This window comes from Microcaecilia unicolor, chromosome 10, assembly GCF_901765095.1.
Source record: "Microcaecilia unicolor chromosome 10, aMicUni1.1, whole genome shotgun sequence".
Classification (NCBI taxonomy): domain Eukaryota; kingdom Metazoa; phylum Chordata; class Amphibia; order Gymnophiona; family Siphonopidae; genus Microcaecilia; species Microcaecilia unicolor.
The window spans coordinates 104,241,855-104,313,943 of NC_044040.1; positions in this window are offsets into that span (position 1 = coordinate 104,241,855).

Consider the following 72,089-nt stretch of genomic DNA (forward strand, 5'->3'; position numbering starts at 1 on the left):
TCAGAGATAGCCACAGAAAGACAGCACAATGACAAGGTAGCAAATACAGGGAGTTTGAAGAAAGCCCAGCAGGGCAGGAGGAGGAAACACAGGGAGTTTAAATATGAAGTCAGGATTCCAGCTGCAGTAGCCTAATACCATAACATCCTAAAGGGGAGTAGAGAGACTGAAAGATTTTTCTGGCTCCTTAAATGCATGCCAACCATGAACACAAAATCATACATTTATGTGCAACTTGTCCAACTGTTCCAGGATGACATTCCCTTTAGGTTTGTATTTTATGATCTCAGGACCACCCTAGGAACTCAACAGAATAACTGCAAAAAAAAAAAAAAAACAGTTAACAAAAACTGGCAAATCTTGGCAGTGATCGAGGCCCCCTCCATGTTTATCAGGATGAGGGCACTGTATTTTGATGTCAATAAGCAATTTTTCTTGCCTGGTCTCCTGCCTGACCCTTTTAATCCATCAATATATTATTAGAGATAAAGTTAGTGGATGCCTGCTGCAGTCAGAAGATAAATGGCACCTCTGAAGTCAGGCATTAAAGACTAGATTAAGGCCTCATGACGCGGGTTTCTGTGCTCATCTGTGCACTTCTGTCCAACCTATCACACTGAGTGACAAGAATGAAAAATAATGAACTGGGGGGGGGGGGGGGGGGGGCAAGAAAGAAAGATTCATTCTCTTCCTCCTCCCCATCTCCAAACACAAGCTACATCGCTTGCACTTGGGATTAACTGTATTCAAGAAAGGAAAATAGAAAGCAGAAAAAGGAGGTGGGAGAGCAAAGAGTTCTCTAATTCTGTGTAGAGAATAGTGAATACCAAATAATAGTTGTCAAACATATGCATTTTAAGCACCCTATATAAAAATACAATAGTCATAGTGAATATTCTAAACATACAAATATCATGAAGAATAATTTTTAAAAATAGGGAAAAATCCTTCAGCTAACCTTATACATCTTTATCTTGTACAATTTTATTTACAGTAAAATTTCAGTTCTTTCAAACCTGTAAAAGTGAAACTATTTTTGTTGATTTTCCTCAGTGTTTTCAAAATCAAAATAGTAGACGCGGTAGGACTTTTGTTTGCACAATTTTTATGTCTCATGCTCATGCAAATACAAAGGGGGTCAATTTTCTGTGATGGTGATGATCACACTTTTTTCAGGATTTTGAAAGCCATATACACAATGCTGCTATATGGATAGGGAGCAGTGCTGAATATACATAGAATGTAATCACTGTGGGAAGCTGTACATTTTGGGGGATAATTTTATAATTTTTTTTAATGTAGTGATGCCCATTCACTCCTGCCCATTGCTGCAGCCACATCCAATAAATAGTATCACAAAACTAGGGCGAAAGGTCGTGGCTGCCATATTGGATGTGGCTACAGTCATGGGCAGGAGAGAATGGGCATCACTCCTGCTTCAAAGATCCTCCACTGGACCATCATGGATTGAGATAGGCCTGGGGAACTTATGGTGAGTGAGGGGAATGTCTAATGGGGAGGGGGGTCAGAAGGTGACTTGGATCATGGGGGGGGGGGGGGGGGGGTGCTATTTATTGTAAACCTGTCATTGGCAAATGAAACCCCGCCTGCTGTTGTTTGCCAGTGATGGAGAAAATGTCATTGTTCAAGTCTGCCCATCCCTAACACCTATGTGTATTATAAAATAAAATAGCAACTTATGTGTCCATATATAGTGACAATATTTGGCTTTTAAACTTATATAAACATTAGTAAATAAGGCCCGTTTCTGACACAAATGAAATGGGCGCTAGCAAGGTTTTCCTCTGAGTGTGTATGTTTCAGAGAGTGTGTGAGAGTGAGTGTGTGTGAGAGAGAGAGTGAATGTGTGAGTGTCTGTGTGTGTGACAAAGAGAGAGTGAGTCTGGGTGTGAGTGTGTCTGTGAGAGAGAGAGTGTGTGTGTCAGAATGAAAGTGTGTGCGAGTTCGTATGTGAGACTCAGTGAGTGTGTGTGATTGTCGTCTCCCCTGCCCCCCCTCCAGCTACCCAGCGATTCTCCTGTCTCCCTGCCCCCCTCCAGCCACCCAGCGATTCTCATCTCTCTGCTGCCCCCCTCGAGCCACCCAGCGATTCTCATCTCTCCCCTGTCCCCCCTTCAGCCACCCAGTGATTATGCTTTCTCCCTTGCCCCCTTCAGCCATGCAACGATTCTCCTCTCTCCCCTGCCCCCCCTCCAGCCACCCAGCGATTGTCCTCTGTCCCCTGCCCCCCTCCAGCCACCCTGCGATTCTCCTCTGTCCCCTGCCCCCCCCCCCCCAGCCACCCAGCGATTGTCATCTGTCCCCTGATTAGGTCCGTCAAAGTGGCGGTATTATTGAAAGCCCTGGCCGTCTGTACCCTGGCCGTCTCCATCCTTCGATTTTGTTCCCTCAGCCCTCCTGCTTTCTGCTTACCCGCCCTCGACGTCATAATGTATTGACTTCTGTAGCCTGTCTGTCTCCAGCCTTCAATTTCGTTCCCTCACCAGTCCTGCCTTCAGATTCCCCACCCTCGATGTCATGACGTTTTGACGCGAGGGTGGTGCCCGCCCTCGACGTCATCTCGTTTTGACGCGAGGGCGGGGCAGACAGAGATGTGACACTGTTATGAACCCTTCACTGAAGCCACGGAGTCAGCTTCAGAACGTTGAAGGTGCATTTTATTATAGTAGAAGGTGCCCACAATTACATGCCCATGGTTATGCCAGGTCAACGGCCGATGTAACTGTAGGCGCATAAATGTTAGGTGTGCCAATACTGGGTTACTCTCCTGCTTATTTTCGAAGGAGAAGGGCGGCCATCTTCCGACACAAATCAGGAGATGGCCTGCCTTCTAATGCTGGCCACATCGGTATAATCAAAAGCCGATTTTAGCCGGCTTCAACTGCTTTCCATAGCAGAGCCAGCCAAAGTTCAAGGGGGCGTGTCGGCAGTGTACTGAAGGTGGGACGGGGGCGTGGTTAAGAGATGGCCAGCCTTGGCCGATAATGGAAAAAAGAAGGCCGGCCCTGACGAGCATTTGGCCGACTTTACTTGGTCCCTTTTTGTTCACGACCAAGCCTCGAAAAGGTGCCCGAACTGACAAGATGACCACCGGAGGGAATCGGGGATCACCTCCCCTTACTCCCCCAGTGGGCACCAACCCTCCTCTCCCACTCAAAAAATATTGTTATGTGCAGAATCCTCTATAATAACCAACCAAAAATGAAAGGACCAGATAGCAAGGAGACTGTAAACAGAGCTCTCTCACCTCCTGCTTCAGAGATGCTATCTCCTTGTAACAGGGAGTCCAACCCAGTAAGTAGCCTTTTTGTGAATTCCATTTGCCTCTCTTGCAGGGCTAGTTTCTTATCCCTGTGTGCAACTATCCTCTTGTTCTGTGCCAGAAGGCAATCCCCACAGTGAGTGAGATGTTCATTTCTCCTAGCTGCCTGATGGCTACCCTGTTTATCAGCACCTGAGGAATCTTCTGATGGCTCTTGATATCAGGATAGGGCAATAAGGATGAGATGGGATCCTTAGCAAGCTCTGATAGAGAAGCAGATCTCTTCTCCCCTTTCCTTTCTTTTCTTTTCCTTTCCTTTCTCTTTACATGCTTCTCTCCTTTCCATTCTCTATACATGTTACAAGGAGTAGCAATGGATGGCAGAATAGAAGGAACTGAATCCTTGTCCATTTGCTGCTGGGATCACAGAAGGCTATACTGTTGCTGCTGTATAGCTAAAACCAATTTATTCAGATATTGAGGGGGAAAGTTATTAAGCTGTGGTAAGACATGGCATTTTACTACAGGTTAGTGACTCCTGTAGTAAATGAATAACACAACTTGCAATCAATCTATCTGAGAGCACTGGGCCACAATTCCTCTGTTCCCCTCTCCCTCCCATTCCCATCATTTGTAGGCCTTCCAGCCCTACCTGAAACAATTCTTGGTGGTCCAGTAGAATAGGGTAGGAGCAATTACTCCTACCCCTTGTGGCTCCAGATTCAAAATGGTGGCTGTGACCTCTAGTATAAGGGAGCTTGACCCACTTGCAGGTTTATTTTTGAAAGGGAAGGGCGCCCATCTTCTGACACAAATCAGGAGATGGGCATCCTTCTCTCAGGGGCACCCAAATCAGCATAATCGAAAGCCGATTTTGGGCCCCCTCAACTGCTTTCCATTGCTGGAACGACCAAAGTTCTTGGGGGCGTGTCGGCAGCGTAGCGAAGTCGGGACTGGGGTGTGCCTAACACATGGGCGTCCTTGGCCGATAATAGAAAAAAGAAGGGCATCCCTCATGAGCACTTGGTCGACTTTATTTGGTCCATTTTTTCTTGTGACCAAGCCTCAAAAATCTGCCTGAACTGACCAGATGACCATCGGAGGGAATCGGGGATAACCTCCCCTTATTCCCCCAGTGGTCACCAACCCTCTCCAACCCTAAAAAAAAACTTAAAATTTGTTTTTTGCCAGCCTCAAATGTTATACCCAACTCCATGACAGCAGTATGCAGGTCCCTGGAGCAGTTTTAGTGGGTGCAGTGCACTTCAGGCAGGCGGACCCAGACCCATCTCCCCCCCTAGTGGTGGTAAATGTGAGCCCTTCAAAACCTACCACAAACCCACTGTACCCACAACTAGGTGTCCCCCTTCACCCCTTAGGGCTATGGTAGTGGTGTACAGTTGTGGGGAGTGAGTTTGGGGGGGGTTGGGGGGGCTCAGCACCCAAGGTAAGGGAGCTATGCACCTTGGAGTAATTTATGAAGTCCACTGCAGTGCCCCCTAGGGTGCCCGGTTGGTGTCCTGGCATATCAGGTGGACCAGTGCACTGAATGCTGGCTCCTTCCATGACCAAATGGCTTGGATTTGGTCATTTCTGAGATGGGCGTCCTCAGTTTCCATTGTCGCCGAAAATCGGGGATGACCATCTCTAGGGACGACCATCTCTAAGGTCGACCTAAATTTCGTGATTTGGGCATCCCCGGTCGTATTATTGAAATGAAAGATGGCTGCCCATCTTGTTTCGATAATACGGGTTTTCCCACCCCTTCGCGGGGACGTCCTACGAGGACAGCCCCAGGAAAACTTGGACATCCCGTTCAATTATGCCCCTCTTGGGGTACTGCAGGGGATGTATATATTTATTTAATTTATTTAATAAATCTGATCTACTGCCCTTCTAAGTCAAGAGGCAAAACAATTGGTTTATGTTTATTTAGGATTTTCTACAGTACCTAATCTGACAGACAGGTCTAAGGGGTTACAATATTACATCATTTTGAACCATTTTGTTTCAGGTAGGCCTAGGAGAATTAATGGGTGTGTGGGCCTTATGGGGGTTATTTGGGAGAGTGGGGAGGCTTGGAGAAAAATTTAGAAAGGTGCCTGCAGTTTTGTTGGGGATTGGTTTGAGGAAAGTCTTTGTTTGGGGACGAGATCTGCTATTTATACAGCATTTCCCCCTTTAAGAAAGACTCTTCAAGAGTATCAGTTTGATGCTCCTGGGGAGCAGAATTATACACCTTGTGAGCTTGTTCATAAGTTGTGTTTACTTACCGCAAACCAGGAAGCAAATAATCCAGGACATGCGATCATGTTTCCCTGCAGACTAACATTATAAAAAGACACTTTCCTCTCCTGCTGCACTTCTCTTCCATCACCCACTGCAGAATGCCTGGGCTCCTCTTACCTCATGCTGCTCAATCAGCTGGGCCACAGCATGCTTTGTAACAGAAGGACTTACTTTCAACCATGCCAAGCACGATGTCCCATGATCTTTTCACATGTGTATGAAATGAAACCACTATCTGCCAGCATAATTCAAAGAGCCCGCTCCAGTCCGCCTGGTACAGCTTCTTCCTGCCAGCTCCAGTCCGCCTGCTCCAGCTTCCTGACTGCCTACTCCAGTTCGCCTGATCCAGCTTCTTCCTGTCTGCTCCAGTCCGCCTGATCCAGCTTCCTGCTTGCTCGTTCCAGTTTACCTGATCCAGCTGTTCCAGTCTGCCCGATCCTGCTCTCCCTGCTTGCTCCAGTCCATCTGCCTGATCCAGCTGTTCCAGTCCGCCCGATCCTGCTCTCCCTGCCTGCTCCAGTCCATCTGCCTCAACCTGTTCCAGTCTACTTGATCCAGCGTGTTACAGCCTGCCTGCTCCAGCTACTCCCTTACTCCAGGCCCTCTCCTCCAGCCAGCTTACTCCAGTCTGCCTGATACAGCCTGTTCCAGTCCGTCTGCTTCAGCTTGTCCCAGCCTGTTCCAGTCTGTCTGCATCAGCTTGTCCTAGTCCGCCAGCTCCTGCTTCAAACCACTCCAGCCTGCCACTCAACCTGACTACTAGCCAATCATGACTTACCACCAATCACCTGACTGTCTACCACCCACCCTGAAACCCGCCTGCCTCCCAGCCCATCCTCATACAGCTCATCACTCTCCTGCCCGGACTGCTTACCCTCACCTGCCTGTGTCCCAGCCCACCTACCTTCCCTTTGAACACCTCAGTCACTACCCATGGCCCCCATTCACATCCTATTCCTTGCCCTGTCCCTCCCTAATCTTTTCTCCCTCTCACCGCTGTCTTCCACACGATCTCACTACCATCCCTGTCCTCTTCTGCCCTCCCTACCTACCCCTGTCCCCCACCACCTCTCCATCCCTACTGTCTTCCTCCTCCTTCCTAGCTCTCAACCTTCAACACCTCCTTCCTGCCATGAACCCTTCCCCTTTCCTCCTAAGTGCATCCCGTCTTTGTCGCCTTCGTCGCCCTTCCTCACCCACCCTTCTCCGCACTCTCTTGCTCCTTCTCCTGCTATCCGCGGGGTGACATCATTCTCCGAGGACAAGCAGGCTGCTTGTTCTCACGACTGGGTGACGTCGCCCCCACCAACCGGAAGAAGCTTCGCGGGCGGTCCGCACGCAGGGCACGCCCACCGCGCATGCGCAGCCGTCTTCCCGCCCCGTGCGCGACCGTTCCCGCCAGTCTTTTCTTTTCCGCGCTGGAGAGAGTCGTGCGTCGCCGCTCTCTCTTAGTCAGCCCGGAAAACCGTCGCGTTGTTCGCGAATTTGTTAATTTTTTGTTTCTGGTTGCCGCGCATTCCAGACCTTTCTTTTCCTTTTAAAAAAAAAAAAGAGAGAGAACGCGCTTGTATTTTTCCCTCGTTTTCTAGCGGGGGGCGTCGCGTTGCGGCCTTGTGGACGCGCGGTCGATTTATTTTTCGAGGTGTGATTTACCGCCACCATCGACGACTTTAACTTCGCCGACGTGATTTTTCGTCGATGTCCTCGAAGGTCCCGAGTGGATTTAAGAAGTGTGGTCGGTGCGGCCGGCCTATCTCGCAGACCGACACCCACGCTTGGTGCCTCCAGTGGCCTCGGGCCAGAGCACAATATCAAGTCGTGTTCTTTGTGTCTTGGTCTCCGGAAACGGACTCAGGTTGCGAGGCAAGTTCTTCGGGACCGTCTTTTTGGAACTTGCGCCGGCCCCTCGACGTCGACCTCGACGGCATCGGTATCGACGGGCCGGTTCTTCGGTACCCGGTATCGTGTCCGCCGAAATCAGCACCGATGGCATCAACCCCAGGATTACAGGTCCCGTCGGCCCGCCGGTCCTCCGGTGACGGTAGGGGTGAGAGGCCGCCGTGGGCAATCGGCCCCGGTCACTCCCTTGCCCATGGCCCTCGGGACCGAACCCTGTCTGACCCGGCCCCTTGAGACCGAGGGGGATCGACCTCCTCCTCCTCCGTTCCACCTGGCGCCGATGACGGGCACCGCAAAAAACAGAAAAAGCACCGTCATCGGTCCCCATCGGTGCGCCCGGCCCTCGGTGCCGGAGAGGAGTCGATGCCGAAGCGTCCACGTCGAGAGGAGAGGTCCCCCTCGGTAGTGGAGGTACTGACGCGTCAGGGTCCCAGCACTTCGGTGCAGTCTCCTGGACCCGAGCAGCTTCCGGCACCGACGCCTCTACCGGCCCCCCCGTCTTTCCCGACAGCGGGCCTGGACGAGTGCCTCCGAGCCATCCTTCCGGGGATCCTGGAAGGGCTGATGCGCCAGGCTGTGCCGGCGCCGGGGGTGCTTGCGCCTTCGGCGCCGTTGACTGTGGCGCCGGTGAGCTCTAGCCCGGTGCCGAGGCCTTCGACACCGCCGCCACTTGCGGCGCCGGTCTCGACCGCCACGCAGGTGGAGACCCCGTCGACGTCGATGGAGGGAGCTTCGTCCCCGCCGGCGCGGGAGTCCACCGCTCAATGACACCGAGGCCTCGGTGCCTCGACTTCGAGCCGGGCCCGGTTAAGGACTCAGCTACATGAGCTTATGTCCAATACCGAGGAAGAGGCCTCGTGGGGGGAAGAGGAGGACCCCAGATATTTCTCCTCAGAGGAGTCTGTGGGCCTCTGACCCCACGCCTTCACCGGAGAGGAAGCTCTCGCCTCCTGAGAGCCTCTCCTTTGCCTCCTTTGTTAGGGATATGTCTATATGCATTCCCTTCCCCGTGGTCTCTGTGGACGAGCCGAGGGCTGAGATGCTCGAGGTCCTCGACTATCCATCACCACCTAGAGAGTCCTCCACGGTGCCGTTGCACAATGTCCTCAAAGAGACACTGCTTCGGAACTGGATGAGACCATTATCTAATACCACCATTCCCAAGAAAGCAGAGTCCCAGTACAGAATCCACTCGGACCCAGAGTTAATGCGGCCCCAATTGCCCCGTGACTCGGCGGTCGTGGATTCTGCTCTCAAGAGGGCACGGAGTTCGAGGGATACCGCCTCGGCGCCCCCGGGGCGGGAGTTCTCGCACTCTGGACTCGTTTGGGAGGAAGGCCTACCAATCTTCCATGCTCGTGACCCGCATCCAATCTTACCAGCTCTACACGAGCATCCACATGCGGAACACTGTGAAGCAACTGGCGGACCTGGTTGATAAGCTCCCGCCGGAGCAGTCCAGGCCTTATCAGGAGGTGGTCAGGCAGCTAAAGGCGTGCAGAAAGTTCCTGTCCAGGGGTATCTATGACACCTGTGACGTGGCATCTCGTGCTGCGGCCCAAGGTATAGTGATGCGCAGGCTCTCATGGCTGCGTGCCTCTGACCTGGACAACCGCACCCAGCAGAGACTGGCCGACGTCCCTTGCCGGGGGGATAATATTTTTGGCGAGAAGGTCGAGCAGCTGGTGGACCAACTGCATCAGCGGGAAACCGCCCCTCGACAAGCTCTCCCACCGGGCGCCTTCAGCATCCACCTCAGCAGGTGGACGTTTTTCCCGGGCCCGGCAGGCTGCGCCCTATGCTTTTGCCAAGCGTAGGTACACCCAGCCGGCCCGAAGGCCTCGACAGGCACAGGGACAGCCCCAGCACGCTCGTTCTCGTCAACAGCGTGCGCCTAAGCAGCCCCCTGCGCCTCCACAGCAAAAGCCGGGGATGGGCTTTTGACTGGATCCACGGGAACATAGCCGCCCTCAAAGTGTCCGTGCCGGACGATCTGCCGGTCGGAGGGAGGTTAAAATTTTTTCACCAAAGGTGGCCTCTCATAACCTCCGACCAGTGGGTTCTCCAAATAGTGCGGTGCGGATACGCCCTAAATTTGGCCTCCCTTCCACCAAATTGTCCTCCGGGAGCTCAATCCTTCAGCTCCCATCACAAGCAGGTACTTGCAGAGGAACTCTCCGCCCTTCTCAGCGCCAATGCGGTCGAGCCCGTACCACCCGGGCAGGAAGGGCAGGGATTCTATTCCAGGTACTTCCTTGTGGAAAAGAAAACAGGGGGGATGCGCCCCATCCTAGACCTGAGAGACCTGAACAAATTCCTGGTCAAAGAAAAGTTCAGGATGCTTTCCTTGGGCACCCTTCTGCCAATGATTCAGAAAAACGATTGGCTATGTTCCCTGGATTTAAAGGACGCATACACTCACATCCCGATACTGCCAGCTCACAGACAGTATCTCAGATTCCGCCTGGGCGCACGGCACTTTCAGTATTGTGTGCTGCCCTTTGGGCTCGCCTCTGCCCCACGGGTGTTTACAAAGTGCCTCGTGGTGGTGGCGGCGTATCTACGCAAGCTGGGAGTGCATGTGTTCCCATATCTCGACGATTGGCTGGTCAAGAACACCTCGGAGGCAGGAGCCCTCCGGTCCATGCAGTGCACTATTCAACTCCTGGAGCTGCTGGGGTTTGTGATAAATTACCCAAAGTCCCATCTCCAGCCAACCCAGCCTCTGGAATTCATAGGAGCTCTGCTGAATACCCAGACGGCTCAGGCCTTCCTTCCCGAAGCGAGGGCCAACAGCCTCCTGTCCCTGGCTTCGCAGACCAGAGCGTCTCAGCAGGTCACAGCTCGGCAGATGTTGAGACTTCTGGGTCATATGGCCTCCACAGTCCATGTGACTCCCATGGCTCGTCTGCACATGAGATCTGCTCAATGGACCCTAGCTTCCAGTGGTTCCAAGCCACCGGGAATCTAGAGGATGTCATCCGCCTCTCCACCAGTTGCCGCACTTCACTGCTCTGGTGGACCATTCGGACCAATTGACCCTGGGACGTCCATTCCAAATTCCACAGCCCACGAAAGTGCTGACGACAGATGCATCTCGCCTGGGGTGGGGAGCTCATGTCGATGGGCTCCACACCCAGGGTCTGTGGTCCCTCCAGGAAAAGGATCTGCAGATCAACCTCCTGGAGCTCCGAGCGATCTGGAACGCACTGAAGGTTTTCAGAGATCGGCTGTGCTGCCAAATTATCCAAATTCGGACAGACAATCAGGTTGCAATGTATTACACCAACAAGCAGGGGGGCACCCGGATCTCGCCCCCTGTGTCAGGAAGCCATCGGGATGTGGCGTTGGGCCTGCCAGTTCGGCATGCTTCTCCAAGCCACATACCTGGCAGGTGTAAACAACAGTCTGGCCGACAGACTGAGCAGAGTCATGCAACCCGCACGAAGTGGTCGCTCCATTCCAGAGTGGTACGCAAGGTCTACGAGAGTGGAGCACCCCCTCGGTGGACCTTTTCGCCTCTCAGACCAACCACAAGCTGCCTCTGTTCTGTTCCAGACTTCAGGCACACGGCAGGCTAGCGTCGGAGGCTTTTCTCCTTCATTGGGGGACCGGCCTCCTGTATGCTTATCCTCCCATACCTTTGGTGGGGAAGACCTTACTGAAGCTCAAGCAAGACCGCGGCACCATGATTCTGATAGCGCCCTTTTGGCCCCGTCAGATCTGGTTCCCTCTTCTTCTGGAGTTGTCCTCAGAAGAACCGTGGAGATTGGAGTGTTTTCCGACCCTCATTTCGCAGAACGACGGAGCGTTGCTGCACCCCAACCTTCAGTCCCTGGCTCTCACGGCCTGGATGTTGAGGGCGTAGACTTCACTGCGTTGGGTCTGTCTGAGGGTGTCTCCCGTGTCTTGCTTGCCTCTAGGAAGGATTCCACTAAAAAGAGTTACTTTTTCAAGTGGAGGAGGTTTGTCGTTTGGTGTGAGAGCAAGGCCCTAGAACCTCGTTCTTGCCCTGCACAGAACCTGCTTGAATACCTTGCTTATCCGACATTGCTGCCTGGATGTCCAACCGCCACCTGAAACTGAATATGTCTAAGACTGAACTTATTGTCTTCCCACCCAAACCCACTTCCCCTCTCCCTTCACTCTCTATCTCAGTTGAGAACACCCTCATCGTCCCCGTCTCATCTGCCCGCAACCTTGGTGTTATCTTCGACTCCTCCCTCTCCTTTTCTGCGCACATCCAGCAGATAGCCAAGACCTGTCGCTTCTTCCTCTATAAAATCAGCAAAATTCGCCCCTTCCTCTCCGAGCACACCACCCGAACTCTCATCCACTCTCTCATTACCTCTCGCCTTGACTACTGCAAACCTGACCGGCCTCCCACGTAGCCATCTACTCCCCCTTCAGTCCATCCAGAACTCTGCCGCACGTCTTATCTTCCGCCTTAACCGATATACTCATTTCACCCCTCTCCTCAAGTCACTTCACTGGCTCCCAATCAGATACCGCATACAGTTCAAGCTTCTCTTACTCACCTACAAATGCACTCGATCTGCGGCCCCTCCGTACCTCTCTACCCTCATCTCCCCTTACGTCCCTACCCGTAACCTGCGCTCTCAAGACAAATCCCTCCTTTCAGTACCCTTCTCCACCACCTCCAACTCCAGGCTCCGTCCCTTCTGTCTCGCCTCACCCCATGCCTGGAACAAACTCCCTGAGCCCATACGCCGTGCCCCCTCCCTACCCATCTTCAAATCAATGCTCAAAGCCCACCTCTTCAATGTCGCCTTCGGCACCTAATCACTACACCTCTTCTCAGAAAACTTATCTACCCCAACTTGACATTTCGTCCTTTAGATTGTAAGCTCTTCCGAGCAGGGACCATCCTTATTGTTAATTTGTACAGCGCTGCGTAACCCTAGTAGCGCTCTAGAAATGTTAAGTAGTAGTAGTTATTTACCATGGAACTTGCTAACCTGCAGTACTGACTTACTGCAGGTTAGTGACTCTTATGATAAACTAATGGCCTTATATGGCATCTTGACTCACTAGTGGTAATGACAAGATTACTGTTTGCTAGGCATAGGCGGTCGGTGGCCCAACTGTTTGGGGAGGCTAAAGGGGGCGGGGTTAGGGGTGAGGCCAGGGGCGAGGCTTACATCCATAATTGTCTGACAACACACAGAAAAAAATAAGTAAAATAAATAATAACAATTAATACCTTTATTAAATTTAGATATTAGATATGTATCATATGTCAAAGAATAAAGTGGTTGCTCAAAGCATATACTAACCACAATTGCTCAACTGCAAAACACTGTGCACAACTTTGTGCAAAAACACACTCATAACCTTACTGTACCATAAATATTACACTGGGCAGACCTAATACACCAATATACCACCATACTGAAAATGCAGACCATCAACAATATGAAACAAGGGATCATAATATCACAATTCTCATGTAGAGCCAAAAAACACCCTTTTAGGGTGGCTAGTGTTCACAATGAGCTCCTTTTATTAACGACCATATGTAGATCCTTCAAGAGATAGTGTGTCATGATTTAGGCTCTACACCCTTTCTGATGTTTTGGTGTCACCTCAGTAAGGCCAACACACAATCTCTCCACTGCAAAACACTATACACAAACTTGTGCAAAAAACACACTCATAACCTTACCAAACCATAACAGCACTAATTCCAAGGACAGGACGAGCTACAACCTTATGTGTAGAAAGGCAGCCCTATAATTACACCTGGCTCTAAAACACCAGTACACAACCTAGTGAAACAAACAAAACAAACAAAAAGGGCTGCAAATAGTACATGCTAGCAGAATACTGCATCTTGATCACACATGAAAAACACATGAGACAACAGATATGAAGGCAAAATACTGAACTGAAAAGCTACCTCAAGAAGTCAGACTCAGCATGCAGCAATACTAGAAAAATTGAAACTTGCATGCAAAATATCACAGATGCACAGTTCCAGGGTTCCCCCTCCCTCCCCCTCCCTCACAGACAGTTCCAAGGTCCCCCCTACTACTACTACTACTACTACTACTAATACTAATACTAATACTACTTAACATTTCTAAAGCGCTACCAGGGTTACGCAGCGCTGTACAATTTAAACATAGAAGGACAGTCCCTGCTCAAGGAGCTTACAATCTAAAAGACAGGTGTACAATCTAGAGACAAGTGTACAGTCAAAGACAAGTGTAGAGTCCGTCTGATAGGGCATACTATATTTCACGAAAGGTTAGGAGCCGAAAGCAGCATTGAAGAGGTGAGTTTTAAGCAGAGATTTGAAGATGGGTAGGGAGGGGGCTTGGCGTAGGGGCTGAGGAAGGTTGTTCCAAGCATAGGGCGAGGCAAGGCAGAATGAGCGGAGCCTCGAGTTGGCAGTGGTGGAGAAGGGAACTGAAAGGAGGGATTTGTCCTGGGAGCGGAGGTTACGGGCGGGAACATAGGGGAAGATGAGGGTAGAGAGGTAGTGAGGAGCCGCAGACCGTGTGCATTGTAGGTAAGGAGGAGAATCTTGAATTGAATGCGGTATCTGATCGGAAGCCAGTGAAGTGACTTGAGGAGAGGGCTGATGTGACTATATCGGTTCTGGCGGAATATAAGATGTGCGGCAGCGTTCTGGACAGATTGAAGGGGGGATAGATGGCTAAGTGGGAGGCCGGTGAGGAGCAAGCTGCAGTAGTCAAGGCGAGAAGTAATGAGAGCATGGATGAGAGTTCGTGTGGTGTGCTCAGATAGGAAAGGGCGAATTTTGCTGATGTTGAGAGGAAGAAGCGACAGGTCTTAGCAGTCTGTTGGATAAGCGCAGAGAAGGAGAGGGAGGAGTCGAAGATGAATCCGAGGTTGCGGGCAGATGGGACGGGGAGGATGAGGGTGTTATCAACTGAGATAGAGAGTGGAGGAAGAGGAGAGGGTCCGTCCTCCCTCCCTCCCTCCCCCCCTCACAGACAGTTCCAGGTCCCCCCTCTCACAGACAGTTCCAGGGTCCTCCCTCCCTCACAGATAGTTCCAGGGTCCCCCCTCTCTCAGACAGTTCCAGGTCCCCCCTCACAGACAGTTCCAGGGTCCCCCTCCCTCACAGTTCCAGGTCCCCCCTCACAGACAGTTCCAGGGTCCCCCTCCCTCACAGACAGTTCCAGGGTCCCCCCTCTCTCAAAGACAGTTCCAGGTCCCCCCCTCACAGACAGTTCCAGGGCCCCCCTCCCTCACAGACAGTTCCAGGGTCTCCCCTCCCTCACAGACAGTTCCAGGGTCCCCTCCCTTCGAGTTCCAGGCTTCCTGCAAATTTTAAACGTCATCTATCATACCTCGTTGGTGTTAGAGCAGCAGAAAAAGCATTGCAGGCTGGACTCCGCCGCCGTGCTTTAGTTGTGTTTTGCCTTCTGTCTGTCTCTCAGCTCTGGCCCCACCCTTGTGGAAACAGGAAATGAGGGCGGGCCAGAGCTGAGAGACAGACAGAAGGCAAAACACAACTAAAGCACAGAGGCGGAGCCCAGCCTGCAATGCTTTTTCTGCTGCTCTAACACCAACAATAGATGCTGCATCGGGGAGATAAGAGAGAGAGAGAGAGAGCGAGAGAGACGCTTGGGGCTTGCGGCTGGGGAGGCTTAGCCTCCCCAAGCCTCTTATACCGGGTGCCTATGCTGCTAGGGTCACTCCTACTTCCATTCCACTGGACCACCTGGGTTTGTTTGGGGAAGGCCTACAGGGGGGGCTTACAGGGAGGTCTTTGGGGGTGGACTAAGGTTTAGAAAAGTGCTTGTAAAGGATAAGGGCTCAGTTCAGGGAAGGTCTTTACTTGGGGAGGAGGGGGAAGATGTCAGTATTTATACAGCTGTAGCCTTTTAAGGAACATTGGGCCAAGAGAGCTGGCATGAATAATGTAGCTTATGGAGATTCTTGTGATCTGTGATTATTATAAAAGGCACCTTAGTTACCTCTAAGAGGTGCCTCCACTCCTCAATGGCCAATTTAATGGCTAGTAACTCCTGGTCTCTTATAGAATAATTTCTTTCAGACAGAGTATATTTTTTTTAGAAAAGAAAGCACAACGCAGAAGCTTCCCACTGGAATGGACCTGTGATAGTACTGCCCCTGTGCCAACAGATAAGGCATCTACTTCCACAAAATACTTTTTTTGCTGGATTAGGATATTGCGGGATTGGTGCTAATACAAAAGCCTATTTGAGATTCTCAAAGCTTTACGAGCCTCCGAGACGAATGACAAGAGTCAGTATCCTTTCTAGTCAGGGTGGTGAGAGGAGCACCCAGCGAAGCATAATTCTGAATGAATTGACTATAGTAGCTAGCAAACCCTAGGAAGCGTTGTAACACTTTACACCCTGTGGGCTGTTGCCACTACAAAATTGCGGATAATTTGCTTGAGTCTATCCTCAGTCCTTGGTTCGAAATGCTATATCCCAAAAAAAGCAGTTCAGAACAATGAACTTAACATTTCTCTAGTTTCACAAACAATTGGTTCTCCCTCAATCGCTGCAGTTCAGTCTTCACATGATCATAGTTTTCTTCACAAGACTTGGAGAATATAAGGATGTCATCCAAGTATACCATGACAAATTTGTACAAGAATCTCTAAAGATATCATTCATAAAGGACTGAAATACAGCTGAAGGGCATCACTAGATACTCATAGTGCCCGTCACATGTATTAAATGCGGTATTCCACTCACCACCCTCTCATATCCGAATAAGGTTGTAGGCCCCTCGGAGATCCAATTTGGAAAATATCTGGGTCCCTTGAAGACGATCAAACAACTCTGAAATGAGCGGCAACGGATATTTATCCTTCACAGTGATAGCATTGAGGCCTCTATAATCGATGCAAGGACATAAACCTCCATCCTTTTTCCCCACAAAGAAAAATCCCGCACCTGCTGGGGATTTCAAAGGATGAATGAATCCACAGGCAAGATTGTCTTGAATATACGTAGACATCGCTTCAGTCTCCGGGTGAGATAAAGGGTACACTCTACCCCGAGGGGCTCTGTACCTGGCATCAATTCAATTGTGGGGGATGGTGTTTCAGCTCTTCGTTTAGAGAAGATGTCTTTAAAGGATTGGTACATGGCTGGTAGTTGTACATCCGCCTGAGCCAAAAGAAGCAAAGGTTGCATTGCAGATAATTTATCCAGGCAGGATTCGTGACAAGCTGGGCCCCATGGCAACAATTGACCCTGCTCCCAATCAATGCAAGGATTATGCTGACAAAGCCAAGGCAATCTTAAAATGATAGAATTTATAGTAGATGGAAGTACAAAAAAGGAGATAGTCTCCTGATGTAAGACCTCCACCCGCACCAAGATGGGTATGGTCCTTGTACACAGAAGTCCTTGAACATGACCAAACACAGATGATACTAGAATGGGATGAGCCAACGTTTGGGTAGGGCTCTGATGATCATGTACTAGGGCTTCATTGATGAAGTTTTCTCTAGTACCAGAATCAATTAGGGCTTCCACACAAGGGTCAAACTTCACCAACAGCAGGACTAGTACCAATACTTACTTCTGGGGAGAAAAAGTGTTCAGCCCAAATCCTGTCTCCCCAGCTGGGATCAGGGTTTCTGGTTTCCCGAGTTCAATACTTTTGGGCAATCACGAACAAAATGCCCCTTCACTCCACAGTAAAGGCAGAGACCCCGGGAACGTCTTCATAGCTTCTCCTGGGCTGAAATCGAAAGGCGTTCAACCTGCATAGACTCAGACCCATCTCGTGAAGCATGGGACTGGGATGGAGGGCCTCTTTTGTTGAAACTTCTGATCAGTTTGCCTGAAGCTCTGACTGGCAAGACTTTCACTAGCATGTTCTCTGAAATGAATATCCACTTGAGTACAGAGATGAATGAGTTCATCCAGGGTGGAGGGCAAATTCCGATCAGCCAGTTCATCCTTAATGGTGGAGGAGATCCCATGCCAGAATACAGCAGTAAGACTATGATTGTCCCATCCCAGCTCTGCTGCCAGGGTTCGGAACTCTATGGTGTATTCACCCATGGAAAGCTGATCCTGGCAAAGATTCAATAATTGTGTGGCAGCAGACAAAGCCTTTCTGGGTTCTTCAAATATAAGATGAAATTGCTCCAAAAACTCCAGCAAACTATTTAGTATGGGGTCCTTCTTCTCCCATAATGGAAAGAGCAGATACAGAGAGTAGAGAAATAATATATTCCACTTTAATTCAATCCATAGAGAAATCCCGGGCCTGTAATTTGAAAACAATTTGGAATTGATTAAGAAAGCCATGACAAGTCTTAGTGTCACCATCATAATGAGGGGGCTGGGCCACATGAATCACCATTCCTCCCGAAATTGTGTTTTGTGAGCTGGGAAGGGTTCCCAATTCCTCCAGTAGCATTTACAGTAGCCAAAAGAGTGTCCACCCGTTGAGTCAATGTATAAATGGGTCCCATAACCTGTTGTATCTGACCTTGCAGTTGCTGTAGTAAATGCATAGCAGAGGGCTTGGTCGAGCTCATGGATCTAGCGTCCTGTTATGTTTGGTAGTGAGCCCCTGAACAAAGGCCAAGGCCTATGTCACACAGAACCCATGTTAGCAAAAGGAAACTAAAAGGCTGCAAGGCCCAGCATATACAAAGAGACTAGAAAGCAGGACATATGTCATGGTTGTGGCCGTGCCCTTATGTCCAGACCTTCTGTTTCTCTGTATCTAGCTCTATGACCTCTCCAGTCTGCCTTTTTTCCTGTTGTTGTTCTTCCTGTTAGCCAAGCCTTGCTTTGGTGTTGTCCCTGAAGCCAAGCCTCGCTTTGGTCTCCCTGCTTCTGCTTCATTTCCTACTTGTGACATCATCAGCCTACTCCTTTATAAGGACCCAGGGAGCTTTCCTGTGTTGCCTTTGCAACAGGTCTATTTTTCCCTTTTCTTGTTGTATTGTTGTTTGATTCTGAGGGAACTGGTCTTCCTGTTAAACTGTGTCTTTGGGCACTGCCCTGAGCCCTGTGTGTGTGGTTTTGGTTTGAATCTGTATGGATTACTTTCCTATTAGGTTTGCTCTCAAGCAAAGCCCTCTTCTGTTTTTCTGTGTATATGTGGTTCTGGTTTGAACCTGAATGGATTACTTCTTTGTTATCTAGACTCTCCAGCACAAGCCTGTTCTGTTTCCTTGTGTGGTTTCCCTTGTTACCTTTCTCTGTTCAGATAGCCGGTTGTTGCCAGCCCAGTTGCTTTCCTTGATTACCTTGATTCCGTGCAGCTGTGTGTGCTGTGTCTCTGCCTGCCTTTCCTTTCCCTATCTGGCTATGGGTGCTGGATGAGTTCTGGTAAGAACATTGTTTGTTTTCCCCTTTGTTTTCTTTAAACTTTTGACTGCAGTGTAAGCCGTTTCTTTCTGTTGTATTTTTGAAGCAGCCCTTCCCTTTAGCCTGCCTTAACTCTTTGTCTGCTTTGTTTGTCTCCTGATTTTTGTAAGCATTGCTCCTTATCTGATGTGTGTATGTAAAGGCATCTTTCCTTGTTTGCTTCCTTTTCCCTTTGTCTCTAGTGTCTGTTATTTGACTCTGTGGCACGGCCTTGTGTATTCCTATAAGTGGCTTCCCTTTATTGTTGAGTGCTGTGTGGCACAGCCTTGTATATTCTTATGAGTGGCTTCCCTTTACCCTTGAGTGCTATGTGGTACAGCCTTGTGTATTCTTATAAGTGGCTTCGCTTTACCCTTGAGTGCTGTGTGGACAGCCTTGTGTATTCCTATAGGTGGCTTCCCTTTACCCTTGAGTGCTGCGTGGTCAGCCTTGTGTATTCCTATGAGTGGCTTCCCTTTTTCCTTGAGTTCCTGGTGGCACACCCTTGAGTATTCCTTTGAGTGGCTTCCCTTTTCCCTGAATGCTGTATGGTACAGCTTAGAGTCTTCCTTCATGAGTGGCTTCCTTTATCCTTGAGTTCTGTATGACATAGCCGTGAGTGTTCCTTTGTGTGGCCTTGTCTTGAGTTTTTCCTGTGTGCTTTCTGTTTGAGTTCTCTCTGTGAGGTTTCTGGATGTGTTTGAGTGGATTGCTTTTTCATTTAGCTGTGACTACCAGCACAGCCTTGAGCGGTTTCTCTGTGTGGCACGAGTGGGCCATTCTTCCATTTAGCTGTGTCTACTAGCACAGTCCTGTGCATCCTCTCTGTTTGATTCTGTTTGAGTAGGTGGTTCTTCTGTTTGCTGTGACTACTAGCTCAGCCTTGAGCGGCCTCTCTGTGTGGCATGAGTGGACAGCTCTTCCGTTTAGCTGGGACTACTAGCTCAGCCTTGAGCTACCTCTCTGTATGATTTCTGTTTGACTTGGTTAGGATTATTCATTTAGCTGTGACTACTAGCGCAGCCTTGAGCAGTCTCTCTGTGTGGCATGAGTAGTCCGTTCTTCCATTTAGCTGTGTCTACTAGCCCAGTCCTGAGCATCCTCTTTGGGTTTTTTTGTGTTTGAGTGGATTGCTTTTTCGTTTAGCTGTGACTACTAGCGCAGCCTTGAGCGGTCTCTCTGTGTGGCACGAGTGAGCCATTCTTCCGTTTAGCTGTGTCTACTAGCACAGTCCTGTGCATCTTCTCTGCTTGATTCTGTTTGAGTGGGTGGTTCTTCTGTTTGCTGTGACTACTAGCTCAGTCTTGAGCTGCCTCTCTGTGTGGCATGAGTGGACAGCTCTTCCGTTTAGCTGGGACTACTAGCTCAGCCTTGAGCTACCTCTCTGTATGATTTCTGTTTGACTTGGTTAGGATTATTCATTTAGCTGTGACTACTAGCGCAGCCTTGAGCAGTCTCTCTGTGTGGCATGAGTAGTCCGTTCTTCCATTTAGCTGTGTCTACTAGCACAGTCCTGAGCATCCTCTTTGGGTTTTTTTGTGTTTGAGTGGATTGCTTTTTCGTTTAGCTGTGACTACTAGCGCAGCCTTGAGCGGTCTCTCTGTGTGGCACGAGTGAGCCATTCTTCCGTTTAGCTGTGTCTACTAGCACAGTCCTGTGCATCTTCTCTGCTTGATTCTGTTTGAGTGGGTGGTTCTTCTGTTTGCTGTGACTACTAGCTCAGTCTTGAGCTGCCTCTCTGTGTGGCATGAGTGGACAGCTCTTCCGTTTAGCTGGGACTACTAGCTCAGCCTTGAGCTACCTCTCTGTGTGATGTCTGTTTGACTTGGTTAAGACTATTTATTTATAGCTGTGGTTCTAACCCAGTCCTGTGCTGCCTTCCTATGTGGTTTTCTTATCTTTTACTTGTGGTTTCTACCATGTGAGTCTAAGTGGGGTTGTCTTTTCCCCTTCAGTTTCTTTTTGCCTGTGTATAGGGTCTTTTGACCCCTTGTTTGTGGCTCTGTTTAGTGCAGTGTGTGTGCACTGCTTCAGTAGTACTTGCTCAAGAGATTCTGTTCTGTTTCTTTCCCCTTCCCTCTGGTATGATTCGGTTCCAGTTCGGCCGTGAGGCCCGTACACTTGTACTCTGTATGAATGGGTTCCAGATCAGCTGTGAGGCCCGCCTGAGTGGTCTATCTCCCTTTTCTGGTGGTATTAAGTGTGCTCTGTCAACTTGCCATGTCTGGTATCTTGTTTGTATTCAGTGCCTAGTTCGCCTCTGTGCCTCCCCAGAGGACTTGTCTGCTGCAGCCCAAGGGCACACCATCCCGGGTTCCATGACAACACAAGAGCACCCCTCCGAAGGGACACCACCTTGTAGTGGTGGAGGGGCTTCTGTGTTTCAATGACTCAAGAGGGCTATGCTGAAGGGTTACCCATGGAGGAAAGGGTGATCCACCTAGGTGAATGAACACTAACTCCCACGAAAGCACAACTGTCGAAAGAAAGTGGTGAAGTGGACCAATGAATTTGAGAAAGAGATTTCTAACTAGGGGTTATCCTGAGGAGTATATACAAGATGGGTATACAAAAGCACTGTCTAAAGGTAGAAATGCTCTACTACAACCTATCAGTCACAGAGAAAAACAGATATTGTATGTACCCTTAGATAGTCTACTTAGCAAAAGATATACAGAGATCGATAAGACGAAATTGGCACATCCTCGGAAATTTGAGTCTGTGAATAAAGTGTTATTTTTATTTATTTATTGTATTTGTATCCCACATTATCCCACCTATTTGTAGGCTCAAGGTGGCTTACAGAGTTTTGTTATGACATAGACATTACAAGGTATCAGATATAATTGGTAATGTACAAAGCTTTAGTAAGGGAAGAGAGAAGGAAGGTGTATTGCAAGATAAAATAGAAGGTGGACTATAGTAACTGGGTGGTTTGGAGAGGTAGTTATGTGAGGTTATGGGTTCTCTTTTTTATACCAGTATCCCGTTTCCCTGGAGTCACTGGTCCACTTCTCCACTTTCTTTCGACAGAAGGGTTACCCATATCAGACAGGCCTCTGAGGAGAAACTAGACAAAGAGTGTCCCAAACTGGGAGAGTGGTAAGATGGCGACCTGACATTCATATGCCCAATGGCCAAGCTGCCCTCTGAAGTTTCGTCTTTTTTACGTAAATTTCCTCTCTGCAATTGCAGTTACCTTAACTGAGAGGAAGGGGACAACTGGCGGTCAGCCGCCGATGGCCAGCGTTTTGTCCCCTGAGCAGCAAGTGTGGGACCGCTGCACGACGAACTGCCCACAGATGAAAGGGTTGGCGAGTCCTTTGATTAGCGCAGGCGAAGGAGCGTCGACACTCTTGGAACTGGAAAAAACAACTCCATCGCTCCCAAATTATTCAACCACCATGTCCAAAGGAGTGGAGGAGTGAGTTAGAGGCATATGCTGAAACGGAGGACGTTTACAGCAGAACCCGAATCGGCGGAACCACTCCTAAACACCTAAGAGAAATCAACATGGAGGTTACATTGAATACCATCTGGAAGGCGCTTCGGGACCTAATGGTGGCAGTAAATAATTTTGTTTCAGATATAATTTTATTAGAGAGTTACATGGACAATTTAACTGAACCTTTTGAGAGTGAAAAATTGATATAACAAATGATTTTACACGAGCAAGAAGTGGTTATGATTTTGAAAATGATAATAGACCAGAAACGTTGAATAATAAAATGAATATTATTATAGATGATTAATATCGAGATTATTGTTTTTCCCAGAGTTCCGGGTATGACTCCTAAAGTTTTCCTCAGAAATAGTTCCTTAATTATTACTTTAAAAGGAGTGAAGCCTGTGAAAACTGGGATTACTTTAATCAGTGGGTTTTGAATTAGAGACTTAAGAATATGTATTGTTAAATAACTTCTGTTTTTTAAAAGAGAAAGAATGTAATCAGGTGTATTATTTCTAACTAATATTGGATAATAAGTATGTTTTCAATGAAATGATTTGACTATTGGCCTTGAAGAAGCCAACCAGATGATCAATGTGGAATAATGAATTAGACAAGTAATATCTGGGGATAATCAGGTTAATACCACATTTTTTTTTTCCTGTTTACTGTTTAATTGATCTCCTTGTCTTGTTTCACTCCCCCTATTTAGTGGTCTAAGGAAGAGAATAGAAGTACCTAACTGAAATAATTCCTATATAATACTTTCTCTGTATTTCCAGCAAGTTGTTTTATCGCTTGTAAAAATGTAAATGGTTATAAATAAAAAAATGTTTTAAAAAAAAGATAACACAAGAGCAAAAGGCAGAACACTCATATGGGCCGCATGGCTAAACTTGAACCCATTTGTAACAGAGTCCAGGCACACGGGCCACAAGGCCGAACTGAAACCCAAACAACAAGGAAGAAAAGGATAAAAGAATACAAGAAGTGGGCAGAAGCAAGCATAGGCCAAAGGGAAGCCCACAAGGAGCCAGGCAGCAACACACTGCATAGGCTCACTCATAGCCCCCAAACTAAGGGCAAACCCACACAAACACAAGCAGCCGCACGCTGCCTAGGAATACTCAGTGAACACAAGGGTAATGGCAAACCCACACTGACACACTGCACTGATAACTCACACAGACACAAAGTCAAGAAGCAAGCTTGCACAGACTCAAGCAGCAACACGCTGCCTAGGAGTTACTCAGCAAGCATTGGGTTAAATGCAAACCCACACCGAGACAAGCAGCACATGCTGCGCTGTTAACACACACAGACGCAAGTTCAAGAAGTAAGCTCACACAGACTCAAGCAGCAATACTCAGCAAGCACAGGGATGAAGGCGAACCCACACTGAGTCAAGCAGCACGTGCTGCACTGGTAACACACAAAGATGCAAGGTCAAGAAGTAAGTTCACACAGAGTAAAGCAGCAATACTCAGCAAGCACAAGGTTGAAGGCAAACCCACACTGAGACAAGCAGCACGTCTCAAAACCCACAGTACCTGACAAACCAAGGCTGGGGCAGCTTTGAAGCTAGATCGTCTGAATCACATATTGGCGGGGTTAAATCAGGATCTGACATCATCCAAAAAAGACTCTGGCCCATCCAATCCCCAAAATGGATTAATGTGTTCCTGGCAAGGCGCCGGTGGGTGCAGCTGTAGACTCCTCCTCACTCTCATTGGCCAGATAGACAATAATCAAGTTTTTTATATCACATTCATTGTTGATTTAATCATGACTTGATAACGAGTGTGACTGTTGGGCAGACTGAATGGACCATTCAGGTCTTTATCTGCTGTCATTATGTTACTGTGTTACTGTCGTCATTATTATGTTACTACTAGTATAAAAGGTCCGTTTCGGTAGGCAATGAAACGGGCTCTAGCAAGGTAATCCCCCCCCCCTGCAGCATCCTTCCTGTCTCCCCTGCTCCCCCTGCAGCCACCCATCTGGTCTCAGGACCCCCTCCCCACCAACCCTCCTCTGCCCCTGCAGCCACGCATGTGCAGCGGCCCTCCTCTCTCCCCTGCTCCCCCTGCAGCCACCCATGTCCAGTGACTCTCCTCTCCCCATGCCCCTCCGCAGCCACCCATGTCCAGCAACCCTCCTCTCCCCCTGCAGCTACCCATGTCCAGCGACCCTCCTCTCCCCTGCCCCCCTTCAGCCACCCATGTCCAACGACCCTCCTCTCCTTTCCCCTTGCCCCCCCTGTAGCCACCCATGTCCAGCGACCCACCTCTCTCCCCTGCCCCCCCTGCAGCCACCCATGTCCAGTGACCCACCTCTCTCCCCTGCCCCCCTGCAGCCACCCATGTCCAGCGACCCTCCTCTCCCCCTGCCCCCCTGCAGCGTCCCTTCTGTCTCCCCTGCTCTCCCCTGCAGTCACCCATCTGGTCTCAGGACCCCCTCCCCACCTCCCTCTTCCCTGCCCCCCTGCAGCCATCCATGTCCAGTGACCCTCCTCTCTCCCTTCAGCCACCCATGTCCAGCGACTCTCCCCTCCCCCTGCCCCCCTGCAGCCACCCATGTCCAGCGACCCTCCCCTCCCCCCTCGGCGCATCACCCAAACCCCTACCCCCCCCCAGTGCATCACCCAAGCCCCTACCCCCCCCCTCGGGCACATCAACCCCCTCGCCACCTGCAGCCGCCAATACTATTGCTGTCCGGCCGCTGCTGCGTCTCCTGTTGAGCAGCAGCGGCCGGTACAAAAGGGAAAAAGCCAAAAAAAGATTTAAACCTGAAACACGGCTCCGTAGACAGCCATCTGGCATTGGCTGTCATCTCTGCAGCTGCTCCTCCTCTCCCCTCTGACGTCGCTGTGCTCCTCCAGGGTCTTCCTGCAGGGGCAGTGACGTGGAGGGGAGAGGAGGAGTGGATTCAGTGATGACAGCCAATGCCAGAAGGTTGTCTACGGAGCCGCGTTTCAGATTAAAAATCTTTTTTTGGCTTTTTTCTTTTTGTACCGGTCGCTGCTGCTCCACAGGAGAAGCAGCAGTGGCCGGACAGCGTTAGTATTGGCGGCTGTGGGTGGCGAGGGAGTTGATATGCCCGAGAGGGGGGGTAGGGGCTTTGGTGATGCACCGGGGGGAGTCTTGGGTGATGCGTCGAGGAGGGGTAGGGGCTTGGGTGCTGCGCTGGGGCAGAGGGGCTTGGGTGTTGCTCCAAGGGGGGGGCACTCCTACTCCTCCCCCTGCCTGGCTCGCGGTTTTGCAGGGCAGGGGCTTGGGTGTTGCACCGAGGGGGGGCACTGAGAGCTGATTGGTAGGCAGGGGGAGGAGTAGGGAATCAGCTGTCAGTGACATCACTGACGTCAATGCATTCTAAACTGCCTAGCAGACCACCTCCGAGGGAACCACTGTCCCAGGCACATTAGAACGTTGGAGGTGAGAATTATTATATAGGATGCTAGTCAGAAAGTTGACTGCACAGCTTTCTAGAATTAAGGGGTATATGCAAAGAGTACACACTCTTTCCTGATACTGTGTGCATGTGTGATGGTTCACACATATGTGCTCAATTGGGAAAAGTATGCATACTTTAAGAAGAATGCAGTCTCTTTCATATACCTCCAAATTTTATAAATAGTGCCTAAAGATGAGTGTGCGAATGTGCACCCAGTTATAGATTAGGGTCAGTTACTCAAATACCATAATTAGCTAATTGGTGCTAAATTGACACTTCATTGGAGAGAAGTACCAATAACTGGCATTAACAAACACCAATTGCATGCGTAATTGGCTTATGTCCCTATTCTGTATCTTGAGTGCCTAACTCTCTCATGCGCAACTGCAAAGAGGGTGTTAACATGGGAGGGTCATGGGTGTTTGGACTATTCCTGCATGCACTTTATAGAATAGATGTATTTATACACTCAACTACTGATTGTAAGCACCAGCATTTATGCCAGCCATAGACATGGTCTAAGTTGTCGCCCCTAAGGTTTTGCAAAAAATTGCGGACTGGTTTCTTGTAGAGCCAGGGGGTGTGTCAAGATGGCGGCATGCTGCTGATCATGGCTGAGCTCTTTCACTGGTTGCTCTTTTGTTCAGCTTTTCCTCATTTCTGATGCTGCATACTAAACATAAAGGGACGGTTAAGGCTGGTTCCTCGATGGCCAGAACCTCCTCTCCACAACAGCAATCCATTGAAAGGTTCGCCACGAGAACCCCCGTCCAAATTATCGGGAAGAAATCCTGGCGACTTGGGGCTGGATGTTACTCTCTCTCCCTCGGTTCTCAACCCACCGCCTCTCCCCAAAGGACGCCCATCCCAGCAGAGGTCTCCCAAATCGGAAGTCGCTGAGGGTAGGTCTCTGGTTCAAGGTACTGAGAAGGCAGGTCCCGATGGAGGTTTGACTCCTGCGGAGTCTTAACTGAGCGTAAAGCTCTAATACAGAAGCCAGAGACAATAACTTTGGAGAGGGTATGGAAGCTCTCCAAACGACTGGATACTACGGGGGCCAAATCCACGACAGAAGTTTCTGACTTAGTTGATACCTTATCTAAATATCTAGAGGGTACTAAAGCAAATTTCACTATTCAAATGGTTGAAGTTAAAGAAGATGTTAAGAAGTTACAAGATCTTTCAGCTACAATGATAAAAGATAAAATGTTATTACACCAAAAATTGAGCAGATTGAGAACTATAATTGTAGGTTAAATCTTTGCTTTTTGAACTTTCCAAAAACTCCAGGGGTCACTCCTTTGGAAGCATTTAAGAAATATTTGCTTGAAATTTTGAACTATACCCCAGAAACTATTCCCCCGATAAATCGAATATACTATATACCAAACAAAAGGGTCCAGGAAGAGACTTTTGATATGATTCCTCAAGAAATTAATAAGAAAGATTTACTGAATGTATCTGAATTACTAGAGGTGTCTTTATCTGATGATTCTTAAAGAGCGACTTTATTGACTTCATTTGTATTTGAGTAAGATCTAGAGGCGGTAAAGCATTTATCCTTTCAAAAATTACAAACTTTATTTTATGGCAAGAAAGTTTGGATATTCCCTGATGTTACAAAACAAACTCAAGAAAGGAGAAAGGTTTTTTTTAGCCCTGAGAATGGAAACTTTGGCATTGGGGTCATCCTTTTATCTTAACAATCCATGTAAATGTGTAGTTAAACATGGGTCTAAAATATGTATTTTTTCAACCAGAACAATTGTATGCCTGTATAGATATAAAAATGTGACCACAGGTAATATCCAGTAAATTGAGATTATGATATAATATAGCGGGCGGGGTTATAGCATGTTAAGCATTCCTGAATGTATTCTTCTAAGCTTGTCTCCTATGTTTTTTCTTTGAACACGCAGTGGTGTGCTGGAGCCGGTTGTTAAATTTTTAAAGCTCTTGCGAGCCGGTTGTTCTGGCAGGCGAGCCGGCTCCCAGGGGCGGCACAACCCAGCAGTATGTGAGGTAAGCATGGCAGGAGGGCGCCACAAGCCATGCTTACCTCACCTCCCACCACTCTGGGGGGGGGGGGGGGGGGGGGTTTAAATCGTTGATTTACCTCCGTCGCAGCAGCCGCAGTGAAAGCCCGTCTCTAGTCTTCCCCTCGTTCCCGTCAGTGACCTGCCTTCTTCTGACATCATTTCCTCTTTCCGCGAGGGCGGGACACTGACAGGAAATGAAGGGAAGGCTAGAGACAGGCTTTCACTGCGGCTGCTGCGAAGGAGGTAAATCAACGATTTAACCCCCCCCCCCCCCAGGATGGCAGGAGCAAAAAGAGGGATGTTGGGGGGATAAGAGAGCGGGCAGGTGGACATTGGAGCGGGAGGTCAGGGGAGAGAGGAGCATTGAAGCCATCAATGGATATGGATGGGAAGGCAGGGTCCAGGGAGAGAGGAGAAATTGCTGGACATGGAGGGGAGGGCAGGGGAGAGAGGACAGCTGCTGGATATGGATGGATGGAGGGGCAGGGGAGAGAGGAGAATCGCTGGGTATGGATGACTGGAGGGGGGCAGGGGAGAGAAGAGAATTGCTGGGTATGGATGGCTGGAGGGGGAGCAGGGGAGAGAAGAGAATCGCTGGGTATGGATGGCTGGAGGGGGAGCAGGGGAGAGAAGAGAATCACTGGGTATGGATGGCTGGAGGAGGGCAGGGGAAAGAAGAGAATTGCTGGGTATGGATGGCTGGAGGGGGCAGGGGAGAGAAGAGAATCACTGAGTATGGATGGCTGGAGGGGGGCAGGGGAGAGAAGGAATTGCTGGATATGGATGGATGAATGGAGGGCAGGGGAGAGGACAGTTGCTGGACATGGGTGGATGGAGGGGAGGGCAGGGGAGAGTAAAGTTGCTGGACGTATGTGGATGGAAGGGAGGGAAGAGGAGAGTTGCTGGACATGGATGGATAGAGGGGAAGACAGGGGAGAGAGGAGGGTTGCTGGACATGGGTGGATGGAGGGGAGGGCAGGGGAGAGAGGAGAGTTTCAGGACATGAATGGAGGGGAGGGCTGGAGAAATTCTGGACATGGATGGAGGGGAGAGAAGACAGGAAGGAGATGCACATGGATGGAGGGGAAGGGAGAGAGAGAAGAAATGCTGGACATCGATAGAGGGGAGGGAAGAGAGAGGAAGTGAGATGAACATGAATGGAGGGGAGAAAGGAGAAATGCTGGACATGGAGGGAAGCGAGAGGAAGGAGATGAGATGAGAGAAAAGGAAGAGAGGAGAAAAACTGCGCATGGATGGAGAAAATAGGACGAAACTGGACAGTCAAATCTGTGAAGGACCAGAAATGAAGAAGAAAGGAGGAAAGAAAAGAAATAAATGGAATGGAAGCCCTGGAAATGGAAAGGGAACAGATAGAGAGCAGCAGAATCAGATACCAGGCCAGCATGATGAGAAAAACAAAGTCACCAGACAACAAAAGTAGAAAAAATTATTTTCATTTTAGTGTTTGGAATATGCCCACTTTCAGAATTTACATCTGCTATCATATTTTGCAGTGTATAGCAACATAACTTGGAGGGGAATAATCGAACGGCGCCAGCGAAATAGATCACCGGCGATCTATTTTGGTGGTGGCGCAGCAGCTGGCTGGAACCATATTATCAAAAAGATGGCCGGCCATCTTTTTTTTCGATAATACGGTTTAGACCGGCCAAATGCCTTGGATGTTGCTGGGTTGGAGATGGCCCGTTTTGTTTTTCAGCGATAATGGAAAAAAATGTCGGCCATCTCCAACCCGGCGAAATCCAAGCCATTTGGTCATGGGAGGAGCCAGCATTTGTAGCGCACTGGTCCCCCTGACATGCCAGGACACCAACTGGGCACCCTAGACATGTGGGTACAGTGGGTTTTGGAGGGCTCCCATTACCAGCACAAGTGTTACAGGTAGGGGGGGGGGGGTAGGTCTGGGTCCGCCTACCTTAAGTGCGCTGCGGTACCCACTAAAAGTGCTCCAGGGACAGGACTTGTTGCTGCTGTATAAGCTTGCCACACCAGTTGACACCTGAAGACTAATCTCTTTGAAAAAGTCCTTCATTTGAATAAGCATGTTTACTCACAGTGAACTGCCCCACTGGCAAAGACTCTTCCTGGTACTGAGATTAGCAGTAGGTCAGAGCTGGCAGAATGGTGTACAATGCCCTCTTTCAGCCACATTCAAGGTAAGAACTAAGTTCTCTAACGTGGCTAACACATGAAAGGGATCTGGCTTACAAACATGGCCACTACCTCATGGACTAACGGAAGTAAAACAGGGCACACTCTGACCCAGTTATCAGGGGGAAAAGCACCATGGGAGTACAGCCCAGTACCCTACACCCACCACAATGCATTGCTGATGTGACTCTGCAGTGCACCTAACAGAAAAGGTGTCACACTCACCCGAGAGCCACATCACAACCAGGGAAAGGCTGTCGGAGGATAGAACACATTCTGCCGTCATGGAGGTGGGTACGGCATTGGAGGTTGGCATACAGGCTGGCAAAAAAGGTTTTTAATTTTATTTTTTTAGTGTGGGAGGGGGTTGGTGACCACTGGGGGAGTATGGGGAGGTCATCCCCCATTCCCTCTGATGGTCATCTGGTCAGTTGGGGCACCTTTTTGAGGCTTGGTCGTGAAAATAAAAGGACCAAGTGGAGGAAGTGACGTCACCAACCTAGATGAACGTCTGAGAGACGAGCTCCGGCCACCCCGCGGCAAAAACAGCAAAAATCGCGACTTAAAACGCGGTCCAAGAGCAAGAAATAAACCTTACTGGGCTCAGGAAACAGCGCGGCACCTGCCTATGCAATTACTACTACTACTACTACTATTTAGCATTTCTATAGCGCTACAAGGCATACGCAGCGCTGCACACACATAGAAGAAAGACAGTCCCTGCTCAAAGAGCTTACAATCTAATAGACAAAAAATAAATAAAGTAAGCAAATCAAATCAATTAATGTGAACGGGAAGGAAGAGAGGAGGGTAGGTGGAGGCGAGTGGTTACAAGTGGTTACGAGTCAAAAGCAATGTTAAAGAGGTGGGCTTTCAGTCTAGATTTAAAGGTGGCCAAGGATGGGGCAAGATGTAGGGGCTCAGGAAGTTTATTCCAGGCGTAGGGTGCAGCGAGACAGAAGGCGCGAAGTCTGGAGTTGGCAGTAGTGGAGAAGGGAACAGATAAGAAGGATTTATCCATGGAGCGGAGTGCACGGGAAGGGGTGTAGGGAAGGACGAGTGTGGAGAGATACTGGGGAGCAGCAGAGTGAATACATTATAGGTTAGTAGAAGAAGTTTGAACAGGATGCGAAAACGGATAGGGAGCCAGTGAAGGGTCTTGAGGAGAGGGGTAGTATGAGTAAAGCGACCCTGGCGGAAGATGAGACGGGGCAGCAGAGTTTTGAACCGACTGGAGAGGGGAAAGGTGACTAAGTGGGAGACCAGCAAGAAGCAGATTGCAGTAGTCTAAATGAGAGGTGACAAGGGTGTGGATGAGGGTTTTGGTAGAGTGCTCGGAAAGAAAGGGGCGGATTTTACGGATGTTGTAAAGAAAGAAACGACAGGTCTTGGCGGTCTGCTGGATATGAGCAGAGCAGAGAAGGAGAGAGGAGTCAAAGATGACCCCAAGGTTTCGAGCTGAGGAGACAGGGAGAATGAGAGAGCCATCAACAGAAATAGAAAATGGGGGGAGCAGGGAGGTGACTACACGGCGACGGATCTCTCTCGATTTGCCTTCGTGGGCGCTGGGTCGAAGCCCAAATCCAAGATGGTGGACGCGCGCAAAACAAAAAGCACAACAGATGCGGGGAGTGCTCAAACACAAGATATCCAGTTGGAACAGCAAATTCCCGCGGAATTAACTGAGGGGGAGCAACTCAGTCTGCATCAGTGGCTACAAAATATCAACTCCGATCTTAAAGCCCTACGAACAGAAGTGGCAACGCTAGGAGCAAACTTGCAGGGTGAGATCCGCGAACTGGGTGCGCACCTGGAAGATACAGAGGCGCAGGTGGAGGCTCACGGGGAGGCCCTGGGAGCACTGGATCAACATTTCACAGGGCTGCAGAGCGAACAACAACTACTAGATAAAGTAGAGGACCTGGAAAATCGGGGCCGCCGCAGCAACCTCAGATTCCGGGGCCTCCCTGAAACCCCTAATTATCAGAACTGTGAACAGGTAATACAGCAAATTGTGCAAGACTTGTTCAAAGTGAATGGCGAAACGATAGAACTTGAAACAATACAGATTGAAAGAGCACACCGGGCACTAGGAGCTATGCGCAATAATAGGCCAAAGGACATTATTGCTTGCTTCACTAGATATAAACAAAAAGAACAAGTGCTGAAACTGGCACGCCAAACGCAATATCTAAAATGGGATTCATACGCCATCGAAATATACCAGGATTTGGCGGCAGCGACGTTGAAAAGGAGAGGGGAACTGAAGCCATTCACAAGACATCTTCGAGACTTAAAGATTCAATACAGATGGAGACATCCCTTCGCCCTTGTGTTCTATAAGGATGGAAAGCAACATCAAATTAAATCATTGGAGGAAGCTCAAGAACTTTTCCCGGAGACAGCGTCACCAGGGGAGAAATCAGGGACAAGCTCTGGGACGAGGTCTGGTTCTCGCCTTCCCCCACCGAAGTGGCAGAGGGTGGGGAAGGGGCCCAGAAGATTACAGCGCCAACAATCAGCAACACGAGTTACCTGAAGAAACATGGACATTTACTATTGGTAAAGTTTTTGAACATTAAGTAAAAGTTGTTTAAGAGGTTGGTTATAACAAGCCTCCATTGGGGCTCTGGACACAAAGAGGTAGTTTGGGAATTGTTGGTGCTGCGGGGTGTCCAGGACGGGATAGGTGGTACCTTCCTCCTAGATTAGGCATTCACTGGGATAGCAAGTGATGTCTATAATCCAAAGGGGTGATATGGGGGGGGGGGGGGGGGGGTGGAGGGAGGTTCAAGAAGGGAGGGAGGGGGGAGGGGAACAAGAGTGGTGTGGTGTGGGATACAGGTGGGATATAGGATAATGCTTCATATGGTTGAAGGACTCAATGGCATGTTTTCTAAATGTTGAGATGAATGGGGGACATTAAGTGTATGTTGCTAAATGTCAGGGGACTGAATATACCTAGAAAACGACAACTGATGTTTCGGGAATTGCAAAGACAAGGGGTGGACATAGGGCTGATACAGGAGACCCACTTAAAACCTAGATATGAACGCCTCTGCAAACATAAGGCATATCCCTTAATTTACTTCGCTTCTAGTTTTGATAGTACGAAAAGTAAAGGCGTTCTTATAGCTTTTGGCAGGGGGAAACCCTGGGATATAAAAAAAGTCATAAAAGACAAAGGAGGGTGATACCTGTTGATCGTCTTCACACTGATGGGACGAACATACACATTAGTGAATTTATATAGTCCAAATACACGGCAAGGAGATTTCATTAAAGAAGTAGACCAAATACTAACCAGACACATAGAAGGATCATTATTATTGGGAGGAGACTTTAACCTCACATTGAATCCACAAGTAGATAATACGATACGTAGAATAAACTATGCAAAAAGCGATAGAAGACAGCTTCATGAGTTTATTACACATTGGCAACTTCAAGATTACTGGCGTAGGGACAATCCCACTCAGAGGGCCTATACATACTTCTCTACGGTCCATCAATCGGCATCTAGAATAGATATGTGGCTGGGAGACACTTCACTGGTGGGAGCAATTGGAGAACACTCTATTCTACCAAGGACCTGGTCAGACCATTCCCCGGTGCTTCTGCGGCTCCGGGGCTTAGGTCCACCTGGTGGACGGCGGCAGTGGCGCCTGGATAATGCACTGCTGTCAGATCCAGAGAACATAGCTCAGATAGAACAACACATCAGAGAATATATACAGTTTAACGATAATGAGGAAGTTTCCCCAACAATGGTGTGGGAGGGATTCAAAGCAGTGCTTCGGGGCCACTTAATAGCCTTGCGCTCTAAGCGATGGAAAGAGAGATGTGCGAAAGATAATGCTCTGCGCCAGCAGCTAGCACAAGTAGAGAAGCAGCTGCAAGAGGGGACAGCTCAAAACCCGCTACGTTTAAGGGGACAGGCGTATGAGCTGCGCACACAATTGCATGAGCTTGAGCTGGCTGATATAGCAGAAAAACTACAACGTGGGCGTCAAATGCACTTTGAATTTGGCAACAAAGCCAGCCGGTTATTGGCCCATAAATTAGCACAACACACCAATAGGAACATGATAGGGGGAATTAGAGAAGTTGGAGGAGGGGTGCATTCGGAGCCCGAGTTCTTAGAAATGGCATTCAGAAGATACTATCAACACTTATATAGTGCTGAAGGGGAAGGTGGAGAAGAGGAGATAAGGGCGTATCTAACAGACATAGACCTCCCGAGGCTACCAGAACAAGCCGTGCAGACATTGGGAGCACCTATCACATTAGAAGAAGTGGAACAGACGATTCGAGTGTTATCCCCGAATAAAGCTCCAGGGCCAGACGGGTTCACCCCTCAATTTTACAAACTATATGAGAAAATGCTAGCCCCAATGCTATTACGAGTATTTAACTCGTTAGATGGGACCACAAGCTTGCCACACACCTGGAACATGGCTACAATTACGGTCTTACCTAAACCAGGTAAAGATCCTCAATTATGCAGCTCATATAGACCGATCTCACTATTAGGGGTGGACTATAAAATATTTACAAAGATTATGGCTACACGGCTTCAGAAATACCTTCCACAACTTATACATGAAGATCAGTCAGGCTTTGTTCACACACGGCAGACGTTTGACAACATCCGGAGAATATTGCAGGTAGTACAGGGGGCCCATATACTTAAATCACCACTTTGTATATTATCTTTAGACGCGGAAAAGGCCTTCGATAGAGTCGGTTGGCCTTTTTTGTTCGCAGTATTGGAAAAGGTGGGAATTAAAGGGAGGTTTGTAGAGTGGCTCCATCTCATCTACCAAAGCCCGTCGGCGGCAGTGCACATTAATGGGACACTGACACGTCCATTTCTCCTACACAGAGGTACCAGACAGGGTTGCGCACTGTCGCCCTTACTGTTTGCGCTAGTGATGGATCCACTGGCCGCCAAGATTCGAGCGAATCAAGAGATAAAGGGCCTTAGAGGAGGGAGCATTGAAACTAAGATACTTCTTTTCGCAGATGACATTCTCCTCACCCTAAAAGATCCTCAAAGGGCCCTCCCAGTGATAGGAGAAGAGATAGAAAGTTATGGGGCAATATCGGGTTTTAAAATTAATTTTGACAAATCCGAGGCACTTGATGTGAATATACCTAACTAGTTTTACTGAAAAGGCAATTCCCTTATAAATGGGCATCTAATTACATTAGATACTTGGGGATAAATATAACACGCCGAATAGAGAACCTATTCGAGCATAATTTCCCGGGTAAGGTACGTGACTTATTCCGGGAAATGGAAAGATGGGAGGGCCTGACACTATCCTGGGTGGGCAGGATTAATGCTGTTAAGATGATAATGCTTCCGAAATTGCTATATTTGTTCAAGGCACTACCCATAGACATACCTGATGCCTTCTTTCGAGGCCTACAAGGCAAAGTCTTCTCCTTTATTTGGAGGAAAAGACCGCCCAGGGTAAAACGAGACACAATGTACCAACCCCGAGACAGAGAAGGTATGGGGGTCCCTTCCTTTTATGATTACTACTGTGCGGCACACATCAGGCTCTTAGCAACTTGGTCCCAGAACACAGAGAAGATATGGGTGGGCATTGAACAACACTGGCTGGAACCATACCCACTTAGGGCGATCCCATGGCTGCCCAGACAGACACTTAAGGAACTAAGCCAGAGAAGCCCCTATCTTCTACAATGGCCTTTAGCAATATGGATTAAGATAAGGGAAAAATTCTTCCCAGACCGCACTTACTTTCAACATACTTACCTTAGATTTGCTCCTCAGTTTGGCTCTGAAGAATTTGGCAAGGTATATAAAGACTGGGAAGAAATGGGGTCACATCAAACTCAACTACGTCTGCTGCATGGACACCTGACTGTGGAGTACCTCAAGGATCCCCCCTCTTACCAACTATTTTCAATCTAATGATGACCCCCCTGGCAAAACTTCTATCAAACCATAACCTTAACCCATACATATATGCCGATGATGTAACGATATATATTCCATTCAAAAAAGACATTCATGAAATTTCAAACAAAATTAACCAAAGCCTACACATCATGAACACCTGGGCAGATGCATTCTGACTGAAACTGAACGCAGAAAAAACTCAATGCCTCATACTTACCTCCCAATACAACACGAATAAATTCACCGCCATTAACACACCTAAACTAAATCTGCCAATCTCAGTTGGAAGGAAATAAACCCCGAGAAGAAGCGCTGCGAACGATTCCCAACCGTCAGCCCTGCGCGGAACGATAGGCGGCCATGTCCCGGTACCTGCGGCCTCCCAACACCTCCCTGTTCGTCAGGAACATCGCCGATGATACCAGGGCCGACAGGTAAGGAGCTCAACAAGTGAGCTCCAGAGGTCCCAAACGAAGGGGACCCACCTGGCCATCCCACCTGGACTGGAATAGACCAGGAGGATAAAGGAACAAAGCCTGAGCCTGAGCCTGCTCGACTGATCGATCGAACCGGCCCAAGGATCCAAAGAGCAGGGACCAATTTTAGACAAAAGTGTCCCACCACGCGTCCCATCTGAGTGTTGGCGATCGAGGCCTGGAGACAGCAGACTTACGGGGACCACCTAAGGGTCAGCGGCCAATGGATATCCCTGACCAGAACAGACCGGTCGGGAGTCAAGTCGGGGCCGGATCGCCGCGGTGCCGACCATCCAAACGGGCCCAGCGAGCTGGGAGGCGAGCGACGAGTTCGGCGAGTCCATACCGAGGACTCCAGTGCACATCCCGACGGGAGCGACCCGAGAGCGAGTCCTCCGGGAGAATCCTGAGGGTCGTCGGACCATTTGCAGGACGAGTTGGACTGGGACTCCCCCAAGCTGAGAGGTGACCCGTGACGCTGACTCCAGCAGATAGCGAGGGAGATCCGAGGTCGTATTGCGCGGCTTCGAGCGGTCATCCCTGGCCGCTCCACCCGCTCAGCACTGCGATCCAATCTGCGGGGTCGGCCTCGGGGCCTACCTAAGACCAACGGAGCCGGCCACCAGAGTGCCGGAGACCACTTCATCCAGGCGCGCGGGGACCCAGGAAGAAGCTGGAATTCGGTGAACCAGGAGCAACGGAATGTCCCTGGTAGTAAGAGGATGGCGAGCATGCTTCTTCCAAGAGCACGGTGAGATGGCCTGAGCCAGCCACGCGACCAGTGCTGCCACGCGGCGAGCAGAGAAAAATAAAAAAATAAAAGAAAAAAAGAAAACCCGATGATTGGGAACTTAGCCCTTTTGGGAGGAAGCTCCTACTCAAATAGATTGATGGTATAACCTAGACCTTCTGCCTGTACAAGTTAACTCTTTGCTTGCTGTAAAATTGTAACACTGTAACATAGTAGCAAAGAATTCTTGTGATAAATTGCAAGGATAGATGCCTTAGTTTAATTGCTACTCTGTTTACCGAAGTATTGTGGTAAGAAACTTTTAAGAATTTAATCGGCATGATTGTCTCAATTCCTGCTATTCTCAAATGTAAAATTGTAACACTGTAACATAGTAGCAAAGAATTCTTGTGATAAATTGCAAGGATAGATGCTTTAGTTGATTGGTTACTCTGTTTACCGAAGTATTGTGGTAAGAAACTTTTAAGAATCTGATCAGCATGATTATCTCAATTCCTGCTATTCTTAAATGCATCCCTAGATCTTTTAAATGCTTGCTTTTAGCAGCCCACTTCTAAATGCTTCTAAATGCTTCTAAACTGCCTGCACTATAAATGATATGCTACACTTACTGTACATGTTTAAATGTTCACGTAACTGTATTAATTGACTTGATACTTTTAAACATACGCATATAACTCTGCTTAATTGACTGTTGCCAGGACTTTAGCTGTTTTCTGTTGCTGATGGGATCAGCGGCAATAGAACTACACATAATTCTGCTTGCCTGCCTGAGTGTAGCTGGGACTTTTGCTGTTTTCGTTGGCCGATGGGATCAGCTGGAATAGAGCCACACATAATCCTGCTTACTTGCTTGATTGTAGCTGGGACTTTTGCTGTTTTCTATTGCCGATGGGAACAGCTGCAATAGATCTATACATAATCTGCCTGCTAGCCTGCTTGATTGCTGCTGGGACTTTCTGTTATCATGCCTATCTGCCGCCAGGATTTTTACTAATCCTCCTGCTTGCTTGCTGCATGTTTGCTTTGAATGTACAGGAATAGCGGTTGACAAAGCTAACCCCCTGATGAAACTATGTGAAACATGTTCCACGTCGGATCCTGGGCAGGGGCATTGTCGATTTGAAATCCATCATTTGTACACACTTTACACCCACATCTCGGACTGAAAGGCTGCTGCAGTTTGAGTTCTGGGTCTTAGTCACAATTTAGGGCCCAATAGACGCACCGCACACATTACATTCTATATCCTAGGCACTGTCACTTTAGAAATCGCTGCAGTGTCTTCATTGATAATATGTACCCCAACAAAATAACCTTAACTATATGTTGCCTCATCATATTCATACAAATACAAACAATCCACGACCCACCTAATAATAACCTCACACCGCACAAACCACACACTGCACACACACTAATCATGCCCTCAAGAAATAACAACAAAGTCCACTACAACCCTAACACCCACAGACACCAACAAGGAATGATAAAAAGAGAAAGCACCGCATCCACACACCAAGAACACAGACAACTGATAAAAATAAATACAAACCTGAACTCAAGGGAGCAATACCAACTAGTAAACGTGGGCTACTCTAATGCTAGATCAATAATCAAAAAAACCACAACAATAACTGACTGGATAACAGCAGATGACCTTGACTTCCTTCTCATTAATGAAACCTGGACTCATAACGCCAAAGACCCAATAATCCTAGAGCTTTGCCCACCAGGCTACAAATGCATCCATTGGGCAAGAGAAGGAAAAAGAGGTGGAGGAATAGCCATAATTTATAAAGCCCAATTCACAGTCACAACAACAGCGGAATCAATCCTTCCCCAACTCGAAATAGCCTCAGTCAGGATCAACCACCCCAACCTGCACGACCAACTAAATATAATCCTATTTTATAGACCTCTGGCCAAATGGCAAAATGCCCAGGCACACTTCATGGACTTCATATCAAACACCTGCTTGTCTGCCCAAAATATTCTTATAGTGGGAGACATCAACCTTCATCTGGAAAATATAAACACAAACAACGTACACGAATGCAAGGAATTCCTTCAACTTTGGGATATCCACTGGCCTAATATGCAACCCACCCACAAGAAAGGACATACATTAGACATCATAACCCACAAATTTTCACCAGAAGAGAACATCAGAATAAAAGACACAAAATGGATAGCCATACCATGGTCAGACCACTACAAGGCAAACACATCGCTCCTCTGGAAAACAAAAGCAATACAACAAAAACAAGAAAAAAGGACATACACTACAAGAGGCAAGATAGATCCGCTAAAATTCTGGCAACAAATATACACCAACGAATGGACAACAACTACGGACTCACCCCAATTTTTACAGGAGTGGGATAAAAGATGCAGAACAGTGCTAGACAAAATAGCACCACTCCAAACTAGGACCTCACATAGGAAAAGTTCAATCCCTTGGTTTAACGAAGAGCTGAAAGAACTAAAAACACAGGTTAGAAGATTAGAAAGAGCTTGGAGAAAAAAACAAGACGAATACACGCTCAAAGAATGGAAACAGACGCAAAGGAAATACAAATACAAAATCAGACAAGCCAAAAGAATGCACTACAGAACTATAATAGGACCAAATTACAAGGACACACACAAACTCTTCTCACTGGTAAACAACCTCCTTGACACCACACTGGTCACCTCAAATAACACAGAAACCCCATCGGCTACTAACCTAGCAAAATATTTCAAAGAGAAAATCATAAAGCTCTGACGCATGATTCCAATCACCACCACTGAATATACAAGCATCCTTGAATGCCTAGACCCGAAACCTGGGGAATATCCAGTGGACAGAACATGGACCAACTTTGACCTGATTACAATGGATGAACTCACATACTGGCTTGGAAAATACGCCAAATCTCAATGCAAACTTGACATCTGCCCGATTAGCTTACTAAAAGCTGCCCCCAAACAATTCAAAATAGACCTCACAAACCAACTGAATTACAGACTCCTAAATGGTCTCTTCCCTAAGGACAAAGGAAATATCCTTCTTACACCATTGCCAAAAGATGCCAAGAAAAGCACAATGGACCTAACAAACTACCGACCAGTCGCCTCCATCCCGCTCATAACAAAACTGATGGAGGGCATAGTGACGAAACAACTCACGGAATACCTAACCAAACACTCAATTCTACATGAGTCTCAATCAGGATTCAGATCAAACCACAGCACTGAAACTGTACTTGTATCTGCAATGAATTCATTCAAAAAAACAATTGCAACCGGCAAAAATATACTCGTACTACAATTCAACATGTCTAGTGCTTTCGACATGGTAGACCATGAAATATTACTACACTTATTAGAATATTTTGGAATCGGAGGCCCAGTTCTCAACTGGATCAAAGGCTTCCTCACCGCCAGGTCCTACCAAGTAGCAACGAATAATGACAGATCACCGCCCTGGACACCGGAGTGTGGAGTTCCTCAGGGATCCCCCCTCTCGCCAACTATTTTCAACCTGATGATGACACCACTGGCCAAACTACTAGCAAATCAGAACCTTAACCCCTATATATATGCGGACGACGTGACGATCCATATCCCGTTCAAAAACAACCTAAACGAAATAACCAACGAGATCAATCAGAGCCTCCACATCATGCACTCTTGGGCGGACTCATTCAAGTTAAAACTGAACGCAGAAAAAACTCAATGTCTGGTTCTCACATCTCAATACAACACAAACAACTATCCGACCATAACCACACCTTACTGCACACTTCCCATCTCAGAAAATCTGAAAATTCTGGGAGTCATGATTGATCGAAACCTCACACTCGATACTCATGTGAAGAACACAACGAAAAAAATGTTCTACTCAATGTGGAAACTCAAAAGAATAAAACCTTTTTTCCCTAGATACGTCTTCCGCACCCTGGTACAATCACTAGTGATAAGTCACCTGGACTATTGCAATGCTCTGTATGTAGGATGTAAAGAACAGACCATTAAAAAACTCCAAACAGCCCAGAACACTGCAGCCCGTCTCATTTTTGGAAAACCCAAATACGAAAGCGCAAAACACCTAAGAGAGAAACTACACTGGCTCCCGCTCAAGGAACGAATTGAGTTCAAGATCTGCACGACCGTATACAAAATCATTCACGCAGAGGCCCCAATCTACATGCTGAACCTTATAGACTTACCACCCAGAAATGCCAGAATATCAGCCCGTAAGTTCCTCAACTTGAACTTCCCCAGCTGTAAAGGAACCAAATACAAACAGGCATACGCTACTACCTTTGCATACAAAAGCACACAGCTATGGAACGCACTACCCAAGACCCTGAAAACCACCGACAACTTAACCAACTTTCGCAAATCTTTGAAGACATTTCTCTTCAACAAAGCCTACAAAAATAATCCTTGATGAATCAAACTACAAATCTTTGAAGACATTTCTCTTCATCATAGCCTACAAAAACAATCCTTGATGAATCATACTACTCCGTACATCACCCAAACGCTCTAAAACACTTCGACACGACCTTACACATTACCATCTAATCAATTCCTCTTTTACTTCCAATTTATTACCGACTGTATCTAATACTATGTAATGATCATACCAAATTGACACCCTGTAAGCCACATTGAGCCTGCAAAAAGGTGGGATAATGTGGGGTACAAATGCAATAAATAAAAATAAATAATAAATCTAAGAAACTTTAAAAATCCTTGGAGTCACTATTGACCGCCACCTAACACTCAAGACTCATGCAAACAACACAACCAAAAAAATGTTCTACTCCATGTGGAAACTGAAAAGAATCAGACCATTCTTTCCAAGATCTGTCTTCCGCAGTCTAGTGCAATCACTCGTACTCAGTCACCTGGATTATTGGAACTCATTATACGCAGGATGCAAAGAACAAATACTGAGGAAACTTCAAACAGCACAGAATACAGCAGCCAGACTCATCTTCGGAAAACCAAAATACGAAAGTGTGAAACCCCTATGGAAGAAACTACACTGGCTACCACTCAAGGAACGCATCACTTTTAAAGTATGCACCTTAGTCCACAAAATCATTCACGGCGAAGCCCCTGCATACATGTCTGACTTAATAGACCTGCCACCCAGAAACGCTAAAAGATCATCCTGAACCTTCCTCAATCTCCATTTCCCTAAGTGCAAAGGCATAAAATACAAAGCACTGCACGGATCAACCTTCGCATACATGAGCGCACATCTCTGGAATACACTACCACGCAACCTGAAAATGAACTACGAACTGACCGACTTCCACAAATTACTGAAGACTTATCTCTTTGAGAAAATCTACGGCAAGGATCAAAACACATGAAGTCCATACAAACTAATAGATACGCACCAATACACTCTCTTCTGAATTCTCTTCTCCCTTATCTTCACCACTCTTAAAACCCTACCCACAGATAAAATTGTTAGACCTTCATGTCCCCCTGACACTGTTTTGTCCCCTTCTCAATTCACCACTGTTATATTCCGCTGTTCTACTCCCAAATGATATCCTGAATTTACTCTGTCTTTCCCATAACTCGTCATAATGTAATCCATAATCGTACTACAACTAATTGTATTTCCATCACTGACAATGTATTGTAAGCCACACTGAGCCCGCAAATAGGTGGGAAAATGTGGGATACAAATGCAAATAAATAAAATAAATAAATAAATAAAGACTGGGAAGAAATGGGGTTGTATGAACTGGGACAAATGTGTAAAGAAGATAGGATTCATACGTATCAGGAATTGTGTCAGGAATATGGGCTCTCCCCGCTTCAGGCCTTCCACTATGTCAGGGTGCAAAATTTTATTAAACGAAAAGCGGGAGAGGAACTTGAGCTAACTGAAACACAGTTGGAAAGGGGGATGACGGGAGGAGGAGGACGAGGACGAGGACGAGGACGAGGGTGTATTACTAGAATATACAAAGCCCTATTGGCACGAGAGTACCCAGTAGAATACTATACACAAAAATGGGACCTAGCTATGGGAACAACCCATAACCCTTCACAATGGGCAAAGGTTTTTAAATCTTTGCTGCGGGTGTCAGTATCCAGCACCATGGTAGAGAATGGACATAAGATTTTATATAGCTGGTACTACACCCCTAGCCGTTTGGCTAAATGTTTCGATTAAGCTCAGCAGACTGCTGGAGGGACTGTGGAGAGGAGGGTGATATGTATCATGTCTGGTGGTCCTGTATACACGCACAAAGATATTGGGCAAGCATTGTAGATTTTATTTGCTCAGTGACTACTTTACATTATCAAGTGAAAATGGTATATTGCCTATTACATTTTAAACCACCCAATATACCACGGCATATACATCAATTTGCCACCCAGGTGTTTGTAGCGGGCAAATTAGTACTTGCAGCGGCCTGGGAAAAACCGAGACTGCCGGACCCCTCAGTGGTATTGGGAAAATTGGAGTATATTCAATTGATGTCCAAACTTACAGCCTTAAAAAAAGGGCGTTTGACTCAACATCAAAAGATCTGGGAACCTTATACAACTTGGATGGCTATCACTGTAAAACCCTGATGCCACATAATTTGCAGAAGAGTGAAATAGGGGAGTTGAGGGGGGGTGGGGGGTGGGAGGGCATGGGAATTATGTCAGAAGATACATTATTGATATTGGTTAAGAATTGGCAATGTTGACGATTTGACCAGTTAATGTACTTTGGAGAATTGTAGTGTTTGAACTCTGGCTTGTATAACTTTGAAAATGCAAAATGCAAAATAAAATAAAATAAAAGGACCAAGTAAACCCGGCGAAATACTGCTTAGCGCCAGGTTTTTTTTTCCATTATCGGCGAAAGCCGGCCATCTGGTAGCCATGCCCACGCCCGCCCATGTCCCACCTTCGCTTAGCCGGCAACACACCCCTTTGAACTTTCGCCGGTGAGGCGACGGGAAAGCGGCGATGCTGTCAAAAATGCAGCTTTCGATTATACCGATTTCGCCACTTTTCCGAGATCGCCGTCCATCTCCCGATTTGTGTCGGGAAATGGCCGGCAATCACTTTTGATTATAAACTGGATAGTAACATAGTAGATGACGGCAGAAAAAGACCTGCACGGTCCATCTAGTCTGCCCAACAAGATAAACTCATATGTGCTACTTCTTGTGTATACCTTGCCTTGAATGCTATTAATACACCTTTAGTTTTGGTATTGTCAGTGTTAGATGCAAAATATAGGGTCGGGTAACTTTTATGACAACATAAAGATTCATATCTGGGTTTAAGATGAGTCTCCTGTACCAGTGCCACATCTACCCGCAGGCGGAGCAGCTCCCAGAACAGGAGCTGCCTCTTTCTAGGAATGTTCAATCCTCTGACATTCAGAAGTAGCAGTGTTAGATCAGACATGGACAATTATGTAACCTGCATTTCATACCTCTCCAGGAGTCCTCCTCCCTCCTGTCTCTTCTCTCTTATCCTCTGACCACGGGTTTGAATACTCCCCCTTTCCCTTCTGTCACATAATTCCTTTACTATGTAGTGCCCACCACCCCCGACTTTCCCTTCCCCTCCCCCTCCCTCGCCCCCCCTTTAGTATTAAGAATCCCCACTTCCTTTGCCGTAGTTAGTCTACGAACGAAGTGCGGCCCAGATTCCTGCCCCTAAGGACAACCCCTGCACTCCACTTAATAGTTGGCAAATCACCCATCTTAAATGCTATCCTTACAAACTTAACAACATCTCTGCTTACAGAACAGTATCAGCCCCAGGCAGACTGTATCAATACACAACAGAGCTTAACTCTAACTTTTAAGAGTCCATCCATGAATGGAGGTAACTCTTGCCTCAGTGGCGTAGCCAGACATGACATTTTGGGTGGGCCCAAAGCTAATATGGGTGGGCACCATGGGGTTGAAATTCAACTGCTGGCAGGTTGTGCAGTTAAAGCCTGCTGCCTGTGCTGAACCAGGAAATTCAATGTTGCGCCCTATCCAGCAATCGGCATTGAATTTCTGGTTTTATTTTTGGCCGCTGGAACTTAAAACAGTTAACAGATATTCAGCGCTAAATGGTTAAGGTCCTATCTTTAGACAGGACTGCTATTTATGCAGTACTATTTAACTGCTTAACTCAGCACTGACCATCGGCACTAACTGGATAAAACGGGCGACACAGCCGGTTAGCCGCTATGTGCTAGCCGCAAATATTTAGCGGAGATTACTGGCTATCTTCCGCTGAATATTTGCGGTTAGCCAGTTAAATGATATTTAAGTGGTCAGTGGAAGTTGCTGACTGGTTAAATAGCACTGAATATTACATAAGTACATAAGTAATGCCATACTGGGAAAAGACCAAGGGTCCATCGAGCCCAGCATCCTGTCCACGACAGCGACCAATCCAGGCCAAGGGCACCTGGCAAGCTTCCCAAACGTACAAACATTCTATACATGTTATTCCTGGAATTGTGGATGTTTCCCAAGTCCATTTAGTAGCGGTTTATGGACTTGTCCTTTAGGAAACCGTCCAACCCCTTTTTAAACTCTGCTAAGCTAACCGCCTTCACCAATTTCTCCAGCAACGAATTCCAGAGTTTAATTATACGTTGGGTGAAGAAAAAGTTTCTCCGATTTGTTTTAAATTTACTACACTGTAGTTTCATCGCATGCCCCCTAGTCCTAGTATTTTTGGAAAGCGTGAACAGATGCTTCACATCCACCTGTTCCACTCCACTCATTATTTTATATACTTCTATCATGTCTCTCCTCAGCCGTCTCTTCTCCAAGCTGAATAGCCCTAGCCTCCTTAATCTTTCTTCATAGGGAAGTCGTCCCATCCCCGCTATCATTTTAGTCGCCCTTCGCTGCACCTTTTCCAATTCTACTATATTGTTCATGAGATGCGGCGACCAGAATTGAACACAATACTCAAGGTGCGGTCGCACCATGGAGCGATACAACGGCATTGTAACATCCTCACTCCTGTTTTCCATACCTTTCCTAAAAATACCCAACATTCTATTCGCTTTCCTAGTCGCAGCAGCACACTGAGCAGAAGGTTTCAGCTTATAATCGACGACGACACCCAGATCCCTTTCTTGGTCCGTAACTCCTAACGTGGAACCTTGCATGACGTAGCTATAATTCAGGTTCTTTTTTCCCACATGCATCACCTTGCACTTGCTCACATTAAACGTCATCTGCCATTTAGCCGCCCAGTCTCCCAGTCTCGTAAGGTCCTCTTGTAATTTTTCACAATCCTGTCGCGATTTAACAACTTTGAATAGCTTTGTGTCATCAGCAAATTTAATTACCTCGCTAGTTACTCCCATCTCTAAATCATTTATAAATATATTAAAAAGCAGCGGTCCTAGCACAGACCCCTGAGGAACCCCACTAACTACCCTTCTCCATTGTGAATACTGCCCATTTAACCCCACTCTCTGTTTCCTATCCTTTAACCAGTTTTTAATCCACAATAGGGCATTTCCTCCTATCCCATGACCCTCCAATTTCCTCTGTAGCCTTTCATGTTTTTAATAATAGCCTCAACCATTTTCCCCGGCACTGACGTCAGACTCACCGGTCTATAATTTCCCGGATCTCTTCTGGAGCCTTTTTTAAAAATGGGCGTTACATTGGCCACCCTTCAATCTTCCGGTACCACGCTCGATTTTAAGGATAAGTTGCATATCACTAGCAGTAGCTCCGCAAGCTCATTTTTCAGTTCTATCAGTACTCTAGGATGAATACCATCCGGTCCAGGAGATTTGCTACTCTTCAGTTTGCTGAACTGCCCCATTACGTCCTCCAGGTTTACCGTGAAGTCAGTAAGTTTCTCCGACTCGTCCGTTTGAAATACCATTTCCGACACCGGTATCCCACCCAAATCTTCCTCGGTGAAGACCGAAGCAAAGAATTCATTCAGTCTCTCCGCTATGTGGGGGTATGTATATATAAATTGGGGGGGGGGGGGGTATGTATATATAAATAATGCCTTAGAATGCTCTTGATGATGGATATCTAAGTAAATAGTCTGCCCAACAGCTGTCCTGCATCAACATAAATAGAGAAGAACAACAACCAAGAAAGTGCCAACCAAGGGATATTTATGAAAAATATCAAAAACAAAGGTCAACTAAAATGATATACAGTTCATAGGATCTATTTTTTTTAAAAAAGGTATCAAGACTCGATGCAGTCCTGTGTTTTGGTGCATGGGGCATCTGCCTCAGGAGTCTCAACTTTAGTCGGACGTGTAAGTCCTTTGTACTGTTAAAGGATAGATATGAACACAATCACAACACAACACAATCAAACAGCCACCCACACTATTAGGCTGTTTAGGCCAGTTACAGAATAAATGACCAAAAATTAGAAATTGACCTGTAGCCTGGCACAAACAGTGGCCTTCCCTTCCCTACTCCCCCATCCCTCCCTATAACCAGTGCTTTTTTTGTGCTGGTACACACCGGTTGTGCTGGAGCCGGCTCTCCGACGTTGTGCTGGAGCCGGCTCTCCTCCCTCCCTCCCCCGAGCTAGCCTAGAGTCCATCCACACCACCAGACGACCCTTCTGCCACTCGACCGGGCCGGCACCTGACCCAGCATTTAAAAAAAATCTACAAGCGGCAGTACGGTGCCTCACGTCTGAGTAAAAGAAGAAAAATCGCTTCGTCAGCCGGCCTTCCCTCACTGTGTCCCACCCTTGCGGAAGTTACATCAGAGGGCGGGACACAGTGAGGGAAGGCCGGCCGACGAAGCAATTTTTTCTTCTTTTACTCAGACGCGAGGCACCGCTCTGCCGCTTCATAGTTTTTTTTTTAAATGCTGGTTCAGGTGCCGGCCGGGTCGGGTATCAGAAGAGGGTCATCTGGCGGCAGGTGGGTTCTGGGTCGGGGGGGGGGGGCTCAGACGGGAGTGGGGCTCAGATGGCTCAGGTGGCTCGAGGGAGGGGGAGCAGGGGAACGAGGAGAGTCGCTGGACATGGGTGGAGGGCAGGGGGGACGGGGGGGGGGGGGGGGGGTTGCTGGACATAGGTGGAGGGCAGGGGGACAGGAGGGTCGCTGGACATGGGTGGATGGCAGGGGAGGGGGTTTCTGGATATAGGTGGAGGGCAGAGGGGACAGGAGGGTCACTGGACATGGGTGGATGGAGGGGAGGGGGTTTCTGGACATAGGTGGATGGCAGGGGAGGGCAGGGAGGACAGGAGGGTCGCTGGACATGGGTGGATGGCAGGGGAGTGGGGTTTCTGGACATAGGTGGATGGCAGGGGAGGGCAGGGGAGACAGGAGGGTCATTGAACATGGATGGATGGAGGGGAGGGGGTTTCTGGACATAGATGGATGGCAGGGGAGGGCAGGGTGGACAGGAGGGTCATTGAACATGGGTGGATGGAAGGGACGCGGGTTTCTAGACATAGATGGATGGCAGGGGAGGGCAGGGGGACAGGAGGGTTGCTGGACATGGGTGGATGGAGGGGAGGGGGGTTTCTGGACATAGGTGGAGGGCAGGGGAGGGCGGGGGGACAGGAAGGTCACTGGACATGGGTGGATGGAGGGGAGGGAGTTTCTGGACATGGGTGGATGGAGGGAAGGGCAGGGGGCAGAGGAAGGTTGCTTGCTGGACATGGGTGGATGGAGGGAAGGGCAGGGAGGAGAGGAGGGTTGCTGGACATGGGTGGTTGGAGAAGAGGGAAGAGAGAGAGAAGAAATGCTGGACATGGGTGGATGGAGGGTAGGGGAGAGTGGAGGGTTGCTGGACATGGGTGGATGGAGGGGAGGGCAGGGGAGAGGAGGGCTGCTAGACATGGGTGGATGGAGGAGAGAGAAGAAATGCTGGGCATGGATGGAGGGGAGGGAAGAGAGAGGAAGGAGATGAGATGAGGGAAAAGGAAGAGAGGAGAAAAACTGTACATGGATGGAGAAAATAGGCAGAAGCTGGATCCACTGGACAGTCAAGTCTGCGGAGGACCCAGCTTTTACTTATGGATATAGAGCAAGAAATGAAGAAGAAAGGAGGAAAGTAAAGAAATAAATGGAAAGGAAGCCCTGGAAACGGAGTTAAGAGGACAGATAGCAGCAGAATCAGATACTGGGCCAGCATGATCAGAAAAAGAAAGTCACCAGACAACAAAGGTAGAAAAAAATCATTTTATTTTCATATTAGTGTCTGGAATATGTCCAATTTGAGAATTTACATCTGCTGTCTTATTTTGCACTGGGTATACTGGAGCTGTAACAGCTTACAGAAATTATAATGAAAAACAAATTGCATTATTTATTTCTCCTATACTAGTATAATATTTTCAATGATGTCTGTTTATATGCGCTATGGCTGGTATAAGGGGTGTGGCTAATGTGGGTGTGGCTATAATAGGGGTGGAGTCATGTGTGGTGACTCCACCCACAGTGAGTACCGGCACCTTTTTTTCTACAAAAAAAGCACTGCCTATAACCCAACATCAACACTGCCCTTCCCTACTCCCCCATCCCTCCCTGTAGCCCGGCATCAGTACTACCCTTTCCTACCCCACACCGCTCCCTGTACTCCAGCATCAGCCCTGCCCTTTCCAATCTCCCATCCCCAACCAGAAACACATCAGCATGAAATATAAAACTTTTTTTTTTAACCTGGGGATGGCAGAGCCCAAGCCCACCAAAATGAAATTATAAAACTTTTTTTTAATCACCATTATACATAAAACTGTTTTGTTTAACCTGACCAGTGCAAAGCTCTCCCCAACCAACCCCCCACCCCAGCAATCCAACTTTACACAGAAACTTTTTTTTTTTTTACCTGGGTAGCACTTCCCTGCAGAGTCTACTGCAGTACCCCCTGATGAGGCCCTGAAGCAGTGTGCTGAAGAGGAGGCCACTGGGGAGAGGAGGCTTGACTGGGGGGGGGGGGGGGGGGGGGGAACGCCGCACTTCTAGTCTCTGCTCCTGCCCCCACAAACCTGTACGGCACTGCTGCTTCCACTGTGCAGCCAAGACAAGGACACCGCTCACAACTTTGTGGACCCGGACAAGCTGTTTGTTGTATATTAGTTAAAGTGAAGGACATTTGAGCGTGTCTTGTGTTACTACTGACTTGGTACACTGCCTAAAACTGCTTTATGACCCCGATTACAGGCTCCTTAAGTTGCATACATGTGGCCCACACTAACTAGAGCACAAAGGTGACAGAAGGAAATAGGCACAGTTTGGTGATGATGGGAAACTAGGAGGGAGTAGGGAAGGAAGAGCCCCAAAGTTGTGCCACAGAGTAGTAACCTACACACACCCATAGGATAGGAGCCAAGTGTAAAGTATTATTGGGGGTGCTAAGCCCAGTGCAAATAAGCCCTCCCTGGACACCTACATGATATTTCCTCAATATTGGGGGTGCTCAAACACCCACTGAGTCTGCTCTTATGACACACATTAATACTACCACTACTCAGACACCTTACACTGTAATGAAGCTGCACACACACAGGACAAGTAAGAGGAAAGCCAATGACTACGGTAGGAATAGAAAGTAAGGGTACAGAGCAAGTGAGTAGAGGGTAGGAGGTGAGACACCATCATAAAGGTGGGCGTTTATTCCACATACTCCTCCCCCACCTCCCTCCTCCCCCTGGCCCCAACTTGTATAACACAGTGTGGTGCAGCACAACAGATATCCCAACATCATAATGGACAACCTACCTGAGGCCTCAGGCTGGGCCGAGGTGTCAAGGGACCCGATCCCGTGGATGCCCTCCTGGGGTAGCAGGGTGTGGACCATCAGCTCCATGGGGGTGAGGTTGGCTGTGTCATGTGCTGCGTGATTGGCCCCAGCCTTTCTCCTCACATCCCTCCTCAGCTTGCGCCACTTGCGCTTACAGTCCTCCACGTCCCTTGCACAGTGGAAGACTGCTTTCACCCTGTCACGGACCGCCTCCCATTCCCGCTGCTTGGTGGTCGCAGCCAGTCTCTGCCCTGTAGGAGCAAACAGGTTGGTGTGCCGTTGCTGTATCTCCTGCACCAGGAGCTCCACCTCGGCATCTGAAAAATTACCCTTCCGGGTTGGGGGCTGGCGTGGCGGCATTGTACCAATGGGGTTTCGAAAATACGGAGTGGGCGTTTATATCGTCGCCAGGAACGCCCATTTTGGACGGGGGATAGGTGTGTCTGATATGGACGCTGTAATTTTGATTATACACATAATTCCTAAACGTGCCCAGCTGAGATAGCGATTTGGAGCTCCTGATTTCGATTATGGGTAGATAACTATGGGCGTTTTCACCTGCCTTCCCCTTCTTGATTGCCATTTAAAGCGCCATTTTATGCGCTGACAGTTCTGATTCACGTGAGTTCTCACGTGTTACCCACATTTATATTAAGGTTTGTGTTTGGCAAGGTATGCTTCGGGATACCTGTGTATTTTGGGGGGTTGTTATTTGTGGTTGCCCTCAGCCCACAACGCTTCCGTATCCATCCTTTGGCCCTCTTCCTGTCTCCCATTTTCTGTGCCTGGTTGTAGCAGGCAGTCTGTGGGAGCTAAGAAATTGCTACAATCGCTCCAAATCAGGCACCCCTCCCTCGGTAAGGGTCATTTCACTGAGGCAGATGTCCAGCTAATGTTCCAGAAGATAGAAACAGACGTTCATGGTAAGCTCTTATTTCTCTGCCAGCTCTTCTCTTTCTGCTCATTATCAAGGAGTGTGCATTCACTGTATGTAGTCTGCAGTCATGTCTTAGCTTTCTTTTCTGCAGGTTCCTGTGCACTGGTTGGAGGCCATCAGCCCCGTACTGTGTGGTTCTGCCAGGTCCTCAATGCTGTGGACCAGCTGGTGCAGCTGCCTGATCTCCAGTTCTCTTGTCTTTTAGATTGTAAGCTCTTTGAGCAGGGACTGTCCTTCTATGTTTAAATTGTACAGCGCTGCGTAACCCTAGTAGCGCTTTAGAAATGTTAGTAGTAGTAGTAGTATTGGTTCCCGGTAGGTTCAATCCTTTGTTTGTGTGCTGAACCCCTGTCCCCATTTATGAAATGGCCACCCATTCTCACTTTTGATAGGAGAGGGAGGGGGAACTATATAGGCAAATCAGGTTTTTAGCACAGTATTGAACACAGTCCTACAAACCTCCATAGTTCTAGAACAACAACATTTCTAACGTAGGCTGTAAACTAGTTTCAAGGTGGCCACAGGTAGTGCCTACTGAGCCCTTAAGACATGGTGAGGGAGAGAGTTTGTGGTAACAGGTCCAAACCCAAATTACCTGCAGGTAGCTACAACCTGATGGCTGCCGTGGCCTAGTGGTTAGATCACCAGCCTTGTGGTCACAAGGTTGCCCCAGTTCAATTCCAACTCCTGCCCCTTGTGATCTAGAGTGAGACACTTAACCCTCCATTGGCTCAGGTACAAACTTACAGTCCTTCTGGGACAGGGAAAGCACTGGAATGTAGGTTACCTTGACCTCCTACTTAAAAAAGGTGTGAGCAAACACCATATTTATTTGTGCCCTTCTGTAACTCTTGTATTATATTGCAACTGTGATGCAGTAAGCCTCCATCTAATGGTTTTGCCATTGTTTTCCCTTTTCTCCTCAGCACTATATACCATTGCAGTTGCATAGAATGTGAAAAGATGAGGCAGCTGTTTGTAGGTCCTTGGTAGGCCCCCCCCCCCCCCCCCACCACCAATTTGGTATGCTTGTGGGTAAGGGTGTCTGGTGATCATACTGAGGACACATCATGTATGTGCTACCTAGGGTTATGTGCAAGAGTGTACTTGGCAGATCACAAGTGCTAGACAACAAATCTATTATTAATGTCACTCTGTGCTGTGGGGCTGTATGGTAAAGGGGAGGGAGAGAGGCTGGATGGCCATTTGTGTCCCTCAACAGTAAATAGCCATCCAGCCTCCGCAGCCCACCCCCCTGCACATAGGGCCATGGAGGTTGGAATGAACAGGTGGGCTTCTGTATGGGCACCATTATCACAGAAATGCATCAGCTTTCTCATTCACACTTCACATTTCAAGCAATGCATATTGCTGCCTCCTCTCACATCATCAGCACCATGTGGTTATATGTAATGCACAACGCACACACTGTTAGTTAAAATGTGAAAAATAATCTTTATGTACAGACCCCAACATATTCTCCACACACCCACCCCTACAAATTCCCCCCCCCGCACAAAAATCCCCCAACACCCCCACAAAAATTCCCCAACACCCCTACATATCCCCCCAATCCCCCCTCCAACATTTCCTCCCCCCCAACATACAAACACCCCACCCACCCACCCAACAACCCCCCCCAAAATACACACTGTCACCCCTCCCCTCCCTCCCTCCCTCCCCCCCCCATCTAGGACAGGTGGCCACGGCCTCTACTCAAGGCCCTCTGTAGCAGGGTAATGAGCAGCAGCAGCACCACCCTGAGTGGGCCCTGCAGCTGCTCATTACCCTGCCGTATGAGTCGTAGCTCCTGCAGCACCTGGTTCTGGCCATCTACCAGGTGCTGCAGCACATGGTTCTGGCTATATATCAGCTGCTGCAGGAGCCGCACAACAGTCGCAGGGCCAAGGGCTGGATGTGGCCCAGGGGACACAGATGATGGCCCAGGGGATGGAGGTGGCCCAGGCAATGGCGCTGCCTGAGGCGATGGAGGTGCCTCAGGGGATGGAGATGGCCGAGGGGAGGGAGATGCCTCAGACGGAGCTGCAGGTGGGGAGGGGTCCTCCTGAATGTCCTCATCAATGATGAGGACCCCCTCCTCCGAGTCCTCCTCCTCCTGGTGGGCCTCCTGGCCTGGCTGCTCCTCCTCCTTCTCCTCCTCCAGGTGCCCATCCTGGCCTGCCTCCTCCTCCTCCTGCTCCTCCTCCTGGCCTGGCTCCTCCTCCTGCAGGTGGCCCTCCTCGTCAGCCTGCTCCTCCTGCTGGTGATGGAGCCCTGTGTATGTAAACAGAGTATGGATGAGATGAGCACATGCAACATGGCTTGCATAGTGCTGTAGCTGGGTGACCTGAGCCAGGGGATGGGGGAAGGTGTGAGGAGGCATGGCCTATACCCATGGGGGACTGAGATGCATCAGATGACATGATCGGGAACCCTGGAAATTGCACTGACAAAAAACACACAGGACATGTTGGCAGATCACACTCATTGGGGACCAGCATGTTTGCATTGTGAGATGCAATGAGAGTTTGGTGACGTGTTTTTGTTGTTTTTAAGGAGGGGGGGGGCGGTGGGAAGGGTGTTTAGCACATTACTTTTATGTGAGGGAGGCCATGACATCCAGTAAAAGTAGGGCCTCAGGCAGGTCTACCAGGACACACTATCCACCCACCCCAGAAAGGGGGAGACTAAAGTGAGGCATGTCATCTCATTCATCTGGGGGGGGGGGGGGGGGGGGATGGTCGTTGGAAGTTGCAGCCACAGTCATGGGAGGGCACCTGCAACCTGCATCCTTGATCTGGGACCAATAAATATGTTATTACTTATTAGTTGGCTATTAGCCACATATTGTACAGGACATTTGCATTAATCAATAAATATATTTACAAATCAGTACAGGTGTCCTGTTTTTTAATACTTACGGCGAGCCCTGAGGTGCCGTCGCACTGCCCGGATGTGCTCGGGCCTCTCCAGCCTCATACGGCGGAACCTCCTCCGTAGGGACTCCAGGTCCCGGTGAACACCGAAGCGTCTGTAAGATATAAGTTTGTAGAGCAGGAGTGAGGGGATGGTCCTTCTTGCCCTCTGCACACACATTCATTTGTTATTCAAATAGCAGAGAGAGGGTCAACACTGTTGGGGGGGGGGGATCACCTCCATTGGTCCAGATTCATAGAAGCCACCTTTGTACAATTTTGGGGGGTGCTACCCCCAGTGGAGATCACCCCTCCCTGGGTCCATACAAGGCATTTATTCTATATTGGGGGTGCTCAAGCACCCACAGCAGCCACCGAGTTGGCTCCTATGCAGATGATGCCATAGAGGTGGCCATGAGGCCAGAAAGTACCGTTTGTATGCATTATAATTTATGCTTGTAAAACTACTTTATATGTGTTAGCATTACCCTGTTATCAAGTATAGTATACGTTTAATTGGTATAATGTTTCCACTATTCCAATGTGTTGTAAGCCACATCGAGCTTGCAAAGAGGGGTGGGAAAATGTGGGGTTCAGAGGCAAGAAATAATTAAATAAGGAAATACATTATTGTAGGGATGTGGGAATGGTCGTCCTTTCAAGCACATACATTTTATTAGTGATTGTGTATGTACCCATAGTACTCATTATCGTTGCATGCACACTTCAGTTACTGGCTACATTGATGAGGGAGGGAGCTGTTATATGTGTAAGTACAGGAGGGTGGGGGGCATACACTTACCTCTCCAGCCTCTCCCTGATGTGGGACCAGGCTCTCATGGCCTGGAGCCTGGGGGGCAGGTGGTGGTGGGTGATGAAGAACCTGTGCCGGTGCCTAAGGCATAGCCGCACCAGCAGCAGGCTCTCCTCCTCAGTGAAATTTGGCTCCCTCCTTAAATGCACCATTTTTTCACTGAGAATAGGTATGGGAAAACAAGTGACTTATATGTACGTCCTTGCGTGACGGACGTCATTTTGTGCACAGCACGTGGACGCCGTCGAAAGCATAGACGTCTTTGACGTGCATGCCTGGTTGTTATGCGTGCGGAACTTGCCTTATATAGGTGAGTATGAAGAACCCGACTCTTTTCACATATACACAATATGCATATAGCTGCATGCAGTTCCGGACATCCAGAAAGGGCACATATGAGGAATATTCGGTGGAGCAGCATGATCTTTCTGTAGTTGACGTGTATAAACGTTCCTCATATTTTCCCGTACCTGGATGTCCAGAACAGCATGTACTGTACTTGCGGGACACCTATGTACATTCTTTTACACACTTTCTGATTTGGGCGTTTGCACCTGCGATAATCGAACGTGTTAGGGCGCCCAATTTAGTCACGCTTATGCGCTCCTCATTTGGTGGTTTTGCTACAGGGATAATCGATTATCGAAAAACACCCATACTATTTTCCGATTATACATGCCTGATTTTGGACGTTTTTGTAAGGACGTCCTATTGCGTACTTGGACGCCCTTTCGATTATGCCCCTCCATGTGAGCCTCGATGCCCTGGTATAGGGCTTGAACTACACTTATATAACTGTCAGGGAGACCCACCCACTCAAGAACTTGGAATAAAAAATTCCATCCCACCTGATCAAATGCTTTAGCTGCATCTAGGCTCACAAGTATTGCCATGTCTTTACAAAAGATGCTTTTGGCCATTGAGAGTAGGGTCTTGCGTATATGTATTACCGAGTGACGTTTAGAAATGAATCCCACCTAAGCAGGACCTATCAGATCTGGCAGAAAGTCTCTGAGCCGGGTGGCCATAATCTTGGCCAGTAGCTTAATATCAACATTGATTAAAGAGATAGGCCAATATGATTCCGGTTCATCTGGGGCCTTGCCAGGTTTTAACAGCAGGGAAATACGCGCTACATTCTCAAATGGTAGGAAACCTTCCCCCCTAATAACAGACTGGTGGTACTCAAATAAGGGACCCAGGAGTGAATGCTGTAACATTTTATAGAATTCTCCTGAGAAGCCATCCACCCCTGGGGCCGAAAAGGACTTCAATTCCCTTATGGCTCTCTGAAGTTCTTTAGGCTGTAACGGTAATCCCAAACTACTTATGGCTTCTACATTCAAGTGGGGCATTTTTGCTTTGGTCAAAAACTCTTTCATTTGCTCACTACTGACGGGCTCTCTCTGTGCATATAATTTCTTAAAATGTTCCCACAAGAGCTCTTGTATCTTGTCTGGTCTATGAACCACCGACCCTCTCTCGTCCTTTAGCACCGATATTGTTCTGTGCCCCCCCCCTCTTTTTTATGAGTCTGGCTAAGAGGCCTCCAGACCGGTTGCCATATCTACTAAATCGATACTTTTGGTAAATTAAATTTCGCTGCATTTTCTCAAGTAGCAGAGAATTTAGAGTCGCCTGCATTGATTGGTAAGTGTCTTTGTGGGTCTCTGTGGGGTTGTCTATATATGTGCGCCTGGCTCTGTGCATTTGCCGACTTAAGTGGATAAGACTGGTTGCAAGTTTTCTGCGTCTCGCCGCTACATATACAATCACCTCTCCCCTCATTACTGCTTTGGCCGCACACCAGTACACCTGAGGATTAGATTCATGTTCTTTGTTATATGTCACATAATCAGCCCATTTTGTAATTAGAAATTTTTTAAATTCCTGGTCTTTGAAAAGATAGCTGGGAAATCTCCAGGTGGTTTGTGGGTGAAACTTTCCCGGAGCCTCTAACTCCAACCACACCGGGGCATGGTCTGAAATGACTATCCCCTCTATTCCCACGTTTTTAACCCAGGGGAAGAGGTTTGTGCCTACCAGCGCATAGTCCAGCTGAGCCCATGTCCCATGAGCCCTAGATTGATGCGTAAAATCTTTCAAATTTGGATTGAAAAGCCTCCAGGCATCCACCACAGAGAGAGAGGCCACAAACTCCCTAAGCATCCCTTACCTTACACCCGACATTGAATGTGAGCCCTCGGTTCTCCTGTACCCAGGATAAAAACATTGGAGAAATACTGTCAAGGAAAAGGTTGACAGTGGTAAGGGAGCAGGAGGGACCGGGTGGTCACGAGCAATGTGGGTCGTGTGTATACTGTAGGTATGCTTTGTGCACTGATCAGGTGTGGGTTCAAGGTATTAGAAATGAATTTTATTTGAAGGAGAGATCTGATTGTAACAGTAAAAATGTTGTTTATGTGGTGATTTGCCCATGTCAGCGGTAGTATATCGGGGAAACTACACGGAAAATTAAAGCGATTATTGCGCAACATCTGAGTAACATCAAATTACATAAATTAGAAACTCCGTTGGTTTCTCATTGGATACAGAAAGGTCACGGGGTGGAGGACCTGAGATTTGTGGTGTTAGTTGTTTTGACGGGGGCAGTCAGGAATTGCGAGCAGGAGCTTATTAGGAGAGAACAAAAGCTGATTTATGATTGGGGCACAGTGGAACCACATGGTTTGAATAAGGAAGTAGATTGGGCGTTATTGATGACGCTATAAAACAGTTGGGTGATCAGTAGCAGGGGACATATTCAGTGTGAAAGATAACACCAATTGCAGAGAATTCTCTTGGCGTACCATACTATGATTTGAGGCTATTAAAGGTATTTAGAAAATATTGTGTTAAATATGAGAACGTGGCAAGTTTGTATGTGAGTAGAGTGTGATGTTTGTTATTTTTAAGCAGGTCTCCTGAAGAAGATGAATGAAACACGGCCAGTGTTGAGACCGGAATGGTATTTGTAAAGTGAGTGTGGGTATCCAATAACCTACTGTGGAAAGAGATTGGAATTGTTTGCAAGAACAGTTTGATGGTGATGAAAGGGACAAGGGACGTTGGTCAACGGTTGAGCCCATCTTTCATCATTGGATTGTGTTGGAACTGAAAAAGAAGGAATGAATTTCTTGGACATGATATTGCGCAACACACTGTGTGGACGTTTCATTATGATGTGTAATGATGTGGACTGCGAGATAAATTGTTCATTGTTAGTCTTGTAATCTGTATGGGAAATTTTGGGGTTATTGGGTAACATGTGTATGGGTTAGTAGATATACATATTGTTGAATGGGAGTGTGAACAGTAATAAAGAATTGGATAAATTCTTTGAAAAAACTTTTGTAATTTGTAGTAGTCTATTTAAGAATAGGTAATACATATTTGACTACTGATATTATATATGAACCCTTGAAGTGATTACATTCAGTATATGTAAGGTAGATGTATTATTAAGTGTTTCCCTTGATATGGCAAAAGTTCTTTTATTAACCCTGAAAAGAACTGCTTATCGAAAGGGGTAGGGGCATACACAGCAGGGGCGTAGCCAGACAGCAGATTTTGGGTGGGCCTAGGCAAGAAGTGGGTGGGCAACAAGTGTTCTCCCCCTCCCCCCCCAAAAAAAAATATCTAAGCTGGTGGGAAAATGCTTCTCTCCACCTTGGCAGTCTGCAGCAGGCATAAGCTGAAACAGAGCATTCGCAGGTGCCAGTATCGTGGAGCACACCATTTTCATTGCCATCAGGGGGAAGTCTTCAGCTGGTACAGCTTGGAATCCCCATCAGCTACTGCTAAACATGTGCTACTGTTGGGTGGGCCTGAGCCCTAAGTGGGTGGGCCCCGGCCCACCCAGGTCCACCTGTGGCTACGCCACTGATCCACAGTAAGTAGATATACCTCTCTGCCTTGTAACCATAATTTCTCCAGGACATACCGCCCATGAGGGTCTATTACAGACTCGGCAGTACAAGCCAGTTGCTTATGTAAAAGCACTGCCACTCCCCCTTTTCTTCCCTTGGAGGATGCACACTATACTTTTAAGTAATTTAGATCCAAGAAAGGAAAAAGAAAAGAAGATATATATCTTGTAATTAACTAAATTAAGTTAATGCTACCCAGGTTGCTTACTCCAAGCTATCATACAGTGTATCATCTATGACTAGACAGTTACATGAACCTCTTCTTTGCTTAACAAAAATTATTCTAATTGTTTGGGATCAAAAAATTGAAATTGCTTAGATTGAAATAATATACGACTCATACAGGAAAATTTAAGTACAAAATTTGCACCTAACGCCAAAGTCCTCGGGAGTAAAGCTAAAAAACCTTTACACCTTTTCTGTATTTCTCTGGACAGGTCAGGATAAATTCTTATTTTAGATCCCAAAAATAAAGAGTCCAAATGCCGAAAGGAAAGTTTTTAATACTGCATTTCGATCCATTTCCAGAGCAAAGGAAGCCAACATAGTTGTTCTCTGAGTTATGACCTCTAATGAGGATTCCAAAAAAGAAGTGAGGTTCATTACTTCTCCTCCTTGGGGTTGTAAAGTTCCTATTAACATCTTAACATTACTTTGTAAATACTGCGCCTGGGTTATGGGTGGTAATAAATCCTTTGATATACCTAAAATTTCAACCAGGTATTTTAAGTAGAGAGGTGTGGTAGCCGTGTTAGTCCACTCTTAAAGGTTATCAATAGAAATCAAACAAAATAAAACATGGAAAAGAAAATAAGATGATACCTTTTTTATTGGACATAACTTAATACATTTCTTGATTAGCTTTCGAAGGTTGCCCTTCTTCCTCAGATTGGAAATAAGCAAATGAGGTAGCAGATAGTATATATGAGAGAAACATCAAAGCATTACTTTGATTGTCTGACAGAGTGGGAGGGTGGGGGTATGCATGGGGACATCAAAGCATTTCATTGATATTCTAACAGAATGGGTGTTGGTAGGTGAGAGGAGGGTAATAAACAGAGAAATAAACAGAGAAATACAGCTTTATGTTTTATAATGAGTTAGAAAACCCAGATCCTTATTAAGTCCTGTTTGTTGGGTGTCAAAATATTCAATCATTCTTATTTCAAAGGTCTTACGTTCCTGTATTGTTTTAAAATTACCTTTCAGTATTCTTACTGTGAAATCACTGATGCAGTGTTCTAGTCTTGTGAAGTGTTGGCCCACAGGGGTAAGGGCCTGACTGGCACCGGCTATTTTCATGTGATCTTGTCTTAAGCATCTGGCCTGTTTCTCCAATATAGCATCCTTCGTTACATTTCTTACACTGAGTGATATATACCACATTGGAAGATGAGCATGTAAAATAGTCCTTTATGTTGAATATTTTTCCTTTGTGAATGACTTTGGGGTCTTGTGAAATGTTTTGGCATAGTTTGCAGCTGGCTGTGTTACACAGGAACGTGCCCTTTTCTTTTTCAGTCTGTGTTGGAAGTTTACTTCTGATCAGCTTGTGTTTTAAATTTGGTGGCTGTCGGAAGGCCAGCACTGGTGGGGATGGGAATATCTCTTTCAGTAATTCATCTTCCTGAAGTAGCGGCTGTAGGTCTCTTATGATTTTCCTCAGTTTCTCCAGCTCTGGGTTGTATGTCACTACAAGGGGAATTCTGTCGTTGGCTTTTTTTTCTTTGTACTGTAGCAGATTTTCCCTGGGTGTTTTGAGGGAGGAGGCAATATTCTTGGAGATTATTTTGGGGTTGTAGCCTTTCTGTTTGAAGGATGCAGTCAGGGTTTCAAGGTGCCTGTTTCTATCCTCTGGGTCCGAGCAGATACGGTGGTATCTTGTGGCTTGGCTGTAAATAATGGATCTTTTTGTATGTGAAGGGTGGAAGCTGGAGTTGTGGAGGTAGCTGCATCTGTCTGTGGGTTTCTTGTATATAGATGTTTGTATACAGCCATCACTGATTGTGTGGTAAATATCATTCAGTGTAAGAAATGTAACGAAGGATGCTATATTGGAGAAACAGGCCAGATGCTTAAGACAAGATTCAATCTACACAGACATCACATGAAAATAGCCGGTGCCAGTCAGGCCCCCACTCCTGTGGGCCAACACTTCACAAGACCAGAACACTGCACCAGAGATTTCACAGTAAGAATACTGAAAGGTAATTTTAAAACAATACAGGAACGTAAGACCTTTGAAATAAGAATGATTGAATATTTTGACACCCAACAAACAGGACTTAATAAGGATCTGGGTTTTCTAACTCATTATAAAACATAAAGCTGTATTTCTCTGTTTATTTCTCTGTTTATTACCCTCCTCTCACCTACCAACACCCATTCTGTTAGAATATCAATGAAATGCTTTGATGTCCCCATGCATACCCCCACCCTCCCACTCTGTCAGACAGTCAAAGTAATGCTTTGATGTTTCTCTCATATACAGTGGTGGAAATAAGTATTTGATCCCTTGCTGATTTTGTAAGTTTGCCCACTGACAAAGACATGAGCAGCCCATAATTGAAGGGTAGGTTATTGGTAACAGTGAGAGATAGCACATCACAAATTAAATCCGGAAAATCACATTGTGGAAAGTATATGAATTTATTTGCATTCTGCAGAGGGAAATAAGTATTTAATCCCTCTGGCAAACAAGACCTAATACTTGGTGGCAAAACCCTTGTTGGCAAGCACAGCGGTCAGACGTCTTCTGTAGTTGATGATGAGGTTTGCACACATGTCAGGAGGAATTTTGGTCCACTCCTCTTTGCAGATCATCTCTAAATCATTAAGAGTTCTGGGCTGTCGCTTGGCAACTCGCAGCTTCAGCTCCCTCCATAAGTTTTCAATGGGATTAAGGTCTGGTGACTGGCTAGGCCACTCCATGACCCTAATGTGCTTCTTCCTGAGCCACTCCTTTGTTGCCTTGGCTGTATGTTTTGGGTCATTGTCGTGCTGGAAGACCCAGCCACGACCCATTTTTAAGGCCCTGGCGGAGGGAAGGAGGTTGTCACTCAGAATTGTACGGTACATGGCCCAATCCATTCTCCCATTGATGCGGTGAAGTAGTCCTGTGCCCTTAGCAGAGAAACACCCCCAAAACATAACATTTCCACCTCCATGCTTGACAGTGGGGACGGTGTTCTTTGGGTCATAGGCAGCATTTCTCTTCCTCCAAACACGGCGAGTTGAGTTCATGCCAAAGAGCTCAATTTTTGTCTCATCTGACCACAGCACCTTCTCCCAATCACTCTCGGCATCATCCAGGTGTTCACTGGCAAACTTCAGACGGGCCGTCACATGTGCCTTCCGGAGCAGGGGGACCTTGCGGGCACTGCAGGATTGCAATCCGTTATGTCGTAATGTGTTACCAATGGTTTTCGTGGTGACAGTGGTCCCAGCTGCCTTGAGATCATTGACAAGTTCCCCCCTTGTAGTTGTAGGCTGATTTCTAACCTTCCTCATGATCAAGGATACCCCACGAGGTGAGATTTTGCGTGGAGCCCCAGATCTTTGTCGATTGACAGTCATTTTGTACTTCTTCCATTTTCTTACTATGGCACCAACAGTTGTCTCCTTCTCGCCCAGCGTCTTACTGATGGTTTTGTAGCCCATTCCAGCCTTGTGCAGGTGTATGATCTTGTCCCTGACATCCTTAGACAGCTCCTTGCTCTTGGCCATTTTGTAGAGGTTAGAGTCTGACTGATTCACTGAGTCTGTGGACAGGTGTCTTTCATACAGGTGACCATTGCCGACAGCTGTCTGTCATGCAGGTAACGAGTTGATTTGGAGCATCTACCTGGTCTGTAGGGGCCAGATCTCTTACTGGTTGGTGGGGGATCAAATACTTATTTCCCTCTGCAGAATGCAAATAAATTCATATACTTTCCACAATGTGATTTTCCGGATTTAATTTGTGATGTGCTATCTCTCACTGTTACCAATAACCTACCCTTCAATTATGGGCTGCTCATGTCTTTGTCAGTGGGCAAACTTACAAAATCAGCAAGGGATCAAATACTTATTTCCACCACTGTATACTATCTGCTACCTCATTTGCTTATTTCCAATCTGAGGAAGAAGGGCAACCTTCGAAAGCTAATCAAGAAATGTATTAAGTTATGTCCAATAAAAAAGGTATCAACTTATTTTCTTTTCCATGTTTTATTTTGTTTGATTTCTATTGATAACCAGGTATTTTGTAACCATTTGTATCGGTGTACTTAACGGTGATCTAGGAAAGTTAGTCAACCTCAAATTGAGCCTCCTAGATTGATTTTCTAAATATTCCAAGCGTCTAGAAGTAAACTTTTTCTCCCTTAATGAGACGTCCCACAAGTTCCAACTTCTGAATTCTTTCATCTGATAATTTCATTTCAGAAACTTGTTGAGCAGTAGCCTGTGCCTGGATGAGAGCAGCTTTGGATAAAGTCTTAATTTCACTGGAATTTTTAATTATCAATGATTGCAAAGAAGACTTCATAATAAATGTCAAGTCCCAGAGTGACTCCATTGTCACTACAGCTGGTTTTTCCATTTTTCCCAAAGAAAAAACAGGAAGAGGGGCATTAGCAGACTGTTCCAATGTACTCACTATCTGTGAAGACAGTACAGGTACTGCTGTTCGTTCCTCCAGCCTGTTAGTGCTTGATGTTCCTCTCAGTATGGGCAGGTTCCCTCCCTGTTCGTACAGGTCTCGACTTGGAGCCTCGGCTACAGGACTTGATTCCACACTGGCTTGTCCTGGCTGGGGAGGAGCCACACGTTGGACGGGGCTCAAGGAGACCCCGTCTACACTGCTGGCAAGCGCTAATGCGCTTGCACCAACAGCGGGGGTAGAAGCTTGCCTGGGACCCGGCATCACCCCGAATTGTTCCAAAGTCGTCTGCTGGAGAAGGTGAGTCCCGGTAGGGGTGGAGGGATTCTCCCGAACCTTGCTCACCTTTTCCCCGTTTCACAGCGAAAAGAAAAGAGCCCTCTTCAGCAGTGTTTAGGTCACAAATCTGAGTGCGTCTGGAGCAGTTACTCATAACGCCACCATCTTGGATCCTCTATATCCTTTTTAAATGCTGATGCCAGCAGCCTAGTCCCACCCATTATTCCAGAATAGGCTCCCTCTTCCCCAGAAAGTTGTCTAGTTTCTTACAAATCTAAAACCCTCATCCCCGCATCATCACCTTATCCATGCATTGAGACTCCAGAGCTCTGCCTGTCTCTTGGGCCTTGCACGTGGAATGGGGCACAGTTTAGAAAATGCTACCTTAGAGGTTCTGGATTTGAGCTTTCTACCTAAGAGCCTATATTTGGCTTCTAGAACCTCTTCCTACATTTCTGTCAAGTGAAGAACGGCAGTGGAGTAGCTAGGGTAGTTGACACCCGGGGCCGGTCATTTTTTAACACCCCCCCCCCCCCCAAATCCAGTACTAGGCATACCGAGAATACAAAACACTCAGGACCTATAGAGCAATTCTACCATACCATAAGCAGTAGTTTGTACGAGTCACACAAGGAAAAGGAAAGCATCTTAAACACTACAGTGAGCACTAGAACATCAATTCACCTATTGCAAAACGAGAACAGACAGATTAGTACAGATCGTCGATCCTGCACAGACAATGCCAACTGAAAGCCATGCCTTTTTCACAAACACAGATACACCCTAATCCACTATAGAATAAGTAATCATAAACTTTCTATTTAGACAAAAATTAAACTGAACCCCCCGATGCCAGATTCTGCATACAATGCAACACCACAGAAACAGAAAATGTCCCATAGTACTGTGCAAAATATAAAGACAGCAGATGTAAATTTGAAAAAACTAACAAATACCAATCACCACTTTACAAATTAACAAATAGAAATAAAATAAAACAAATACAGAAAATAAAATAATACCATTTTATTGGACTAATACATTTAGCTTCCAGAGGCCAAAATCTTCTTCCTCAGGTCAATACAGTATAGTGCTGTTACAGTATCCTATCCTGACCTGAGGAAGGGGGTTTTGTTCTCTGAAAGTTAAGTCAAAATGTATTAAAATTAGTCCAATAAAAAGATTACCTTATTTACATGTTCTATTTATAAACATTTATTAACACAGCTACAATACTATATCCTAAAGCAAAGAAATAAAAATATATATTTTATTTACAGTTTGATGTCTCTGGTTTCTGCTTTCCTCATCTTCTTTTCACTGTCTTCCTTCCATCCAGCATCTGTCTTCGCTCTCTCTCTCTGCCATCCAGTGTCTGCCCTCTCTAATGTCCCTTCCATCCACTGTCTGCCCTCTCTCTCTCTGCCCCTTCCATCCACTGTCTGCCCTCTCTCTCCCTTCCATCCACATCTGCCCTCTACTTCTGCACCTTCCATCCACAATCTGCCCCAGTCTGCCATCTCTCTCTCCCCCTTCCATCAACATCTGCCCTCTCTTTCTCTCTTCCATCCACATCTGCCTTCTATCTCTGCCCCTTCCATCCACCATTTGCCCCAGTCTGCCCTCTTTCTCTCTCCCCCTTCCACCTACCATCTGCCCTTTCTCTCTGCCCCTTCAATCTGTCTGCCCTCCCTCTCCCATCCATCTAAGGTCTGCCCTCCCTCACGCTCCCCCCTTCCATCCAGGGTCTGTCCCCTCTCTCTCTGCCCCCAGTTCCAGCTCCCTTAATCCACCTGCCCATAGTTCCAGCCCCAGCCCACATCTCCCACCTGCCCCCCTTTTCAGCCCCATTATCCCACCAGTCCCCAGCCCTTTTCTCCCATCAATCCCGAGCTTCAGCCCCCAGCCACTTCTCCCTGTCCCCTTTTCAGCCCCTAGTTTCAACCCCAGCCCTTTTCTCTCACCAGTCCTGAGCTTCAGCCCCAGCCAGTTCTCCCTGTCCCCTTTAAATCCCCCAGTCCCCACAGTTTCAGCCCCTGCCCCTTTTCAGCCCCCAGTTCCAGTACTAGCCCCTTATCCCAACTACCCTCCTTTTCAGCCCCTCAGTTCCAGCCCCCTTCATCCACCACATGCCTTGCATCCCCCCTTTTCAGCCCCTGACCCATTCTCCCACCTGCCCCAGGCATGGACCCATTTTCCCTCCTGCCCCCTTGTCAGACCCTAGTTCCAGCTTCAGACCCCTTCTCCCATCTGAGCACTCCCCTCCCCACTCCCCTTCTCCCCACTGAGCACCCTTCTGAGCTCCCCCACCCCTCCCCAATCCCCTTCTCCCCTCTGAGCACCCATCTGAGCTCCCCCACCCTCCCCAATCCCCTTCTCCCCTCCCCACTCCCCTTCTCCCCACTGAGCACCCTTCTGAGCTCCCCCACCCCTCCCCAATCCCCTTCTCCCCTCTGAGCTCCCCCACCCTCCCCAATCCCCTTGTCCCCTCTGAGTACCCCTCTAAGCTCCCAGCCTCCCCAATCCCCTTCTCCCCTCTGAGCACCCCTCTGAGCTCCCCCACCCCTCCCCAATCCCCTTCTCCCCTCTGAGCTCCCCCTGTCCCATCTGAGCCCCCTGACCAGGGTTGCCGGGTTGAAAAAATTTTTCCCACCCAAACGAGCCCAAAACCCACACAAAGTTAAACCCCTCCCCCAACGTAATCAACCCTGCCCCCGACGTACCCCCGACGTCATCAATCCTGCCCTGACATAGCCGCTGATGTCACTAACCCCGCCCCTGATGTAGCCATCGACATCACTAACCCCACCCCAACATCACTAACCCCGCCCCTGACATCATTAACCCAGCCTCTGCGGGGCTTCTATTGGACCAAATTGGATCAATAGAAGCCCCAGAAAACAGCCCAATCACTGCAACGTGGCTTTTGAAAAGCCGCCCAGTGTCTTGAAGCTCGCAGCCGGCAAAAATTGCCCGCAACGGGTTGCGGAAAGCCGCCCAATTGGGCGGGAAACCCGCAGACCTGGCAACTTTGCCCCCGACCTGGTCCCGTCCCCCCTCCATCGAGAGCCGACAGAGCCCTCTTTTCCTGCCACCACCCTGCCTTTTTTTTAAAAATCCATGCAGCGGCGCAGGCAGCGCCTCGCGTCTGCCCTGTGTGTGCTGTGAAAGGAGAAAATTGCCTCGCTGGTGTCGGGCCTTCCCTCGCTATGTCCCGCTGTCGAGGAAATAGGAAGTTACCTCAGAAGACACAGTGAGGGACACAGTGAGGGAAGGCCCAACGCCAGCGAGGTGATTTTCTCCTTTCACAGCACACGCAGGGCAGACGCGAGGCGTTGCCTGCGTCGCTGCATGGATTTTTAAAAAAAAGGCAGGGTGGTGGCAGGAGACAAGAGCTGTCGGCTCTCAACGGAGCACCCCTCCCACCTGCTGACACCCGGGGCGGACCGCCACCTCCACCCCGCCCTTGCTACGCCACTGAAGAACGGAGTTTAAAATTTTTGACCATTAGACCCTGATGTAGCTAGAAGAAATGCTGGCCATCATTGGTCACAGTCCATTCTCTAAGAAAAGTAAAAGAATATACAGCTAAGTACTGATTATGATCTGCTAATGCACCATTGAAAACAATTTTGAAGAGGCTGTTATTCTCTATATGCTGTTATTTTTTAAGGAGGCTTTTTTGCCAATGTTGAAGCAGTCTTGCTCCCGCTGTTTCTAGCTGGGAGCTTATTGAGGCTTTTTTCCTCCTTATTTTCTTTATACTGCCCACTGCTATTCCATAAGAAAATATCCTACTTCCTCACATCTTAATTAACACCTAATTCAGGTCAGTAGCAGTGCTACCTCTCCAGCAGGCAAAGAACAGAAAATAACATTATTTTAGGACAGTTTTAGCCTTGCCACTATCCTTTTTAATACGCTTGGCTATTAAGTTTCTACCTCTAGAGAAATTTTCAGTTTAAAACTATGGGGCAAAGGACTGTACACTATGAAAACTAGTTAATAATGCTTGCTTCTCTCTCTTTTATTTTAATTTTTTTCTAAGACTAAACTAGGCCCTACTGTGCCTTCAAGAGACTATTTCTGTTAATGCTGTGGCAGAAAATTCAAGTGTTGATCGTAACAGGTCAAATTTTAATCCAGTGTTGGTTGAGGAAATGCAAAAAAAATTACAGAATTTGAGGAAATGCAAAACAAAATTACAGAATTTGGCTGGAAAATGTCTGTATATTAGATCATTGTCCTTTTTACTTGCTAAAGAATATCCCAAAGGAATTGGTATGCTGGTTAACCTCTTTAGTACATAAATTGCTTTTTGAGGGTCATTTTCCAATTGAAATGGGAAATTAATTCTGACACCAATACCTAAATTAGCTGAACTGGATATTTCTAAACAAGCAAACGTTTGCCCTGTGGCAAGCATACCTTGAGTAGCGAAGTTTGTGGAATCAATTGTGGTTAAACAAACAACAATTTTTTGAGATAACTTTCAAGGTTTGCATAGTTTCCAGTATGGTTTCCACAATATGCACAGAACAGAGTCTTTACTCATTACACTTGTGACTAGGGTTAAAAAATTGCTAAGTCAAAACATTTAATCAATACTTTTGGAATTTAACATAGATGGAACATTAAATACAGTTGATCATATTCTGTTGTTGAACAAATTGAGTGAGTTTCGTCTTTCTGGGGCAATTTTGAATTGGTTTGAGGAATTTCTTAAAAAATGGCAATATAGAGTTGCTAAGAATGGTAAAGTGTCTGGAAGCTGGAGCCCTACATATGGGGGGGGGGGGGGGGTCCCTCAAGGGTCCCAACTTTCACCCATACTGTTTAATATTTTTATGAGCTTGCAAGGGTTCATGTGCAGTCATCTTTATTCTATATTTGCTCTTATGCTGATAATATTTTCATATCGGTTCCATTGACATTAGCAAGAAGTGATGGGGATTTTTTTCATTCTAAATTGCCTTGACAAAACACAGCACTGGGCATCACAGAATTTCTTGAAGCTAAATGCTGCCAAAACCAAGTTGCTGTATTTTGGCACTACTTTGAATAATGTTCCAAATAGTTTGAAGTTAAAAACAGGTCTAAGTTTTGAAACTAATTCCAGAGTTCTGGGATTCATTCTAGATACTATACCAACTATGGGGTATCAAGTTAAAAGTTTGAGCAAAAAGATTGTTTATAAATTAAGACAGCTTAAGGCAGTAAGAACTTATTTCTTTCCAGAGCAATTTAGAAAATTGGTACAGGCTATAATAATACCACAATTAGATTATTGCAGCTCACTTTACTCTGGTGTTTCCCAAATGCTCTGGTCTTAGTTGCAGCACAGCAAGATTAATTTATTGTTGTAGAAAGTATGATCATGTGTCTCCATTGTTTAGGGAATTACATTGGCTGCCAATGAACGCTATAGTGGACTTTAAGCTGGCCTGTCTAACATATAAGATTGTATGTGGCTACTGTCCAGAAGATCACATTGCTTTAATTACTTATCTGTCTGGTCGTTTTTTAGGCTTGCTCAAATTATCTTTTGAATTTGGGTTTTCCTTCTGTTGGTGGGATCCGTTTTCAAAGGTATCATGATAGTTCTTTTAGAGGGTCTTTTACAAAGCATCAGTAAGCCAAACGTGGGTTTACCGAGTGCTAAATCAGGACTACCATTGGCCCAATACAGCGGCCGGTGGTAATTGTGCCCTGATGCACGCCATTTCCAGGTGAAAAGAAAACCCCCGTAAATGGTTTGTGCAGTGGTAACCCAGTGGTAATCTGGCATCGCTGCATGCTGCCCGGTTATCACAGGGCTACTGTGGGAGCCCTTATCGCCACCTCAATGGGTAGCGGTAAGGGCTCCCCATTGCATGGCCACATAGTAAGGGTTCTCTTACCGCATGGCCATGTTTGTCTGGGGGCTTTTCACCCGCTGTGGTAAAAAGGACCCTGTGTGCGGAAAAAGGACCCATCAGTTACACATCTGTTAAAATATGGAATAACATTCCAGTGCAAGTTAAGAGTATTTTCTTATTATAAATTTAGACAATCATTGTAGACTTATCTGTTTAGAAAATATTTTAACTGATTGTTTATTTTGGTGTAATGATATTTGTCTGTAATTCACTTTGATTTCTTTAAGGACCAAGTGGAAAATAAGATTTGGAAATGAAATGAAGGGGTGTTAGAGCCCAGCATCATGCAGCAGCGGTAGCCATTTTGGGCATTCTCCCATTAGGGACTGATTATTCTCTAACTGACTAAAACTCAGTCCTGATAAATCCAAGATGTTACCGATAGGACGCACTGTAATTTCATCTCTATCTGCCACCACCATTTAGAGGTCCTTTTACAAAGGCACACTAAAAGATTTGGTGCACATAATGATTAGTGTACGCTAAATTATAAGATGCCCATTATGTTCCTATGGGTGTCTTATCATTTAGTATGTACCCATTAAATCTGTTAGCATTCCTTAGTAAAAGGACCCCTATGTGAGGAATACATATTCCATTATCACAAACTATTAAAATTTTAGGTGTCACTATTGACAATACAATGTCCTTTTGTTCTCAACAAACTAACATCATTAAAACCTGTTTTGTCAAATTTAGGTTGATATTCCCTGTGCAACATCTATTTACTGCCTCTACACTCAGAATTGTCATCCACTCTTTAGTTATCTCACATCTAGACTATTGCAATTCTCTTCTTTATTTATTTTTTACTTGTTACATTTGTATCCCACATTTTCCCACATGCGGCTTACAAAGTTCCAGAGAGGTGAGTACAGACTCTGGTGGACAAATACAGAGTAGAAATACAATTAATTAGAATTGGTGTGGATTGTCCCATGCAGTTTGCAAGAATGAGATCAGGTGGAAAGGGACTGTTTTCCATTTTTTAGTTTAATTGTTGTGTTCTATTATTCAATGTTTATGTTGGTTCTGCAGGGTATGCCTTTCTGAAAAGGTGAGTCTTTAGGTTTTTTCAGAAGTTTAGATGGGTGTTCATAGTTTTAATGTTTTTAGGTAGTGCATTCCAGAGCTGGGTGCATATGTAGGAAAAACTGGACGCGTATGTTGATTTATATTTCAGTCCCTTGCATCTTGGGAAGTGAAGATTTAGGTACGTTCTTGCTGATTCGATGGTGTTTCTAGTTGGTAAGTCAATTAGTTTGGTCATGTAGGCCGGAGCTAGGCCATAAATTATTTTGTGGATCAGAGTACAAATCTTGAAGGCTACGCGTTCTTTGATTGGTAGCCAGTGCAGTTTTTCGCGAAGGGGTTTAGCACTTTCAAATTTTGTCTTTCTGAAGATAAGCCTGGCTACCGTGTTCTGAGCAGTCTGAAGTTTTCTTAAAATTTGTTCTTTGCATCCCGCATATATACTGTTGCAATAATCAACATGGGATAGTACCATTGTTTGAATCATGTTATGGAAAGTTTCCATTGGGAAGAATTGTTTTAACCGTTTGAGTTTCCACATTGTGTGGAACATTTTCTTTGTAGTGGTTCTCTAGGGTTAGGTTGGTGTTAATGGTGATTCCAAGGATCTTCAGGTTGTCTGAGATTGGGAGAGTATATTCCGGGGTATGTATGGCTATACAGTGATTTGTTCTATGTTGGGATGAAAGAAAAAGACTGTGTGTTTTTTCTTTGTTAAGTTTAAATTTGAATGCCATTGCCCAGGAATCCATTATGCATATGCTGTTCTTTATTACATTGTTGATTTCTGAT